We start from the raw sequence: 72,089 nt of genomic DNA on the forward strand, positions 1-72,089 counted from the left end.
CTCTTCCATCTTACCATCTTTCTTGCTTTCTCTCTCTCTCTCTCTCTCTCTCTCTCTCTCTCTCTCTCAGCCCATCACCCCTCTCACACTAATCATCTGACACATAATCTTTGCTGCAGTCTAGAGCCTTTGGTTAATAAATGGCCAAAAGAGACCCCAATGCTCTCCTCTCCATTTCTGTTGCCTTTCCCTCTGTGCTGCTGTAGAAAGCTCAACATCTGTTGCAAGCCTCTGACTGCCCCAGCTCCCCACTCTCCTCTCCTCTCCTCTCCTCTGATGGAGATGGCAGTCACATGAGCACGCTTTGCTCTCTGAATGCTGATTGGCTACGTCTGGAGTGGTAGGAGTGAGTCTGATTAAAGGGCACCACAATCATCGCCGAAAAAAAAAAAGTGAATGTCACAGTCGTTGCGAAAAGAGACTAGCTTCTACATCGACCACAAAAGTACCTGTGGTTTTGTTGGTCCGAATGTGCTTTCCAAATGTTAAATGTACTTTTTAGATTCTGCGAAGTTTCTACAATTTGCTGCGGGTACTCATTGAGCAGTGTTAGGTGGTAACCCTGAAACGGCAGAAAACACATAAATCTCTGGAGAGAATGATTACTCCCAGAAGGTCGGGAGATGAATGAGGGGGATGAGTCTGCAGATTTAACGGTACTTTTCATAGACCTGTGCTCTAATTCCTCCTATCTTTAATCTCATTCTAATTTGATCTGTATCTCCTATGAGCTGCGGTCTAAGGCTAGCTGTCCAGGGGCCGGCTGTAATTGGTACACGGCAACACAACACAACTGCTCGATAAGCTCCATTCATTGCAATTCTCAGCTCAGTCCCATAAGGGACCTCACACATTCAGTCATTTAATTTGAGGCAAGACACCGTGATAACCTTCTGGTAGAGATGCACCGATTGCAATCTTTTGGCCGATTCCGATTCCCGATTTTTCATCGAGTTTGACCGGCCGATACCGATTTTAGCCGATTCCGATTTAATTTCTTCTAACCACTTTACAGCACAAACAAAGAGTTATTTTCTAGCCTATATTTTCTTTAATACAACATGTTAGAAATGTAATCAACTTATCAATGGCTGGTAGAAAAATGTGAATAGACAGATTCTTCTTCAAGTCTTCTTCAGCTGCAGTAATCCCAGTGTGGGACATTCATTTCACACATGTAGAAATGCACTAGGAACACTTTCTTTCTTCTCACATCCATATGCAATATCCAACTGTAAATATCTTCAGAATAGCCTACTGATAACTGAAGTTAGTGCTACATAGGCTGAGATGTTGGAAAATGACAACAAAAAAAACTAATTTTGAGAAGCCTTGAAATTAACACAGCAAATGACATACATTCTCAGTCCACACTCTTCTTTGAACTTTCGCGATTGCTTGCGGATACTAAGGAAGTGTCCATATTTGGATGGCATAACGTCATGCAGGAGATCGAAACACAGCTTTCCAACGACACCACGCATGATATGTTTTGTATCACGGTCGCGGTAGGCTAGTTTATGACACGTTAGAATGCTAACTTTTGGCGAATTTAGAATAAATATACAGGCGTCATCAGACAAAAGGTAATGAAATAAACCTCTAAATGTGTAAATCGGACTTAGTTGTTGTAGTAGTGTGAAAGAATACATGATAAGTTGGCAAACCGAAGCAAAACTATGTTTATTCCTGCCGTGTCTCGCCTTAAGTTGAGTAAAGGCTATGTCGCTGCTTATTGATAGCGCTTGGTTCAGCTGTGGGCACGCAATTAGCGGCAAGGACGGGCTTTGATGAGCGCTGTAACCTGAAGTGACAGCTTAGTATAGTAAATTCCACGCAATATGGCAAAGCACAGCGTTCGCTGCATAGAAAAACTCAGTATTAGCGCTTTATCCAGCCCTGACTGTTGGCCTAGCTTCATCAAACTTTGCAAACTCAGCTGTGTGAGTGTGATGTTGTTACAAGTACGTGCGAGTGCATTTGACCGGCATAAAATCGGCATGTCTCAGACTGACCGGCCGGTCGCAGGTCGTGGCCGATCACGTGAAAATCGGCCGATTCCAATCGGCGGCCGGTCGATCGGTGCATCTCTACCTTCTGGTCAAGGTAAGAAGAATCCCACTCAATTCATGACCATCTTGCTCTCTGATTACAAAATATTAGGTAGGCTAATGTTCAGTGACCTGGCTCATTCAGCCTATTACCCCACCACCAGAACACAAAAACATGCACACTCACCCACACCCACACACAAAAACATGCACACTCACCCACACACACACAGACACACACTCATCTTGGGATTGGGATTATAATCGATGTAGTGAAACAGAGTGAATGGGTCTGGTCCTGCCAGGTTTAATGGAGTGGAAGGGTTCGGAAATGTTCTGTTTGAGGTGGAATATGTAGTGCTCCTCCCATCAGAGTGGAATGGCTGCCTATGCTGTTAAATGCCACATACGGCATGCTTCCACATAGTTAGATAGCGTGTGGGCTCAAGTTGTATACTCTCACCAGCTAATGATTTTCAACGAATCCTCAGCTGAACTTTGAATGCCAAAATGTCAGCATTTGCGTTTTGACATAGAGAACATGTTATTGTAATGAAATGAGATTTGAGTCCTTGTAATTCTCAGGGGGTCAAAGACACAAACCTTCAAAACCATAAACAATTTATACTTCAGTTCAGTGAGTACACACTATCCTCAAAAAGGAACCCAGCCCATTTGTCCATGCATCACATTGTAAAGAAGAAGTTCAAATGGAAAGGGTAGTTGTAGGCGTAGGTTTTCCCAATTAGAGATATCAGACTGCTGTCTTTTAAAGCCCTCCTAGGAGAGTCCTAATATGAGAAAGGATGAAAACCCCATATTGATGTTTTGCCAGTCATTCTTGACTGCCTTTTTGCTTCCCTGCTTTAGTTCACAGCCATTTTTTTGTTTGATGTCAGCATGCGCCACTCTGTGAGTGTAAATCAACACAAATTGTGCAGGAAAAATATTGACTGGATCTACAGCGAGGTCTCATGCCATTCCAAGACAGAACTACATGTCACTACACTACTACCAGCTGAACTTATACATCCAGTTACAGATGTTCCACTATGGAGACCATGCGGGATAGGCTAAAACACAGATATACTGAAATCAGTTTCAGCTAGATGACCCGCGTAGAACACTACAACAAAAGCAATGATCACACATTATGGAAATGATCAAGGACTTTGTATATCCTTACAAAGTTAAAATAGCACAACTCAAAGCAGGGTTGGCATGGCAATAGAAAACATAAAAATGTATAGGCCTAGATGAAGAGAGACATCCATAAAACTCAACCCAAATTAAAATGATAATAAAAAAACATCAATTCATTGCTAAAGAATGATCCACCTCTACATGAGAATTATTGGTATATAAGTCTCTGTAGAAAAGCTGAGACACAACTGTTCATGGAAATCGGCCCGTCTAGTGTCAAATGCTTTTGTGATAAGGGGTTCTGGGGATGTGAAAAGCAACTTTCTCTGGAAGAATTTGAGAACATATTTATATATCATAAAACACATGTGGGCTACACTAACCCTGATCTATGAAACGCATTCCACGAGTAACATTTGGTCTGGGAAGTATATGGATGCTGCAGTCTCTGTAAGTGTCGGTGAGCGCACACTGCATTCATAATTTTCTGTTTATTAGGCTAAATCCATACGCGCTGATGAGAGCATGGCTAATGAAAGCGCATCAATCACAGAGGAGCGAGCGCCTGTCAAATCTCTGAAGTCCCAGGAAGCCTCTCTGGGGCTGCGGTGTCAAGTTTAGCTGCAGGCACTAGATGTGACAGCATGTTGAAATGACGGGCGAGGAGCTAAAGTGCGGGCCTGAAGAGCAGCATTTAGACTCCAACTCTAACAACATGCCGAACACAGTTTCGATCTAAATGTAAACGCTTGGTTGACATTTAAAAGACAAGCAGAAAACAAACCAATAAAACAGGGACAAATGGAGCGACTTAATAAATGGTGTGAGCTGTTTGGTGGCACTCGGAGATGATAATGAGGTTACGGACCATTTCTTCACCATTTTATACAAACACATGAACTCATGAGAAAACACAGCTACTACTGCATTATTGAATCTGTGGCTGTGGTGAATAGACTGCCTTGCCTTTAAAATGTAAAAGCCTTCAGAGAAACGCTTGAACTTTAAAAGGTAGTAAGCATCCGTTTCTATATAGAACGTTTTTCACCTACAGATCCTTTTGCTGACAGACTAGTTTCTTTAGGGCAGAGGGTTTTTTTTACAGAGCTGAAGAGTGCTAGTTGACAGGGAAAAAAAAGTTACAAAGAGCCCTTCGTGTTCCGGCTCTAATGAGACACATGAGTTCTTCTCTCGGCATCAGGCGGATCCAGTCAAAAACGTGTCTTCTCCCTCCAACTGCTCTCATTCTCGTACTCGAAACTCACACCTGGCCTGTGACTCTTTTATCAGTCTCTGAAACGAAGGCTACGAGACGTGCCGATGAACTGCCACAGGCGCATACTGTGCAGCCAGGCTTTCACATACCTCTGGATCACTGTTATTGATGGGAAAGTAATCTGTACCTGACAAGTCTTCACATCACTCTCATGTTGACCCTGCTACTGGGGGTGGGGCAGGCCCCGTAAATGATGGAGGACTAACGGAGAGAGAGAGGAAAGTGGGGAGGGAGGGAATCTACCAACGCCAGGATTGACCCATTTATTCCAGGAGTTGAAAGGAAAGGCAGAAAAAATGGGATGAAAAATGGGGGGAAAGTCTGGATGAAAGAACATCCCAGTATATTTTGCAAATCGGCCATCCCAGCGGGGCCAAGGACTCCCACAATCAAGATGTCAGAAATCACGCATGAGCGAGATTGAAGCCGGAGAACGAGATTGATCAGGCCTGGAAGTCGATGCTGACCCATTTGGCTTGGAAAACTATAGGGAGTGACTACACGACCGGAATCCCAAAGAATCGTAGCTACGCACCAGGCGATGCCCTGGACTCACTCACTCACTCTGCAGCTCGGATGCTGGCAGTTAGTTCTTGGAGGACGTCAGCCAAAGCCATTTCATTTTATAAAATCTGGTGCTTAATGGCTTTTTATCTGCTGTGCAGTTGCTGTACTGCACCAGAATGAATCAACTAAAAGCGTGCTATCACTGCAGGTATTAGGAAAGTGAGAAATAAATCCTGAAGATTTCTCCAGCATCAGTATTTTTATGGTTGTGTATTTAGGTACATTTCCAGTTTGATGTCATAAATAATAAATAATTCTTGAGCATGTTTTAATAATAAAAAGACAGATTTGCCAAGAGAGAGTGCCTTGTGATAAATGGTTAATGTGACGAGGTGAATGGGAACAAGGTTTCAGAGGTTTTTTTTGAGTGGATGCTGTTTGTCTTGCTGACGCCGTGAATAATGCAGCCTCTTGTGTTCCACTTCTGGAAAACTCTGTTTGAAACGAGGCCGCCATTGGTGTCATCAAGAGCACGTTTTCCTGCCTCCCGTGAACGTTCCTCTCATCTCGCTGGAAGCTCGGAGGTAAAATGGCCTCATTTGGTGTTACTGATTTCGCTCAGTTGGAGAAGCTGTGCAGCTTTGATTTCTGTGATGATTCTGACATCTTCTAGGCCAAAAGTAAAACATTCTCTACCACCGAAGGCGTAGATTTCTCTGCCAAACTGCTGTGTGAGATCTTGGTCAGGGCAGAATATATATTCTCCCAGTATGCTCTACAAATGCACAAGACCTTTTTTTACTCCTTTAATTGTTTTGTCCTTTTATCTGCTCACATGAAATCATTTTCAATGAAACTAGAGTCTAGATCTCTAGAGTGCCGTAAACTGAATTCATTGGGCTGCCTTTTCATATTAACTCCAAAACACAAATGCACAATATGAAAAAAGAATATTTCAGCTCAGGTTTACTCAGTTGCAAACTTGCAAACTGTTGTCAGTGCACAAGCACACCCAACAGAATTTGTGGTCGGTGGTGTTGCTGTGGTGGTGGTGTTGTTGTGGTGGTGTTTGCTAGTCAGGCGCACCATGAGATGATGTGAGAGTGCTGGTGAACACATGCACGTTCTGAATTATTTATACATGGAGTAGAGCTATGATCAAAGCCAGAGGTGACCTTGAATGTGGCTCGCTCGTTACCTTTACAAGCGTCGTCTTGATCTCGTTGTCATGAATAACATGGATAAAAGTCTGTCTGTTTGCCCAGCTTGTTCGTGACGCTCGTCTGTGACAGAGATGCACAGTGGCACTCTGCCCATTATTTTAAAATGCTCCACATCGCAGATTTGCGCTGGCACCATCACCATGTAGCCTCGGGGAGTGGCGTCTGTCAGGGCAACTGCCTCCATATGCCAACTGTTTTGCACAAATGACAATTGTCGCCTGGCATGTTTCTGCACCGTGAGCTCACATTCAGCTGGTGTTGGCGAAGCTGGTGACGCGAAGCTGCTGGTGGCATAAATGGCACGGGCACAAGTTTGCCCGAGCCTCTGAGTCACACAGGGCATGACAACAGGCCTGCTAGTGATTTATGACTGAGCCCCTTGCCTCGCCTTCCACAAATACCACAACAACAACAACAACAACAACATTTAAATTTCAGATGACAAGTGAAAAACAATGTGGAGAAACAAGTGATAGGTTTATACATGCGCGCACGCACACACACACACACACACACACACACACACTCAATTGACAGAGAGGGGGAAAAAGAACGGAAGCGGGTACATCCTTCTGTGGCCAGCAGCAGACGGGAGACCAATTACAGCTTAGAGTTGGAGGAGAAAGCGTGCGTGTGCTGTGCGGAGCGGAGTGGAGCGGCCGGGTGAGTCCCGGGGCTCAGGAGCCGGATCACACACGTCAGGGGCGAGACTGGTCCCTCTCATCTGCTCCCTCTCGCCACCATCGCTCACCCTCACCCTCCCTCACCCCCCACCCTCCCCTCCTCACCCCCCACCCCTGTCTTCTACTCTTCTCAGTCTGCCTCCTTATCAGCACGCCTGCATCTCCTGCTGGCTGGGCACATTGTGTTCGCATTGTTGTGCTTAAGCTGGTATATGGCCACAGCAGAGTATAGCCACACAGACAACCCTTTATTCTTGGTGTCATGCCATTGCCCACACAATCCAAAGGCAGAAAATAGGTTCACTGAACTCAACAGCAGCAGCAGTTCTTCACACTTCTGGTTTTCATACATTGGGGGGGGGGGGGGGCGGGGTGGGGTTAGGTTTAGAAATAGGTTGTCTATTGAAGGGTGCCTTGTGGATATGAAAAATATGTTTTTTCTGAATAATGAAAAATCCAGCATTGTTTTCTTTTGTGATTTTTCAGAAAAATGTAGTTGACACTGTTTATGATCTCTAAAATGGTGTAAAACTTGTTTTTTTGCCGTGCTTGCTGATTGGCGTAGAGTAGCTTGAGCACTCAGCTAGACTTCTGCTGAAACTAATGGTGATGGGATCCAATGCACCACATTGTTAATTAAGGTAGTAATCACAATTTGAGCAGGCATTGCTACAGGTTCCTATTTCCTTTGATGGCCATTCCTTAATGATTTGAGTAGATGTAATTAAATGTCAGAGTGTTAGATATGCATATTCTCATCTGGTGCTGACCTAGTTGCCTTCTTTATAATGAAGATTACTCAGATGTCTTGATGCGTTAATTTAAATGCCAGACTCATATTAACTATATTATTTGTGTAGGGGGCAACATCACTGTGTTTTTATTGCATCCTTGACATGCAGATGCACAAAGACAGATCGAAAAGCTGCCTTCATAAACTAAACGCCTCCATGAAATTATGGATAAATCAGGATTCACGAAGAGAGGGTCTGGATATTACAAAGCTGCAGGATCAGTTGACTTGATGTTCATATTCTAATGTTGCAAACTCCAGACTGAAGGCTTCCTTTCATTTTAATGGTGAAGGTACTGCTGGTGTCAGTACTGTGGCAAGCCCACCATTAATCATGCACCTCTGAATTATGATGTGAGGCGGATGAAGCGGCGCTCTGGAAGCTCTCCAAAGAGCCGTCAGATCAGTGCCAGTGGATGTGCCAGTGGGTGACAGGCCTTTCCAGGGGAACCAGGGCAGCTCCTCAGCAGCGCTACGCTAATTTATTAGCTCCCTCCCTCTTCCCACCCTCGCGTACACTCTCACTCGTCCCCCCCCCCCCCCCCCCCCCCCCCCCACTGTTCTCCATTTCTCTCTTTCGCTCCATGTGGTAGTTTTTCTTCCCTTTCATTTCCCTCTCTTTCTTTCGCTGTGGCTCTTATGGGTGTGGCGCTGTCTGTTTCCATGGCCTTATCAGTAAGAGTGCAGGAGAGAGGAAGGCTTCTGAGGGGGGGGGGGGGGGGGGGGGTCTGTTGGTCAGAGGCAGAGATGGGGGGGGGGGGGGGGGTGAGAGATGGAGATGGAGAAGGACACTACTTCTCATCTATGGCTCCAGACCTGCATCAACCTGCATACAAAAAACCTCAGTGACTCAGAAAACACATCTGCATTCATCAGATGCACAGGCTCTCGTGGAGAAGTGGTCAGTGTAATAGGGGTCTTTTCATTCTTTCTACTATGAAAGTCCATCCATTTAGAATCAGTATCTATCTAGTGACTAATGTGGCCGAGGATTCTGGTACTTGCTGTTTTCAATGAATTCTATAACTGTTCAATTTCATGAGATCATCATATCCAGTGTCACGTTGAAGGTAATCTGTAACAGATCAAATATATTGCCTCATTATGAGAGTAAGGAGACACAAGTGGTTAATTTAAGAGAGTTGGAATACCTCCCTTGTATATTTCATTTCACATTCCGCTTTTACGGACAATTCTTTCACAGACCTTTTCCACGCCGCATTCAGCAGTAGACACGTACAACGTCTGCATTAGCTTGTGCAATCAGAGTAGTGATACCTCCTTTAGTCCCCAAGTGATTTCACTGTGATGATCTGACAGTCACAGACCAGTCCACAGTCCAAAAAGCCAACTGGTTTTAGGAAAATTGGGACAGAATAAGCCAATAAGGCGATTGAGAATAATGAATTCCACCAAGTTAATCATTTTTCTCAATATGAATGATTGGCAATTTGGCGGGGGAGTTGACATATTTTGCCATTATGCTATAAACACACAGTATATTCACTTTAATGAATGTAATTACATAGGCCTACATCACTTTGGCATTCTGTGTTAGTGTGGGAGCAAGTTTGATACTCTCTAAGGATATCTGGTCAGAAACGTATTTATTCATTTATTTAACACCACTTAACTCAGGTAGGCGTGCTAGTGACCCTGTCCACATAAAGCATTACCAAGTGCAAAGGTCGCAAAAAAAGACACGGTGTGATTTGACTCTCCAGCATGCTGTGCGTACATAATAGGGAAGATGTCAGTGCGGAGAGGAGACTCATCCAGTAGAAAGGAAGCCCACATCTTCTCATGCGTAATTACCTTTCTCGCCCACTGATCTATAAAGAATACCTGGATAGACTATCTCATTGTTGCTGACCCATCAACAATGAAGCCAATGGAACTGTCCCGAGTGGTCCCATAATGGCGGCGTGGTGTTCCAATTCCATTGTTGCAGAACGGCAACATTCTTTTACTGTCTTTTACTGTCTATGCATTCCTATGGCAAGTGGTCCCATAATGGCCGCCGCCATGTAGGCTTCAGAATTTTGACGTAGATGCTCTATCCAGGTATTCTTTATAGATCAGTGTTCCCGCCGCGTTAAAGAAATCCTCCGGGTCAGCGCACGGATCACTGATCAAGGGCACGAGGGGACACCTGTGAACAACCAAAAAAAAACATCAAACAGAAACTCACATTGTCTAGTTACTGTATTTCCAGTGGTTTGTGATCCTGTCTGTATATGCAGGTCTGTGTATGATTTGCCCTTTCATAGTGAGCAAGTACGTGAATTTATGCATGGCAGCTTTGGGTAGTCATGCATTGCATGTATAGGCCTTGGGGGTTTTGCCTGCATTTATGTATGAGTCCGTACATCCACCTATCGCTATGCATGTACAGTACATATCCACAGCTAAGAAAGTGTGTTTTATCAAAGTTTATCAAAAGGGGGGCACACTCCATGCCTGGTAATAAATTCCACAGCTTCACTGAATGTCCTGCCAAACTGATTTAAGGTGGCAGGGTATCCATTGGGCCAAACAAAGTGCTTGTGTGGGAGATGTGGTTGTTGCTGCCGGTGGTTTGGGCCTGTCCTCGCTGACATTTACCTTGATGAAAAATGAGGATGTCAGGTGTGATAAATGTCAGACAGAGCACACTGATCCGGGCTGAGGTGTGTGGAAGGAAGGCCGTCAGAAATGCGATGAGTGTAGGAATAACACTCGACTGGAGGGCTAAGCCATGGGAGGACTATCAATGAAGTCTGTGTGTGATGTGTTAGATATTATGGAAGACTTATGCATCTCACTCAATTTATGTCCAACTCCAGCAGCATAGAATTGGGGAGAAATCAAATTAAATAGTAAGTTCTCAGTGAAAATAACCAGCTGAGAATGTGTTTGGGAATAAATTGGTTCACAACACCCGTGACACCTTGGAAAATGGTATGACTGCAAAACATATCTCACAGAAGTTCATGAGGTTTCTCAAATAAGAAATGTTTAAGCAGACCAAAAACAGACCAATGACAGTTGACAATGGCAGTGTGAGGGACCAGGCAGCAAGGCAATGGGGATGCAGAGAGAAAGTTTCCAAAAAGGGATTTATTTCAACAAAACACGAAAGGGTCAAAAATCAGAACTTGAAATCATACCAAAATCTTCAAATAATTCAAAAGAGCGTTCTCAGGCCTAGAGCTACAAAACAGAACTTAACTCAAATCAAATCCAGATAATGGTGACTCAAACAGAACTGAACATAATGACTGACCTCCTACAATGACACATTGGGGAAATATATATACTGGCTGATCAAACCATTCAAGACACACAGGGGAGGACAAAGACTATCAACATTTACAAGACACATTCAAGGACAATAGCCACCTCAACATAACAAGGTAAATAAAGACTATTTCCTAAATAAGGATAATCATAACCAATATCAATTCCTTAATCCCAGTCAATCACTAATGAGAAATAATCTTCTCCCTTTCCCCCCCGGATATCTGCAATGGTGGTGCCTTCCAGAGGACTCTTATTCTGGCATCCATTCGCCACGAATTCCTTTAGCTGGAAGGAAGCTACCCCATGCTAGCCGGAAGAAGCCACACTACCCACACCGGGTAAATTAAACAAACTCAGAACTAAAGACATGTAAGTAACGAAACAAACAGAAACAGACTGCGTGCACTCAGAACTGCAACTGATATGTAGAACGTAATTATGTTAAATGTGTGATGTCAAATAAACTTAGAGCTGTTGAATGCAAATAAACGTGTTGTGTTTTTAATTGTATGAACTGAAATGAAAGTATATGTTAACTGGTGCAATGTCAATATCGTGTGTGCGTGCAAACTGTTCAAACTTGCCGCCATTTTGGCAGTCCATATGTGCGGCCGCAAAGCGGTCCGTCACAGGCAGTTACCAGCATGTGATAAACACCGTGCTGTGAGTTTTCTATCACCTTCTCTCTGTTAGAGGCCCTTCTCTTTCTCTCTCTCTCTCTCTCTCTCTCTCTCTCTCTCTCACACTCTCTCACCCTCTCTCTGTCTCTTCCCTCTCTCTCTCTCTCTCTCTCTCTCTCTCTGCTCACTGCTGCCTACCTGTCATTAGAGCTCAGAGTTCGCTGTCTTCCCCTGGTACCTCTCAGATCATCAGGAGAGCCAAGCAAATGAGCTGATGAGATGCTCGGCTGTAGAGAACGAGTGGGGTAGTTTTCTTGTTCAGGACTAGAGATGACCTTTTTACATTGACCTTGCAGCGCACACCTGTGGATTGTTGTAATTTGTTTAGAGTATTTCTGTGATATCCCTCAGCTTTCTCTCCGAAAACGCGCCTTCAAGCTCACAAATCTCATAAAGCAACGTTATTGACTGTGCAAATAGAGGTTTGAATCACCACTTCTTCCGTAAGCTCTGCTTTCACAAGGCACTGGACTGATTTAAAAGTCTAATCATTCCAGGCCACATTTAACTCAAACCCCAGATAACCTGAGGTCATTATATCATAATGTAATCTGGCCCCTCTATACTACTGGGCCATGTATCACTTTCCACATCTCTAAAGGATTTTTCACTGTTTAAGAAATCCTCATTGCAGGGTCAGTGATCAAGGGCACAGAAAACATGTCTAAAGAATATCAAAACAGAAGCCGAGATGGTCTAGTTATTTCCAGTGATTTGCAATCCTGTCTGTTTGCATAAATATGAATGCATGATATGCCCTCGCAATGTAAGCACGAGCAGTTAAAGGCTGGCTTACATTGCACGATTTTGACCTGTTTTAACAGTCGGCGACTAAATTTCCAAAATCGGGCGGCAATCTTGGGAGTTGTACTAGAATCGCAGCGCGCTCCCGTCATCTAAATCGTTTAGTGTAAGGTGCCAATCTTAGCGGTTTTAAGTCCGTCGGAGGCAGTCTTTTTCTAGTTTTGCCGTTACGACAATATCAAACATGTTTGATATTATCGGAAGTCTTTTCAGTCGTGGCTCATGCAAATAGTGACGTGAACATTAAAAACCAATAGTAACCACGGTCGAACATGAAACAGGAAGGGGCAAAATAGGCGACAGCTGTAGCCTATATGATTAGGCTATTTGTTATTTCATTTCTTATAATTTATTAGACGGCTGTTCTACGTGACAGAACAACTCTATATCTGTTAGTGATGTCACACATCAAACAATGCTGCAGAAACGCGAAAAAATTACTTTGATATGAGTAGGCTATCATGTGAGTTCCTGTTAATGATGACGTGTAGCCTATTGCACGATGGAAATAATTTGAAGGAATCTAGCAGCAGTCTTGTAAATAGTGACCCACAGTCTTTGCAAAATCCTAATCTGAGACTGGCCTGTGACTAGACTGTGACTAGAAACTCAATGAATTGTCTTTAGATGTGAGAGGGTCTGAGACTGTAGTCTTTCAAAAATCTTTTCCAAATCTTTGCAAAGTCTGTCAATGTAAGGTAGGCTTAAGTTATAATGCAATCTGACCCATCTATACAAGTGGTCTATATGTCACTCTCCTCAAGTGTTTACAAAGGAAAAACTTGTGTCTTCTTCAACAGCTCATTCATTCGGTATTTAGAACCTTCTAGTTTCCTGCTGTGGATGTAACAAACGAGTAGGGCGGTAATAAGCCCTCTCTTGCACATCAGTGACCTGGCCTTGGATAAACAGACGTTTCATAAATGAGATAATGGTGATGGAGGGAGCGGGGGGGAGTGGCGGGGCCGCGCGGATCATGTAATTACCCAGCATGCCCCGGGCTGCAGCTGAGGCCTTTGGACCGTGTGGTGAGCCCGCTGGGACGTCTCCTGCACCTCCTCCTGTGTGTGTGTGTGTGTGTGTGTGTGCCCTCCCAGCATCCGCCTCCCTCCTCGTCTCGTCGACGCGGCCCCGGCGGAGACAGGTTCACCTCGTGTGGCAGTGGCCGGAGGCGCCAGAGTCAAGAAAGCGAGATCGTTTTTCAGTGCCAGGTGTGGTCAAAACGTCAGAGCGTTCTTGTGGAAAACAGAAACCGTTTCAGTATTTTTGCGTTAGATGTGTGGCTGTGGCAATGTATTCTCTGTTAGGAGATGTACCATTATATTTCTATAGTGTTAGAAAATGCCTTTTGGAAATGTTCTATTTTATGACTGTGGTGTAGTGACTGTAAAAAAGAAGGTTGGCCGGTATTTATGAAATGACAGAGATGATGTAGAGCGATGTAGATCATTGTCTGAATGTCCTGACACGTACCATTTGGCACAGTGTATTGGAACCAAAAATGTGCCTGACTGTGATAAGCAGTGACCTACACTAGCACAAGACGATATGGAAATATTGAATCGAGTGATGCTTTGTGGAAAGAGACAAAGGTGGAATCCTCTGACTCACTCAGCTGTTGAGAATAGCAGACAAATCACACCGCGCTCCCCCCTCAACACTCGGCTCACGTCACGTGACACAGGCAGTCAGGCAGGGCAATTAGGGCCTTGCGGTAAAAACCATGGCATTTCTACTCTGCCGCTCCATTCTTCAATTTACTGACTGCCTGAATACATGCCTGGCTGTTACGTGGCACGTAATTACAAAATGTGATGAGAATTGATCCTACATGCAGCTTCACAGCCCCTTAAGTGCTGTGAGAAACATGGGGCTGATGCCAATATCACCCCCCTCCCCCCCATTCTTCCCTTTCTCCCTGGCTGTCCTTCACCTCTGAGGAGAGTTCCCCTGGGGGGGGCTGCCACAAGCTTCACACCTGCCAAACTATCACTCGAGTGCAGCCCCCTGTTCCCCTGTCTTAGCTCTTGGTCCTGTCAGTACGCTTGGGAAGGCGTAGCGCGGTAGTTCGTCTCTGGCTGCAGGGGCTTTTGGCACAACTCAACCAACCACACGGTTGACACTTCAGGTCCTTTCCCTAGAAACTATTGGGCTGTCGCTCTCATTGATCTCCAGCCGCGTGTCACACCGGAATATCTCCAGGCCTCCCTCCTGTGAGAGTCCATGCATGAAGTTGCCATTAGGAGCCCCATAGGGAGGTGGTCATTAAAGGCCGTTGGGGAGAAAAACATCTCCTGTCTGGTCTGATGTCTGGTCTAATCTATTATGTTAATGGCCAACCGCAGTGGCAATGCCAGCGGGTGGGCAGAGGCGCACACAGGCTACTGGGACATAAAAGGGAGAGCCGGCCCCACAGTGTAGCCCTTCAATACCCAGAGACTGCTCAAGGACCTCCCGTATCCCTGCTGCGGGAATGATTCACCTCCTGCAGATCGGGCTACATTAACAGCGGCATTTTACTGCTGCCGCAGAGGTATTCCTCAAGTCCACGGCAGCTCTCCTGGGCCGTGTAGCTGTCTGGTTTTCTAGTGGGCCATATGATCTCTATTACGGTGTGATAATGGCCAGGGGTAGCCCAGGGAGCCTGCTATTTGATAGCCATAATCCTCCTCAGCTTATCCCCCTGCTCCTCACCCAAAGCCTGGCACTTAATCAACAGGCTCTATGTAGACACACATCGATTCACCAAGGCAGGAGAGAGAGGTGTGTGACGCCCTCTTGGTGACTGCTGGGTAAAGAAATAAATAAAGGCAGTAATTAAATCATACCACATCCGTCCCTGCACTCTTTCCGTCTGCGGTGACCCTGCAGACACTCAAATCAAATTGTGATGCCGCGTTTTATTAAATCATGGGCCCGCAGAAGGGATGGGTTTCCAAGATGCCAGTGGGGCGGCAGTGGAGTTCAGCGTTGTGATTTTTTCACATAAAGCAGAGATTTGCATCTTCCGGCGAATCCATCAAATTGTAAATCAGGAGACAGGTGTACACATGCATGGCAGAGCTTTACGGAGTGATAATGCTCACAGCACCGATTGTTCTCGCTACAGAAACAGTGTTATTCCATGTGGCAAAACAACGTATGGTTGATTCCAAGGCATATACTGTTGTTTTCTTTGGAGGTGCAGGGCATATTGTGAGAGAGATCACCAGCATGTGGGACTGTAAACAAACAGTGGGCGATGTTGGCGATCTTACCTCGTCGCTAAATCCCAGAATAAATCTGGCATATATTGGCACTTCCCAGTTTGGAAGCTATTTTTAAAGCCATGTGTTTGTGCTCTCACCAGCAGACACACTACCCAGACAGCTGAGATTCTGGTGTGACTGGCTGTGTGTCAGCTTCCGTAGGGATCTCAGCCTGTCAGGAAGCAAACACATTCAGAGGCAGAACCCCCCCTCTGTTTTCACACCCTCACACACTCCCTTTTGGACTTCCTTCCATTCTCTTCTATGCTTCTGTCTCTCTCTTAAGTGTTCATCTGAGGCTGTGTTTGTGTTTGTGTTTTGAGCAGTGAGTTGTGATCTTACTGTTTCTGTCTTTGACACAGTTAACTCAGTGCATTGGATTCGGCTTTCCTGTCAATCTACAGGGCCTCTGATTTTGTGAGCAACGGAGAGCAAGTCTTGAATGTGAATACAAGCCACAGTCTGTCCTTCAGATTTTTCTCTGGTTGCAAGCAATGGCTTATACAATATAGATGGAATGATAAGAGATTAAGTGTTTTAAAAGAGAATATCCACTGAATATCCATGTAGTGTGGTACTATTTCATGAACTGAGAAAAGCACTCAGAGAGCACAAACCTCCGCCAAGCGAACACATAACCGCCTCCTGCATCCAGACGGTGATATGGATCACTCCATTTCTTCCTTGGGTCATTTCAGACCTTCCCTGAAAATGTCATCGAAATCCATCCATAACCTCTTGAGTTATCTAGCAAACAAACAAACAAACAAACAAACAAACAGACAGACAGACAGACAGACAGACAGACAGACAGACAGACAGACAGACAGACAGACAGACAGACAGACAGACAGACAGACAGACAGACAAACCAACAAACCAACAAATCCCGATGAAAACATAACCTCCTTAGTGGAGGTAATAATACAAATACTTTCTCCATGTCCACTGAAAGTTCATTTCTCTCTCATATAGTGCACCAATTCATATTGATGGCCTTAATTGGAATCCATAATGTACTGATTGACTTTTTCTTATAGGAACTCAGTAAAAGTCATGTTATTGTTTATGTTTTCTACTAGTAACCTGTAACTCTCATTTGAGTGTTACATCTGCCATTGGTTTTGTCTGTTATTATGTAGATACAGTGACCTACACAGAAAAGGAAATCCACAGCAGTACATCAGTGCTGTTGTGTTCTGTATGGATTTTCAGTGTCCAAAACATTTTAGAGTTGAAACATAGCCATATTTGACAAAACCATTTGATATTACATTGTTATGGTAGCACTTACATACTTGCTTACTTTGGCTTTTCTTCATAAGGCACAGGCTCTATAAGTGCCTCATAAATCCCTGCCTCAGACAGAGTCATTATGTGTGGCATTTCTTATTTTCCCGCGTGCATTTAGAGATGTATAGCAATATGAGAAAATGGCATAACTCAGTTTTGTCTCTTCTCTGTGGCTGCGTTGTTGTGGGACCTTGTTTGTGAGCCAGTCTGTGACTCATGTGAAGAGCTGTGATGAATCACGGTGATACCCCCAGGAGAGGAGCCATGGAAGGTAGATGGAGGAGGAAGATATAAGTACAGCGGGATGGAAGAGCTGCCACATCTCATTACAGACACAGTGCATACTGTACTTACTCTCTGTCCCATGATCAATACTGACTTTCACATGCCCACGTGAAGAGGACCATTCAGATTCCCAGACAAGAAACATAAAATAGCATAAAGCTTTTTTCTTATTATAACTTATTACTGTATTTCTATTATTTGTTTGCATGTTCTGTCATGTATATTACAGAGCTATGTTGCTGGATAATGTAATCATGCTGTATTACCTGTTAATACAGCAAAACTCAGTGTCAGCAATGAGTGTACGTACTCTGCACTGTAAAGGTTGCAATGGCACGCAGATCTCTGTGGAGGACAACTATGCATAGACCACAGACTAAAGGAAAGATATAGTGATGTGTTCGTCACTTAGTTGTGTCTGAAGAATTAGAGAAATCTGTGAGTTGTGAGCACATTAATCATTCAGAGATGAATCAGTGAACATGCTTGTTCTTTAATTTCTCATTTATCCACCCTTTAAAATAGGAGATTGGCCTCGTAACTCTTTTTCTAGCTCATCCATTCAAATGCCTCCCTAGACTCATTAAATCAAAAGTGGACTGAACTTAAGGGAAATGCTTAGCATAAAGTGTATGTTAATCAGTCTTAATCAAAGCTGAATTTTGTTTGTGTCACAGAACTTCCCCTTTACATCTTGTCTCAGAAATGTAGTGCCAAAACTTTAATAAAAACTAAAACTTTATTTTAATTAACTCAGTTTTGCATAAATTAAAATCACTTCATATTTTTTATGAATAAGGTGAATCAGGAGTCAGCATTTTGCTCTTGTTAACAGCTAGTGAATATGTTACAGTTATAGTCAAAACAAGAGTAATTTAGTGGCTATATGGCACTCACTACCAACTCCAAGGCTGGTTGAGAGAGAGAGAGAGGGAAAGAGAGAGAGAGAGAGAGAGAGAGAGAGAGAGAAACAATATTTTTCAGACAGGGCTACCTGCTGGGCCAATCATGACGGCTCTGGCTGCTGACATTAACTTGACTAATACAGTTATGATAATTGCCACTATTCCCTGTGACAGATTTATTGTCAGTGCAGGTCTTTGGTAGTCATTTCAATGATTGCTGCCTTATTGAACAGCGTGTCATCGTTTCGTGCGAGTGAGCCATTTCAGCCCAGGGTTGAATTCTACATTATCTATTATGGATGGGGGAAATACATATTTGACATAATCACAATATAATGGTAAACATCATTGGGAACCAGAGCCAAGAGACTGGTACACATAATTCTGGTTCCTTTTACAAGCAATGTTCTCTTCCGTACATCACTATAGGATGTAGACATTATATGCAGAGTGAACATGCTGATTGAGACATTGTAGGCTATGCCTTAACATGTATGTTATGTTTCTGTGACTTCACCTTCTGAGATCAAGAGGCAACCTTTTGTGATAGCTTGCACCTATTCTTGTAAAGATTTTAAAAAGACTAAGAGCCTGCATTTTACACCAATTGGTGTATGTCAAAAGAGATAGTAATCGAATTTGGCCTGCTGTTGGGCTGTTAACACTATTCCATGTCCAGTGCCCATTTTGTGTTAGGAAAGGAATGAAGTTTGAAATTGAAACTTTTTAACAGCAATCCCAGAAGGGGAAGTATGAGACCTCCTGGTAGGCACTCAGATGTATTGATTTTCAACAAAGTACTGTTTGGTACGCTTTAAAAGCCTATTACGAGGGCCATTTCCAATCTGCACAGAGATATCAGTGAGTGACAGGCACTGTGGTGGTTGTTGTTTCCTTATGGTTAAATGAATGAAGGAATGTCGGGAGCAGGAGGAGCAGGAGGAGCAGGAGGAGGAGGGGGAGCAGGAGGAGGAGGAGGAGGAGGAGTGGGTCATAGCATTAAATCAGTTTTCCTCTCTTTTCTCCATCAGTGCCGTGCACCAGCGGCAGAGCTCTTAATCACGGCGATCTGCAATAATGCTGCCAGGGAAAGAGTAATTACCACGCCAGTAATGAAAAAGGCGGAGCGGCGGCCATGCCAGCTTCATATTGAGAGGGAAAAAAAAACTTTGCAAATCAAATGATGACTTGTTATCTCACTTTTGTGTTTAGTGGTCTACGGTGTTTCATGTAGGTTTTCTACATTGATTCCTGTATACTGTAGCAGCTATGTCTCTGATTTAACAAGAAAATATACTATCGTGAGCATTCTCTCCAAATGAGAAATGTCAAGATATAGGAGTAGTTGAAAATGCATTACTAATGCTTCAGATGGATCTTGATAGTCCCCATGTTTTTTTGTTTCTCTCCTCAACTTAAAACTCATTTCATTAAACAGAATTTTTAAACATGTGCCATACTGCAGGGACATAGTTTGAGGTCTATTCCCTGGGAGACTGAAGCAGCTCAGTTTGGATTGAAAGAAAGACTCTATTTTGATCCTAGAGAACAAGGTCTTATTGGAGGGAAATCTGCTTGGCAGCAGCAGAGAGCTGAAGGAAGCCAATGCAAATGAACCAATACTGGAGCTTCCAAGAGGGTGTATTTAACAGACTCCACTAAGGTCACAAACGGACAGGTCTGTCAATCAGTGGGAGCATTATTCAACGTTCTGTACCTTAAGATGTTCATTTTCATCATTGGGTAGGGTGCCATGTCACATTAGAATATCCTGACAAGCCAATAACTTTTATTGCAACTGTCCCTTATTCTTTATGACTGTGCATTACAATGCTGCACAACCAAACAAATAGCCCTGTCTATGAATACGAATGAGTGTGCGAAATTGATTGCTTAAGATGCGATTCGGTGCTTTGTTAGAGCTTTATGTTTGATCGTAACATTCATAAACCATTAAAAGGCTTCATAATACAAGGGACAGGAGATGCTCTTCACACTTCTCATTTTAATGGACAGGTTTTCTGTACATTTTGTGATCTCTGCCGCAGAGAGCCAACATCATCAATCTGACCATCTCAGCAGCGGTAGAATTGAACTATACCCTTGATATTCAAATCCTCTCTAGCTTCCTTTGTCGTAGGCTACAGTTTTTCATAGGCTGCTTGATGATTGACAGCTCTTTCTGTCATTCTCTCTGTCTGTCTTCCTTCACAGCTTCACAGAGTTCCTGGAGCCCTTTGAGAGAGTGATCCAGCCGGAGGAGCTGTGGCTCTATAAGAACCCTCTGGTGGAATCCGACCACATCCCGAAGAGGGTGATGTTTGTAAGTATGGGCCTATACTGCAAAGCTCTTCATCCAGAGATAACAAGGAACTGCACCATACAGAGTTCCATACAGCGTGTCTTATCATTGTTAAGAGCTGAGGGATAACAAGCGTCCAATAGTTTTATCACCCATTCCCGTTTAGGTGCATAGTTCCCCAGAATGAATATGTGTGCAGTTGATAACAAAGCCCATTCATCAGGCTTTATTAAGTGGCCAATACAAACTCATAAGGGAACTCATGTTGATTTGTGTATTAGCTGCAAAATATTATGCATCCACTAACATAAACTGAAAGTCTAAACATTAAACACACTAAAAAAAAAACATTTTACAATTTAATGAAAATTCACCATGTCATGCTATTGTTAATTTTGATAAATGGCAGCTACTCAACCGATAAATTTATACCACAATGGTTTCACTACGAAAATAATGCCTACTAGCTTCTTCTACATTAGTGAAAAAAGGTCTTTGTCAAGATGCCACTTTTCCGTTATTCCAATGTACACATTTTCATACAGCCCCTTGCCTTGCAGAATGGATTACAATATGCATTCTCTATGACAACAACATTTAAGGAAGATTTGTGTACTACTGCTCTTCGGTTCAGTGTTCAGTGATGCCTCTACTATTGGACAGTGGAGCAGAGAGAGAGGGATAAGTGTTTATCAATAGTTATTATAAAGTACATGACCAATATTCTCTGAAGAAATGCTGCTATGTGTCATCTGGAGAATTGTAGACTTGGATATTTTTCACAAATGGACATGTTCGCCGGAGTGTTGAAAACGCATTAAACATAATCAAATTGTAGGAATCAATAGAAAGATTGCAGAGAGGATTAGGAGACTCACTCTCTGGTCCCGCTGCCAAAACTCTGCATGTGAGGATTAGCATAATGAAGCTTTCTCTCCAGAAGGGCTCATTGCAGTTGAAGCCATTACAGGTTATGGGTTAATAGCTTGACTAATTTTAGCCCATTTACTGACCTAGTGTTGGCCAAAACCCCCCTTTTCCATTCGCTGCATCTAAAAGTGAAGGTGTTCCCTGACAGTAAAGGGCAAGTCCTCGGCCTTAGCTACAGAATTGGCCCATGCAGTATCTGCCGTCCGCAGGAAGACGTGCTCATATATCTCGCCACACAGTTAAACTATAGCGCCAATCACCTTGGGCTCTCCCAGAGAAAGTGGATACATCCGTGGACCATAAGCTACAGTTTATGGGTTCCTCTCTCAGAGTGCCTCATAAAACTTGGGCAGGTGTCAGTGCTGTCTCTGCCAATGGATCACTGTCCAAATGAGCGGCCACTAAAGTGTAGCCATGAGGCCAGAGCGATGTGTGTGCGATGGGGAGTCCATCTTACAGCAATGCCTGGAGGTTGAAATTTTGTGCTTCTCTTATGGGATCTACTGGACAGCCTTTTACGCAAAGGAAATGTATGAGTCTATAGCATTCATTTGATGTAAAGTGTTCATTATGTAAATCAGTGTACATAATGTCCCTGTGCACAACTTCAGTCAACATGTGATTGAAAGTGTGATTATCAGAATAAGCATAGAAATGGGAGGGGAGGAAAGGGGAAGATGGGTCTTTTTTTTAAGTTGATCTATTTGAAATATTAAAGTTAAGAACAAATAGGCCTCGTTAAGCCCTGCTGTTTGTTACAATGCCCTTTGTCTTTTAGGGAAATAAACAACATTCAATGTAATATGCATAACTATGTAATACAATTCATGCATCAGTATAGTTTATAAAGGTGAAATCTGAACACATAAAATGACAATATTGCAAAGTGGCTGAAACGGGCAGAGCTGACGAAGCAGCGGAGCACCCGTGGGCAGACATTGTCTCCCGTCGGCCCGCTGCTCAATCACCTGCTGCACCCTTCACAGCTCGCTTGGCACTGTGGGCGAGGACGAGGAGAGCAACTCTCGCTATCTGGTCACTAAGCCCTCGTCATCTCCCTCCCCAGACTATCACCCCTCCGCTGCCTGGGCAAGGCTTTTTAAGAGCAGAAGCATTAAGCACAGATTTAAATGTCCATAGTGTGGGGATAAGTGAATGCAAACACTTACGTCTGAGACTGTGTGAGTAAGTATTGTATTTGTGCTGTCTAGCATGAGGCGAAGGTGTCGCTGAGCGAAGTATAGTGAAATGAATACTGCACTCGATTATGGCACATCCGGAGAATTCTCCAAAGTCTCCTGGATTCGGATGAAGGCAGTCAGCATAATGAATCACACGCCTGCAATGAAAACCTGGGCGTGTTGTGCAAGGATAGGAGAAAGAGCTGTATTTGGCACAGAGCTTTTAGGTTACGCCTAAATTCACATTCACAACCTTACACAGGGCCTTAATGGATGCATTGTGAAGTCTCTCACAAAGAGCACAGAACACTCTATCTCTCAGACGCAAACTGAAAGTGGTATTCTTTCTTATGCACATCAAAGCCGACAAACTGAGCTCCGCGGCTGAATAGGAGGTTGAAAGTAATTAACACTTCTTTGGATGCCGGTGATTACCTGGGAGTCTAGAGAGCCCCAGCCCAGACGCTTTCCATCAAGTGAGTGCCACCAAGCTCAAAGTGCCACCAAGACTCCAGCTCTAATAGAACGGAGTCCAGCGTACAATAAATGGCTTGATTGTGGCAGCTCATTTTGGGCACAGTCGATACGCTTTTGCCTTAATTCAGTGGTCTTCAAGGTAAGGAAATTGCCTGTAATTTTCTGCTGTCTCCGACACAGGGATTTAGATTACCTTTGCAGCCTGCAATTTCTCCAGTAAAGCATGGTTTGCCAAGTTGTCAACACTTTCAGTGGAGTGATTCAGCATAAATGTCAACAGCCTGGGCTGAAAGCACATGAACTTTTCCCCAAGATTTAAAGTTTGAATCTGATCATCAAAGTGACACCAAATCCCAAATGGGAAAGATCAACATTATTAGAGTAATGTTAAAGTGTATGATTTACAAATTCACAGATTAAAGGATTACTGACTCACTGAAGTTGTCTTGCCACAATTTCCTGTAACAATTTTCATGTTTAAATGAGGACCTTGTCTGACCGAGTAAAATCTTTTGATGTTTCATCTTAACAATTAGCAGTACTTTGCTATTCCTTTTGTCTTTCAATTTGCATTTCTCTGTGCTGGTTTATCTCAGCTTTAGTTAACATGAATGACTGTGAATGACACATCATTAATGGACAATAATTGGGAGTTCTGTGCAGAGGGTGCCCTAAATCATGAGCATTACAGGGTAGTCACAACGAGACCCGTTGATTTTAATGGCATCTCAAGCAGAGCTTGGTAATGCTATATACAGCTCTGGGGAAAAAAATAGAGACCACTGAATATTTTTTCTGATGTCATCTTACTGTTGCTCAGTGTTACTCAAATGAGCTGACGCTCATATTCAAAATGAAGATACCCTGCTAATTTGAATTATGACCGTCAACTCATTTGGATGTCAGTCAGCAACCGTAGGATGACATCATCAAAATGTGCAGTGGTCTCTTCATTTTTTTTCCAGAGCTGTATATTATGCATAGGACTCCTTTAGCAATATCCTGACTCATTTTCCCCCCCCAACAAAGCCCCGTTGTGTATACCGCCCCATTACAGGAGAAAATTTAAGTGATGTCCACCCTTGGCTACACCCCAGTACTAAAAGGACCACAAAACGTTGGCTCTGTTATTCCCGCAGCAATAAATCCTGCAGTCATGGGGCGCGATTGCCTCCGGGTGGGCAGGTGAGCGTCAGCAGGGATGCCTCTGTGCCAGGCTGGGCCCTGACGGTTGGGTCTAAATGATGGAGGGAAGAGTGCTGTCACATACCATAATGGGTTCCAGGGCAATGCTGCTGCGGTCCTAATGAGGAAGTCAAAGACATGAAATTCATCTCAATCTCACCTTGTTCGTGTCCAATTTTTTTTTTTTTCTCTTGACAATCTGCCACTTCATTTTATTTAGGAGATACATCCCAGAGCAAATTGGAATTAGATTGATGTATATGTTGATGATTGTGGGTATTTGAGGTGTTGCTTGAGGTGTAAATCAAATCTTTCTCTAAGCAATAACTTGTTTTTCAGTTTAAAAACAAAGCTGCTGCCTGGAGATGGATTCACTTCAGCAACTCTAATTTATGATAATGAATATAGGCACACGATGTGACAGTCAAATATTGACACACAGCTGTATGGTTTGTAACTTAAACAGCATTCCTTTGTTTTGTTGTCTTTGTTTTCAGGCAATTTCATTCCTCACACCTTTGGCAGTCATTTTTGTGGTGAAGATTATTCAGAGGACAGACAGAACAGAAATCAAAGAGGCCTGTCTTGGTATGTCATCACCATGCTTCTCCAACACTGTCTCACCTTCAGACACAGGTGAACTGGAGCGCTGCTGGGGTCCCTGCGATCTCCTGGTGCTCTTGGAAGGGTGTTCATTGAGAAGAAAAGAGAAAAAATCCATATCCAGGCACTCGGTAGGATTGTAAATATTTAAAAGCCTTTATTTTTTAGGGCTGAAGTTTAAGCATACACCAACGCGTCTCGGATTACAGGCCTTCATCGGAGTGTAGACCTTCATCAGACCCTGATGAAGGCTGGTGAGCCGATAAATGTTGGTGTATGCTTCAACTTTAGCCCTAAAAAATAAAGGCTTTTAAATATTTACAATCCTACCAAATGCCTGGATATATGTTCCCCCCCTTTTTCTTCTCACTGTCTAACATTGGTTGCACTGTTTTGTATTCTTTGGTCAGATTTGCTGAAACAACCATTTGTCAGCCCGTTCCTCGTTCCTATAGTCTCACTCATTGTCTGTACAATGTCATTTGATTATGTTGGGAATAGATCTTCAGAGAGAGTGGGGTAAAGAGCTGAAAAGTTGAAAGCTTGATTGATCCGTTGAGTTGGTGATTGATTGCTTGATTTGTTGGTGGGTGTTTGGTAGGGAGGGCACGCACATCCACAAACACTATCGTTGGTTGCAGAGCAAGTGTTAGAAAAAAATTAAAACTCGTACACCAAAAGCAGTTTATACTTTTAATGTGTGTTCAATTTTGAGTGAACTGCTCTTCTTCAGACTGCTTTCACTAATACAAAAATGTTGCTATCCTAAACACGTATCACACGACAATGAACCTGATCTACATTTGCATAATTAAAGCAAATTAGATTAAATCTTACAAGACAAATGTTTACAGTGGTAACACCACGTACAAGATTATGCAAAACACATAGAAGTGGGAAGTATTGGTTTTAGACATACATGTGCTTGTATTTTGAAAACTAGTGATACATTTCACTAGGGAAAGATGAAAACAGATAATCAGGTAGAGAGCACACAGACTCACATTAATAAGTTAGAATTACTGCTGTGTTTTGAAGCTTGCCCTTTTGGCTGAGACAAACACCAGCGAAGGTTCCTAATTTGACAAATTGAATTATTCGATGTGTATGTCGTGTACACTGATTAGTAGACTGTGATTGCCGACTGGCCCATAATGTCACCCTATAATTAGCCAATCTATATCTGTAAATCATTGTGTTGCTTGAAAAAGGTGTGACTAAAGCTTCTAAAAGATGAGCACAACACATAGAACTGGGACATGTAGCTGTACTGTGTTAACACACAGAGCAGGAAATAAGAGCCATGACAACTGCTGTAGTATACCGCTGAAGCTGATATGGAACTTTGGCCTTGTGTGGGTTGGATAGAGAAAAGATGACAAGGAGAGAGAGAGAGAGAGAGAGAAAGAAAGAGAGAGAGAGAGAGAGAAAGAAAGAGAAAGGTCTCTAATGACTGCAGAGTGAGGCAGGGTGCAATTTGCTCTCCGCAGCCACCACAATGCCTCCTTCACTTGGTTTCTCGCAGTAGTTCGGAGGGAAAACACATTGCAATTAATCTGCTATTTTTACCTCCGCTCATGAGCAAATTGAATTGATCAGACGGAACACATCTCATTCCACCTTTCAGCAGTGCACAGAGCCTATCCGAATTAACAAGCCGCTTAATAACTGCTTGCTGTTCCACTTCAACTCAGACAAGGTGTGCAGATAATGCTCCTCCACCTGGAGAATAGATGCTAAGTGAAGCGAGAGGTGGTTGATGAGCTTCCCCAAGATCCTGTTCACACATTTACCTGGTACACACACTTAATTGATTACAGCGAGAAAACATAATCAAATCAATATTGTTTTTTTTATTTCAACTTTGCAGCAGTGTCTCTTGCACTGGCTTTGAATGGAGTCTTCACTAACACAATCAAGCTGATAGTAGGCAGGTAATGTATAATATATACTCAAGGGTTCGAGTGCTTTTTTGCCGTGTTCAAAAACAATGAATGATTTTCTGTCCATTCTGTCCATGCAGGCCCAGACCAGACTACTTCCACCGCTGTTTCCCTGATGGACAGGAGAATCCCAAGATGCTGTGCACTGGACAGCCCGACTTGGTGGCCGAGGGGCGCAAGAGCTTTCCCAGTAGCCATTCGTCATGTAAGTGCCTGATCAGAGCCAGGGAGCAGGGCTCTAGCCCTAGCCTAGCTTTGGAACAGCAGTACAAACACAACTAAGCCTCTAGCTCTGAAACTGAACTGAAATCGGCCACAGAAGTTCCTGGAAGGTCGTTGCTTGTTTGTCTTGAGATATTTTCTGTGCTGTGACGTGTGAGTGGCCCTAGAATCTTTTGTTTCTTATAGAATAATAGAGAATGAGGCAGGCTATTTATGCCAATGCCTGGCTTGCAGGAGAGAGATGTCTTGTCACGATGAAACTGTTCAAATTAATCGTCTGCAGGGCTCTCTGGACTACTTTTGGTCCAGATACTTTCTTAATATAAATATCAAATATTTTAGCCGTGAGTCAGTTTTCAATGTGGCATGTGGGCGCTTGTGAGCTCGCGCTTGTGATAACAGAAGTCTAAATTAGGAAAGGGATAAATATATTCATACAACACAGAGACTGTCATGAAAGAAAGATGACTATCTTTACACATCTGAAATTTGTGAATATTAAAAGGCAAATATATATTTGCACTTCAAAGAATCTAAATTAAGAGCGAGATCTACTGTAGATTAAGGCAGGCATCTGCTCTAAATGTAGCAATCTTGCTCCAAGCTTATAGTGTAATTTTATAGTGTGGAATCATAACAACAGAGTACATGTGACCATATCTTGACCTTTATGGTATGTTTGGGTTGTACACTAAATCCTATTTCATTTTCTAAGTGAGCTCCCATTGGTTTTCTAGTAATTGTTGAAATGCTGAAAAGCAGACAAATTGTTAAACAGCATAGACAGTGACAAATGTCCATGAAAATTGGGATTTTGTTAGATAACAGGTCTTGCCAAAACTATTCAAATTCAATTTGTCAATTTAAATGCATTTTGATTGTTGTTTTACGCAGATTTTCAACAGAATGGAATGTGACAATAAGGGCATGCCAGGCTGAGTTAGTCTGGTTTAAGATTAATTTGCAGAGACATTTGACTGTCTGAGGATCTTTATGAGAAGACATCTCTCTCCCGCCCCCTCCTTCTCTGTTTTGCTGTCTTGATGAGACCTCCAGGGATTGATTGGAAATGCATCGTGCTATTACGATAGGTGTAGAGAGGACTAGGCTTCATTGCCTTATGGGGCTTGTTGTCCGTGTGGTGAAATTTCATTGGAAGAACCCTGAAGACTCCTGTTGCTCCCAACAAGCATCTGGGGGCAACTCGGTGCAGTTGTAGGGGGGGGGGGGGGGGGGGAACAGTTGACCCGACTCTGGCTAGTCAAATAGGGACCCTTGGGGTGTGTCCAGCAAGGTAGTTTTTGTTTTATCCACTCAATTGTATGTTTTACATTATTCAGTGAATACTGACTTGTGGTCATTTAATTCTGACTGAAGGGCTGACCAGACCATTAGATTTGTCCTTGAACTTTTGAGCTGCCCACTAGAATGAGATGAATCTGAGGAAGTGTCAACATTTCTCTTGCAGTCATTGGTAGTGCATGTTAATGTCCTAGGTGATATCAGCGAGTTAATTCCTCGCTGTGAGAAGATGCCAGTGTCATTTTCTCAACCACATTGCTCATAATGAGCTGACTAAATTATATTTTGGTTACCAATAAACAAGCCAAGGAAATGGAATAATTTGTTTGGAATGAGACGCAAGTCGGGCATTTACAGTAAACTGCTGGTATATCAAACTATTTTGGTCATTTTATTAGTTCAGAGACAGCAGCATATTGCACCACATGTCATGGGGTTTTGGCTTGCCTGCATCCTTAATGAAACCTGGGATGGAAAGATATCAAATCAACAAGTGCTGTGTCCCTTGGTGGAAAGTTTAATCATGAAGCAATACCTGAGACATCTGCTTGAAAGGTGTGACAGAAATTCCCTAAAGTTAAATTGAGGTTATTTCATGGTTGGTTGCCACATTGCCAAGGAGTTTATGTGTTGAGGTTTAAGAAATAACAGTGCATGTTTTAGAGATAGGCCTGAGGGATAATAGTTTGAGCATGAACAGTTTTTGTTGATTGTTTGGTCTTTGTATTATTGGATTGTTTCTGGATTGTATCTGGGTGGACTTATGCATTATGGGTACAAATGATTTTCCCACCACTGTTCTGTAGGAGACAGATGGGGAGAAGGTTGACTGTGTGTGGCTGAGAGTGTGAATAAATTATCTCATGAGGGGAGTCTGATACGGCAAGTGTCATTTGCATAAATGTAGTGAACAGTTTTTAGATGGCGACGCTCACTTAATGAGGTCAGTAATTCAACTAAAGGACTTCCCATTGCACTTGGAAAGTACTGCGACTAACACTTCAGACATATGAGAATCTCTTGAGGTCAAAATATGTCTCTCTCTTTTACTGCATGGTTGTTTCTTCGAGTGAACAACTAGTGTCTTTGAAACACCCTTGGGGAAATAGTTCAGATGGGGGAACCTGTCAGCCAGACTGGCTTTGACTGGCATATTTTTCTTTGTGCTTTAGAGGGAAACAAATGGAGGTAAATGTGACCTGACTGGCTTGCCGTCCCAAGTGGACGGAGTAGTTTCTCCTGGACCCGGTGGGGGGGGGACTCTGGGTCTCAGGTGTGCCTGAGCGCGGCCAGATTGCCTTGATATTTTCCCCTCTCCGTCCTCTCTCTGTGAGATGGTTATGAATAAATGAAATCACCTTTGGGGTTTAACCGCTCAGTTCTCTATAAGAGTCATCAACATCTTCTGAGAGGAAGAGATTTTTTCCACCTCAAAAAAAACTGAACTTGTTAAATCTGTCAAAACCTTAAATAGGCTAGAGGATTTTTAAAAACGTTCTACAATCCATGTGCAAGTAGTCTACTTGATGCTGGCCCACAGTATCTCTCTCTCTGGGTTCTGTTATTAAGGGTAAGTTTTCAATTTTGCATTACATGTCTTTGCGTCACACTTGCTGGTGTATTTGAAGCAGCGCATAGCTGAGATTGTTGCTCCCTGGTTGCAGCCGCTGTGTAGCTGAGCCTCAAAAGACTGCCGCGTTTCATAGAGTAAACATCAGCACGGCTCCACTGTGCCCAATTGGCTGTTTGATATGCAGGGAGCGCGTACACTTTCAGGCAAAGTTCCCGTCCCCTGGCGACAAAAGTAAGGGGGGGCTATGGAAAATACATAACTACTCGCTAATTTTTGGGACGCCACAGGAACTTAAGATGGGTCAGGGGCAGGGCTTTTTCTTCAGAGATTTTCAGCTCTGATCTTCTTCAAAAGCACTTCAATTGTCCAAGAGAGTAGAAGTCCACTGTGTATACGTGTGTGATAGTGTGTGTTTGAGCTCTCTGTCAAAGCAGTCCTCTGGGACTAGGATTCATCAGAGCACCGGAGCATGGTGGGAGGAATTTGACAGAAGGAGAAATAAATGTGCGTGACATGGGACTTTAATGTCTTAGGAATTGTAAATGTTATTGTGTCATTCAGATTTCTGTGACATTGACAGATATCACCCGGCAATGCCAGACATGTCTAGTACAGTAGTAGATGTCTTTATTGAGAAGACAGTGATAGAATTACAGAAAAAATAGAATAGTACTCCTCGGTGCTTCCAATATTGTCACTCCTTGGAGTGAGGAGGACCTCTTGCTCTTGGAGTTGTCATAAACATACACTGTGGTATTCTGATATTTACAGTATGTGTGAGGAATAAATTCACAGTGCATAATTTTACATATGCCACCTGGCACAACTGAAATGTCTAAAAATAAAAGCTGACTTTGTTCAAAGAAGCACGTAACAAGATACTCAACCATAATTAAAAGTGACGTCTATTGGATATCGGCTCGTACCAATTAAAATCAAAGGAGCAGTCTGCTATTCTAATCATGCACGTGTTAGCATCTGCAAATTGTTCTTTAAACCTGTCCATTCTCTCTGTGTGTGTGTGTGTGTGTGTGTGTGTGTGCTCCAAAACATAGTCTTACACGGAGACTTAAACGTTCCAACCAAATCAACATGTTGTTTCCATGCAGCATGGAAGGGGAATGGGTGTAAATCCATGTATTGTTTAGCTCAAATATCAACCTTTCGCCTGAATCATGGACTAAGAATTGTTGCTATTGTTTTTCAAAAAGTACTGTAATGTTGATAGAGCATTTTCTGTCTTGTTTTAGACTTAAATGACTTGAGAATCTAATGTTGAAAGACTGGAAGTGTTTGGCTGCATTAACTTGTCATACATATAAATTACTTTAATGTCCAAAGTGAATTCTGCAATGATATATAATCAGAGATGATAAAAGGGCTTCAAGATGAAGGCAACGCTGTGGATGATTTCCATATAGAGGTAGAGTGTAAAGTAAGAAATAATACAGCTCAGTCATCTGAAGTGCTCTCCATGTGTGTGAAATGGTCTCTAATGCATCTAGATAGAGGCAGAAGGATAAGACACAAGGGGTTATTCTGCAGTGTTTGGATTGCCACGTTTGTCACACAGTCTTCTTTATGAAAAGTGACTCTTGTAAAAGTCACACAGAGGTTATAGAAGACATTGACTTAAAAGCTACAACTCCACTGGTTGGCACTTTCTTAGCACAAAGCCTGCTTTTTTTTACAAAAAAATGTGTGTTAGCCACCTCCCTGCGTTTAAATCTGTTGCCAATGGTGCTGTTGGCAGACAGTGGGCCGGCCCTTGGCACATTAAGCATTCTTGGCTGGACGTCATTGGCAGGCCAGAGGAATTCCACTGTGTCTCTCCCTCTTCTCCCTCATCACAGACGGAAAACAAACCAGCGTGAGGCTCATTACAGACATCATCACAACAGTGGAACATGACACAGTTCCATTTGGTCAGTGTGAACTCAGTAGCTCTCTACTGTACCTCCCGCTTAAGCAAGAACAATCACAGGTGTGTTAGACAAAACAAAGTGCAGTGCTTACAGGTTTGTATTGTTTCACAGAGTGCATGAGCAAAGTGCGGAGTAAAGTGAAACAACACACACCTGGGTACCCCTACAAATGCTATCGACAAAATGGTAGCTGTGTCAAGATTTGGGGTTTCTTTTTAAAGTATACTGATACTGATAGCTTGAGAGGTACACCACCCTTTTTTGCTCTCTTCTGCAGTGCTTGCACTGACACTTTGGGCTCTGGATGTCTTAGGTTTTTTCCCCATAGCTCACTGAAATGTACTGTAGGCATGAACTGTAAATAACTGTACTGCCACTCAGACCAAAGTTTGGTTACAGCAGCACTGACATATTCCAAATATCTCTTTTGTGGAATGATTGCCAAAATCCGGTGCTCTGACAGTCTCTGTCTTTCCGAAACTCAAAGGGGCATTATGTATTCTGTAACAGACCTCGTGAACTCTTTGCCTCTAGCAGAGACTAGGGTCTGAGATTCCCAGTGAATCCTTTGAATTCACTTTGCCTCCTGTTTTGGCTGAATGGTTAATCTGCCCCTGGTTTGCTTTTGTTCCTGATGCACTGTCAACTTGTGACCCCTTTTGGTCTAGGTACCCGGAATTTCATCAGTGAATTGAATTACAATACCCCCCCCCCCCCCCCTCCCCAACACACACACACACACACACACACACACACACACACACACACTTGTCCTGCATTTGTCCTCGGGCAGAGCTCTCATGAACCCTTTCACTCTCACAAATGATTACTCATATTTTGTCCTTGACCGTATTAGTAAGTTTCAGTGCTCTGAATAACTGGTAACTGGGCAGAGAGTGGGCCTGTCCGTTATGATTCCCTCAGTGCACGGTCAGTGCTGTTGTATCTTGTACAAATCTAGTGTATAGCAGCAAGCGATTTATTCTTGTTTTAATGGGCAATCCTGGTAAATGATGTGGGTGTAACCTTCTCATGTGAGGCAGCTCCATGTACTGCTGCTGCATAATGGCAGACTTTGATGAAAATAGGACTATATAAAAGAACAAAGTGTCCACACAGTGTCATTTTAATCTGATTTAGTGTTTTAATTACAGACTATTACAGACATGGTAAAATCGTATAAATGAGGTCTATCTGAAATTGCAATGCGTGGGTCGGTATTTATGTGATGAGGCCTATTTGTTGACAAATTTCCAATTACTTTACATTGTTTAATCAATTTAAGAGGGAAAACACCATTACGTCAGGTTGCATAAGTACCCAATTAAATTGCAGCGTTATTACAGTTTGGGCTTGATTGCCTGTGAACTGGAAGTCTTATCTTGGATTAGGGTTTTACCATCAAGTTGCCAGGGCAACAGGTTATGTGCCGGTAGGGAGGCAGTTTCAACCTCTGGCTATCTGCGCTCTCATCTGTGCAGACGGCTTATGGCTCGTTCAGGAGAGCGCAGGGTGATTTTGCGCTGTGCCATGAAGCAGAAGTGAAGTCCTCCCTCAATACTTCCCTTTATTTCCTCCATACTGTAGCCATGTCTGCTGTATAGTTATCCATGCTGTAGAACACCATCTGCTTAGAAATATTTACACACTATTTGCTCTTCTCCCAGAAAACAGAAATGTTGAATTTGTGTATTGATATACCACTTGTGCTTGTGCAAACTGTAAAATGCAACAATTTTTACCACTATTTCCATACATTGAATATCAGAGATTTACTGTCCACTCTTGATGCCCTTGCTCTAAGTCGTTCTGTCTCGTCTCTGCGTGTGTGTGTGTGTGTGTGTGTGTGTGTGTGTGTGTGTGTGTGTGTGTGTGTGTGCAGTTGCGTTCTCTGGCCTTGGCTTCACCTCCTTCTACCTGGCGGGAAAGCTGCAGTGCTTCACGGACGTGGGTCGCGGGTGCAGCTGGCGCCTCTGTGCCATGGTGCTGCCCCTCTACAGTGCCATGATGATCGCACTGTCACGCACCTGCGACTACAAACACCACTGGCAAGGTAATTCCCCCCCACAGCTGCGCACTTTATTTTAATTCAGACAGTTTGACTCACACTCAACTGAATATGTGCTGTTTTTCTCACTAGATATCTATATGCCTCAACACACACGTCATGTCTTTCATTGGTGGATGATGCAACTGGGTTGAGGTGTTAAGGTGCCATCACAAAGACGGGGCACAGTGAAGGGCTGAAGGCGGACATTTTTTGTCTAGGTCTAAAATGATGATTGTAGAATATTGTCAAAAGTCTCTCTTTGTCCTCAGTGAACTTTTTGTTTTTCTTAGAGCTACAGTATCTGTTCAAACCCACCACCACAGAGTTAATCTACTTCACCGAAAGCGTTTCATAACGGAAGCTGTTCTCCCTCCACAGCAACCCCTAGGAAATCATTAGTTCATTGGTAAATATTTATACTTGTAGCGCTCCTTTAATAGAGGAGGAGGAGACCACCCCATGGGCATCAGTCAGGTGTAAAATTGGCGCAGGTCAGAGACATGTGCCCGGGATATCAATGGGCAGCAGTGAGCCGGAGCTGAGCTCTCACAGACAGCTGTCTGCACAATGCTGTTTGGCTGCCAATTATCACACTCATCAACAGGGTTAGATGGGACTGTTAAGAGCATGATGTGAATGTTTGTTTTCATCCAGAAAAACACAGACAAATTGCCAGATAAACAGATGTTCTCTGAATGGGGCTGAAGAGCAGAAGAACAATTAGCCAAACTCATTGTTGGCTGCTCTTAACCTAAGTGGCGAGCAAAAGATGCAATTTATCATCAGGACACAGTTTTTCCATAGTAATCTAGTGGGAATTCGGATAACGGATTGGATCGAATTTTGGAAATGTTTATTTTTTTCTAAAACACTTATTCTGGATCAATCCTGCCCTTTGGTTCTTTCAAAACGTTGAACTTGGTTTTGAATCTATGTAAAGCTATGGTAAACAGGATTTGATCATCCTGAAATTCACAATTTGCATCACAGTAATCAAATCCAATAAGATGTATCAGGTGATCCTACAGTAGATAGCAAAACATGGAATTTCCCATTCCAAATCATTTTGATCCAGATACTGTACATTTAAAAAAAACCTGGGCCCAGTCTATACAGGCAAGTGATCTTTCAAACCCTCTGTCCGTATGATTACTGTAGGTGAAGTGATACCTCAGAGCCTTGGATGCCTGGTATTGCATGTTGTTCTGTGGCCCATTGAAGGCCTGATTAACTGAGATCAGAATACACAATTGTGTGTGCATGCGAAAATATTGCATCAGTTGATGACAGTCTTGCAGGGAAAACTAAATGACAACAATTACAAAACATAACCTTGTTTGATACAGACTGCAAGTGCTAAATTAAATTCTATCAGATGCCAAGTGGAAGAGGCAAACACACAGCTTCAGAGGAGAACTGTGAATATTACGGCTGAATGTGAACGGTGCAGGTGTAGGTACATAAATAGAGGCTGGCGGCCTCAATTAGCCTGCTCCGTGAACCAGGCTAATAGAATAAGAACAGACCCTCAGTTCACTGGCCTGCCCCAACGTCTACCTGTCGATGCACTAGCAATCAGTGTCTTTCAGTGTGGGTCTGGATGCCAGTGTCAGAGCTGTGGATGGAGACTTTCTCTTGGAGGAAACGAAATCTCAGCTGCAGTTGTCATCATCAGCATTGCTCTGTTAATCTGTAAAGTAAATACAAAGTCCAGTCTATCATTCTAAAGATAAGGGATTTTGTATGGACAGGCATGTCAGTAGCATTATCATAACTAGTGCAGAGCCCATAGATGTGGCATTGTTTGTTCGTATAACACGAAATTTGGCACTGCACACACTCGTGCCAATAGGATGACACCCACCAAATTTGAGAGCAGTCGGATGAGTGGTTCGAGAGTTATACGTGGAACAGACAGAGTGACACACAGACAGACGTTCCTTGCATTAATAGATAGATAGAAAGATAGATAGATAGATAAACAATGTCTGGATAGATAGATGATAATAATAAATGGCAAGGATGTAATATACCACAGCATGAAATAAAGTGGCCTATTCACCTCAAAGCAATAGTTAATTTACATGTCAAAATGAGCTTGAAAAAAAATATATGCAATTATAAAACATTCAGTTACGTAAAATTCCTTCACGTGGAAATAAAATATGTTTTAGATACTGTATGTCCTATTTTGGAGCAAGAAACTTTGCAAATGAAATCTGTCAATGAGGTGATGGTTGATTCTACAGTATGTCCATAATGAGCAGATGATTGACACGTACCCTAATGTCCACAGATGCCTTCGTGGGAGGAGTGATTGGCCTGATCTTTGCCTACATCTGCTACAGGCAGCACTACCCGCCGTTCCTCCACATAGACTGCCACCTGCCTTATGCCAGCCTGGCTGCTGCCCACCCGGTGCCCGCTGCCCAGGAGGAGGCGCAGCCCACCGACAACGCCACCAGTCTGCCTCTGGAGGGCCTCACCGAGGGGCCCGTATGACCGCCACGTAGCCTCCACTCCAGCCAAGGCCAAGATCAACCTGTAGCGTCCAGCTCTGCAGTGTGACGACCGACACGCAGACAAACTGACTTGCTCTTCAACATTCCAATGAATAGTACTCCTTTTTTTTTCTTTTTCTGTGTTCCTTCTCCTTCGCCTGCATCTTCTATTCCCTCTTTTCTTCTTTTGGTGTCTAAACCAGCTGTCTCTTTGAGCTATATTTAGATGTTTTTTGTGTATTGGAGAATGTGGGACAACTTTCCAGCGAGGCAAGGCAGAAACAAATTAAGACAAAACATGATTAAGAAGCCACTTCAGAAATGTTTGGGAAATGACATTTCACTGCACTCATTAATTTTGTGTATCCATTATTTTTCATTGGTGCTGTAGCCATTTTCATTTACACGTAATGACATGGTTGATTGGGGAAATTTGAGTCACTCCTGCAATATCGTCGTTATGGATTCTCTTAATAATTCTGGTATTGACTTAGTGGATTAAAATCAAGTTAAAGCCCAAAAGACATTTCTTTTCCATTTCAGACGTAATAGATTTTGGTGTCTCTGCAGTAATGGTGTGCAATGTCTGGTCTGAATCATCTGAAATGTATTTTTTTTTCTCCTCTTGAAAAGCTCTTTTTCTGATAGCCATCTCAGCCACTGGGGACAGCCAGCACATTCCTACATTCTCTTGGTGGAGCCACTCGTTGTCTGTGGCGACATAATGACAAATATAGATCCGATGCATTTTGTCTGCAGCACATTGGACCATGTCCTGGAGATCGCCTCCTTTGTTTCTCACGTCTGTTTATATTGGATGCACTTGCTTCTGCTGTCTCCCACTTTCTTCCCTTACCAGCGAACTCTCTATGCTATTCCTATGGTTATGTAGACTTCCTCCTACCTAATAACATAATTTATAATTTACCTTCTCTTTTATGTACTTCTCTTCATCGTTCTTCTTATTACTGCTCTCAACCACCGAGCTCCAAATGTTTTACGCTGGACACTCACTGGAACATTTTAGCCCTCAAATTTAAATGCAGATTAAAGTTAAATGGGGCCAATCAATAATAAGCTGGTGCAGCCAGCGTACAGGGCCAGGCAGAGAGGGGCACAAACCCCAATCAGATCTGCAATTAATCCTCATAAATCTGAGGAAGGCCTTGGAGGACTATAAAAAATGTTGCAGTCCAAAGACCATTTGAGCACTGTGGATGAGGAGAATTTGCTATTTCCCCACCGCCACAGGCAAATGGGTTGTGTCCCTCAAGGAAGGTCAGGGCCTTCACAAAGGAGCACTTGACGAGACATTGGCACATGTAGGCTGGCTTTTATTGAAAGAATTACCAACTAGAGAAAGTGTATTCATACAGTATGTTTGACTTAGGAGGCATACGCTGTACTGTAGGATTTTATCTGCAGAAGGACAATCTTGTTCTGTATTCAAAGCTCTCTTAGAAATATCCTTGGTAAGCTATTACTTTTTAACCACCTGTAATCATAGGTGCTGTTCATAGGAATGTGCAATAAGATGTTGGAGGAGGGGTGTCTCTCAGACTTAATACAAGAATCATTGCCTTTTTTTTTCGAGCCAAAAGTAGCAATTAAAGCCCAGGAAAATCCTTTGGATTTGAGAAAGTACTGAACATCCACAAACTCTAGTCTCCCCCCAGTGACAGAAAGAAAGCCCATCGTGTAATTGAGGAGTGAGCAAAGTAATGGGGGTTTATAGTGAAGGATTGGCGTGCCTTTATTAAAGTGCGCTGTCTACCCCCAATCCTATTCTATAACTGATGCTCTTCACTTTGTTTTACTGCTATAACTGTCTGACAAATGCGTACATGCTAAGGTGTAATCCATTCTTTTCCATATGGAGACCATTCAAGTGACACAGATATTCTCATTTGATTAAGACTGAGTGAAGCGGGCATGCTGGGGTCGAATTGCCTCTTCCTTCTATCTGACAGATGTTAGAGGAGATCTGGAGAGCCCCATTGAATCCCCATGGTGTGGAAATCCCCCTGATGCTCTGATCGTTTAGCTAAAACAGATAGGATCATCGAGTGAGAGCCATGGTGCCTGCCTGAGCAGATATTCTGTGCTGTCAAGAGTACCCTGCGTCGGTGCGCCATACAGTTCTATAACATTTGAGAGAGGGTTTTTTTTAGATATGGCTTATTGCACTTATGATATGTATATATAGCTGCAGGGAGTATCTTCTCCTACAGAGAGTGGAAAGAGATAGTAAATGTGTACACTACAGGGAGGGAGAGAGAGTGAGAGAGAAAGAGAGGAAGATAGAGAAAGAGAGAGGGAGAGAGAGACAGATAGAAAGATGAGGGGGGGTTGTGTTTGAGCGAGCGTTCCGTTTAAAACATGAAATGGAGGAAACTTCAGCTGTTCAGTCTTGTCCTCTGTGATGGATGTGCGTGTCATGGTTTGGTTGCCAAGCAGCGCATCTGGAAGCAGCACAGCCTCCTGCATAGATGTTCAGACTCAGACCCTTACATTGCACACCTTTCCCCCAAACTCTCAACAGCCCCATTTTAGGAACCTGCAGCGCTGTACTGTAACTGTAAGACCCATGAAAGATTCTGTAGTTGGTTTTACAGCCTGATTCTGGTCTATTCCCTCTACCATAGTTCCCCTCATTTCCCTGTACGGTTTTGGTTCCATTTCCCATGAAGATGCATTTTCATCATCCCAATTTTTATTAGATATATGCTATTTATATTCAAGAGTAACTTTAAAATAAATACATTAATGTACTGGACGTGGTTTGTTTCTGTTGATTGTTGATTGATCAGTGTGACAATGTATGATATTGATGCTTTATTGGTTTATTTCAAACTGCACACATGGGGGACGCGTTATTTCTCCAACTCTTTCATGTCATAGTAAATGACTTTCATAACAAAAGCTACCAAATAAATGCGACTGCTCTCCTTGGATCAGAATTATGATAGTATTAGCTCAGCGTCATCAGACATGGCATGCCAGTTTCCATTTGTGAAAAGATACCATTTTTGTATGGACTAGCATGTCTGGCCTTGAGAGTATTTTGAATCATGTTTTGTTGTTTATACTGTCTATGTAGAAAGTACGATGATGTTAAAACGCATGAGCATAGTCTATCAATGAAAATAATGGGTGCTTAAGTGGACGTATGTTATATCATGAAAAGGACATTTGCACTAGTGATATGTTGAAGCTGCTATGATGAGAAAGTTTCAACCTACATGAAAACTCATGGGAATATATTTGACATTATGATGTGACTCTTGATGCTCCACTAACATAAAAAATAAACTCCTTATGGCTTGCCCAAGATTGTAAAAATGGTTTATGAATTCAAATCAGTGTGTACTTTTACATGATCTGTGACCTTATTCCTCACAAATCATGATAAATGTTCCTGGGATTTGAGTCTGGAAAGCAACCTAATGTGTTATTCTGTGTTCACAGTGAAGGTGTGTGTTGTGTCGTTACGCATCAAGCTGCACTTAAATGTGGGAAGTTTCCAATAAACATGATGTACGGTACAACGTTTCATCTTTTCTTTGGGTTGAGCGTGGATATCCAGTATGTGGAGGCTTAATTATGTGCATGCATGTGAAGACCACTTCACAGGTATTTTATCATAATAACATTAATTGCATTTTTACTGGAGGAACAGAGGGAAATTAACATACATTTATGTATTCTTATGGCCAGAACATGTATATTAGATCCTTCATGATGACTAATGTGTGACATCCCTGATTAATGCACTGTGTTCAAAATGTGATGCTTAGTTTGACCTAGTGATTGGAGTTTTCAAATAAGATTGAGAATAGTTATATACAGGGATCCTGTATTCTTACAAAAGACACAAATCAACTTTTCGTTTCACATGTCACACAAAGTATTTTACCCGTGTCTCTACCTCTACATAAATACAAGATGTTTTTCACACACTGCTAAACACTTCAATTAACATGGCAATCCCATCAGTTCTGGAGTATTTATAACAGGCCCTGTTTTAATAGTCTGTGACTTCCATAGATTGTGTTTTGTTTCTGAGTTTGAAATACTTTATAACAGTTGGTTATAATGAGTAGATTACATGTCATTTATTGTCAGTGAGGCATTCCATCATTAGACAGGAGAGAAAAAAGAGTGTACGAGAACATCAATACATGTGTCTGACTTTGATTTATGGTAGTGATGAGATTGTGGTTGTTGGTATTCCATGTAAATACTGCCTCTTGAAATTTCACCATCAATCGATTCATTCTAGGCTTCACCTCCATAACAACGATAATGCATTTGTGTCCTTTCCTTTTTTGTGTCTTCTTTTTGGGTTTCTTATTGATGTAAGAGTGCAAGAGAACAAACCTAATTTGGATTTATGAGTTTGAATATACAGTACATGTACAGGTTGTCAGAGTGAGTGAATGAGAGAGAGTGTAACAGAGAGATCAGTCGTGTCTGACTGAAAGAATGAAACAGAGAGAATGGTTAAAGGTCGACGTTGACGTCTATCATTCATTGTGTGTGGAGCTCCGTCCCCTGAAGCATGATGATTAGAGTGAATGCAGGCTGTTGCTGTGACGATGACCTATCCATTACTCTTCATTAAGGTCTGGGCAGAGACTGATCGCTTTGATTAGATGCTACAATCTTCCCATAGTCTGTGGTGGGAGGGGGGGGGGAGACCCTGTGTTGCCATAACCTCCTCTGGAGCTATAGGCTACATAAGACTCCTACAACAGATCAATTTAGTCATATCCTCAATAAGGTTTTATACTGTACGTATCTCTGTGAAGTATGTCCATGTAGCAGTGTGCCCGAAATAACACTGGTTTCACTTGGCCAGTTTTTTTTTTATCAAAGGGTTGAGATAACATAAAACTTAAATAGAACATGAATGAGATAGCAGCTGACTCGATGCAAGCTGAGGGCCAGCTCTTGTATAGGGTCAGCAGCAATCTGTGAGAGGAGGACGAGGAAAACTGATAAATGGGAAAAACCACAGAGCCAAATGAGAGCAGCCTCTTATCTGAGGTCCCTGAAACTCTGAGTCATGTTCCTCCTCTTCACTTGTTCAGGGACAAAGACAAGTATCCTTCAATTGGTCTCATCCTTCAGGGGAGAGGAGCGCCGTGAACAGGGCCAACGAGTGAGTGACAGTGAGGTGTATTTGTTGTAAAAGATCCCCGTCCCCCAGAGAGCCTTGCCGGTGCCATTCATGCTGCTTTGGGAACACGAGGGGAAAACGCCCGAGATCTCTCCCTCCCACGGTTCCCAAAACCGCTCCCAGCTGCAGGCCTGAGTGCACCGCCTGCATCAGAACGAGTCAGGAGTCCTTGAAATGAGCGGGAGCTTTGTGAGATGAATGATGTGGGGTCTCTGTTGATCAAGTGCAGATTGGCCACCTGGGCATGCTGATGTGTTCAGTAACACAGTACAATCCTCGGGCTAGCAGCAACAAGATAAACATTTCTCTATTGATCTCACTTAGAACAGAGGCTTAGATTGCGCATTTTAAGTTTTCTCTTTCATTTCATTTTTTTTCTTTTCCGAAGCTGTTCGAGCCCGCTAAATAAAAACTAAGCCATGAGTAACTGAAAAATATTACAGTCATCAGAATGTTTCATTATTAATATATTGCCTTGTAAATATTAGATGATTCAGAGAGAAGTCAGAGATTTTGATGTTTCCCTGGCAGATTGGTCAATGACTCTGGCAGTGACTGCTCCTTAAAAACATCCTTCACGTTTTTAGTGAACGTGTCCAGTGATTTCTTTCTTTTGTGCTCCAGGTACTCAATGTTCTGTATTGTCAAATGAGACCACAATGTAGCGAATGGGCCCACAATTGACTAAAAATATGCTCACTATTTAGTCAAACAAACGCATATTTTGGTGAAACCTGCACACGTTATCTCAATACACACATATCAAAGACACCTCCAGAGTTCCGTAGGATTCAACAGTTCACACTTTATTTGAAGGGGTGTGCATTGTAACATTTGAATGAAATGAAATAAGCTCAGGCGTGCCAGAGGCACCTTAGAATGTCAATAGGGTCCTAAGGGCGTGACCACCATAGACCTAAAAGAAATGGACAAACAGACTCCGTCGTTCTCAATGAGAGGGGGCTGAAACAAAAATTCGTTTCCTGTTCATCGTACTGCGCAGACTCAAACTCATTAGCCTGCTGTAACTCGTCTGATAGATCGAAAACCTCTGAAATTGTTAACGTTCGTTTTTTAATATTATTATTATGTGTACTTGCCTCTAGGTAATGCTTTACCATATCAAACAGTAGGCTACCGTAGGCTACACGCATTTTCACTGATCTTGCGAATGACTCTCCGTCATGGTTTTCGTGCAGGCTCACTCAGCTTCTTATCCAAACATTACGGGCGAACGTTAGCTTCCCTACAACAGACATGCTAAAATACTTCTTTACGGGAAACCAACGTAATATACGGGGAAGAAGTGAATTAATTTTGCCTTCGATACCCTATATAGAATACACAGAAGCTATAAGGGAGACAAAGGGCGAATGCTACATGAAGTTATGGGATCGCAAAAAAATCTGAAATCTATGGCCGTCCAAGGGAGTTAGCAGAGTGTTGATCACCAGCTCATTTCGTGTTTCTACTTCCGGGAATATGCCTGCCCCCTTGGGGTGACCACGCACCTTACACTGAGCGCATCCTGATTGACAGTTCGGTCTATGTATTAGCTCCAAGTAACCGTTCAATAAACGAGGCTCCTTTTAGCAAGTCATCTCAGTGGTTATTTACGTCTACAAAGTGTGGAATACGACATGGTGTCAGAATAGAGGATGGACGTCGCTGGAGTACCTTCGCCGAAAATTAACTGGGAATCGCAGAATTTGCCAGGAGAGTGGAAAAAGTTTAAGCAGCATGTGGAACTCATGTTTTCAGGACCGTTTCGGAGCAAGAACCAAGCGGAGAAATGCAGCTACCTACTTCTTTGGGTTGGTGAGAAGGGAAGAGACATTTATAATACTTGGACATTGACAGCAGATGCTGCAAAAGAGCTTAAAACGTACTACGATCGTTATGAAGCATATGTGTTGCCTAAAAAGAATACCATATTTGCCCGATATAAGTTTCATGAGAAGGTTCAGGGTGCTAACGAAACCCTCGAACAATTCGCCACTGAGTTAAAATTACTTGTGAAAGACTGTGCTTATGCAAACGAGGACGAAATGGTCAGAGACCGCATTGTATTCGGCATACAATCGTCCAAAGTCAGAGAGAAACTTTTGAGTGTAGGCTCGGATTTAACGCTCGATAAAACTATGGATATTGCTAGGTCACACGAACTAGCATTAGCACAGACGCGCACCATTGGAAATGGCGCCACGAGCTGCGCTCGTGATCAGGTCGTGCACGCTGTACACAGGCAGCAGCAGCACACAACCAGAGAGGCAACGAGAGGAGCTCGCAAACCGGACAAAGTGAGCAGAGATTGGAAGCCAGATGGGACAGGAAAGACATACGGCAAGAACTGTGGCTATTGTGGTGGACGAGCACATAGAGACAATGAACACTGTCCTGCTAGAGGCAAGCAATGTGCTAAATGTGGCAAACTCAACCACTTCGCGAAAGTATGCAAATCCACAAGCAGGAGATCCGTGCATGCAGTGAACCAAGATGAAAACGGTGAGACAGATGAACTGTTTATTGATGCAATTACAAAGCGTGGGCACTTGTCAGACTCTGAGCAGGCATTTGCCGATATTAAACTGGGGGAACACGGCACTGTTACCAAATTTAAGTTAGACACTGGTGCACAAGTTAACGTTATACCCCTGAGTCTATACCACCAGTTGCACGAGACATGTAGGCTGCAACTACAACCTACAACACGCATGCTGACAGGATATGGTGGACAGCCACTTGCTGTTAAAGGCATGTGCAAAATAATTAGTGCATACAAAGAGCGTGGCATGACATTGGATTTTTACATAGTGGACACAAAGGCCCCGCCGGTCCTGGGCTTAAATGCATGTCTAGATTTAGACTTGATTAAGCTAGTACTGTCCGTCACTGCTGCTGTGGATCAAAAGTCCATATTAGACGAGTTTGCAGACGTCTTTCAGGGAATTGGGCTTTTCCCAGGAGAGTGTACTATTCACCTCGACCCAGCAGCAACACCTGTCGTTTGCCCGCCTAGAAGAGTTCCAATAGCGCTACGCAGTCGCCTGCAGAAGGAACTACACCACATGGAAAACACAGGAATCATCGCTAGGGTAACTGAGCCGTCTGAGTGGGTCAATGCATTAGTAGTAGTAGAGAAGCCGCGCACAGGAAAGCTAAGGGTTTGTCTCGACCCTAGGGACTTAAACAAAGCCATTAAAAGGCCACACTACCCGCTACCCACACTGGAGGATATCACACATAAGCTGGCAGGCGCTAAGTACTTCAGTGTCTTGGATGCACGTTCAGGGTACTGGGCAATCAAGCTCACCACAGCCTCGTCCAAGCTCACTACTTTCAACACGCCATTCGGGCGATACCGCTTTCTGAGACTCCCTTTCGGATTAATATCAGCTCAAGACGAATTTCAGCGAAAAATTGATGAGACCTACCAGGGCCTCGAGGGCGTGGTGGCTATCGTGGATGATGTCCTCGTATATGGTCCAACCAAGGATGCTCACGACAGAAACTTGCGCGCCATGCTCCAGAGGTCTCGTGAGAAAGGAGTCCGGCTCAACCCAGAAAAAAGCGTCATAGCTTCTACGGAAGTCAGTTACTTTGGTCACTGCCTCTCACAGGAAGGCATCAAGCCTGACCCAGATAAAGTCAATGCAATCAGGATGATGCAACCTCCAAAAAACCGTGCCGAGCTGGAAACAGTGCTGGGTATGGTGAACTATCTGGCAAAGTTTGCACCTGGGTTGTCAGAAATCAATGCACCGATGCGCCAGCTGCTCAAGCAGTCCAGTGAATTCCTGTGGGACAGCCAACACGACGCTGCGTTCCAGAAGATGAAGGACGTCATCACCAGGGAACCGGGACCGGTCCTCGCCTACTTCGATCCTGACAAAGAGCTCAGCTTGCAAGTGGACGCATCTAAATATGGCTTAGGTGCTGTATTGCTTCAAGAAGGTAGGCCAGTCAGTTATGCATCTAGGTCTCTCACAGAGACCGAGGTAAATTATGCCCAGATCGAGAAAGAGATGTATGCAATACTGTTCGGTCTCAAACGTTTCCACCAATATGCCTATGGTCGTCACGTCCATGTGGAATCAGACCACAAGCCCTTGGAGTCGATCATCAGGAAGCCACTAGCTGCAGCACCGCCAAGGTTACAAAGAATGATCCTCCAACTGCAAAAATACTGTTTCACGATCACGCACCGTCCAGGCAAGGACATACCTGTCGCCGACACACTGTCGAGGAAATCTCTTGCCGCTACTGATAGCAGCCTGAGCGAAGGCATGGACGTACAGGTGCACACTGTGTTCAGCAGCATGCCTGTGAGTGATGATAGACTGTCTGAGATCCGAAAAGAAACCGAAAACGACGAACAACTCACAGTGCTAAAGAAGGTTGTTCAAGACGGGTGGCCTGGTGACCGAAAGAACTGCCCTCTCAGCGTGAGAGAGTTTTGGAATCACCGTGACGAGCTCTCCGAAATGAATGGCATCTTCTTCAAGGGGGAGAAAATCATCATTCCTTCTAAGATGCGAGGTAGGATGCTAGAGAAAATCCATACAGGTCACATGGGCATAGAAAAATGTAAACAAAGAGCCCGTGACATTATGTTTTGGCCTGGAATGTCCAAAAGCATAGAGACAATGGTAATGAATTGCAGCACATGTCAAGAACACCAACCAGCAAACACGAAAGAGCCCATGATTCCTCACCGCATCCCTGACAGACCGTGGCAGGTCGTGGCAACAGACATCTTCGCATGGCAAGGTGAGAATTACCTCATTACCGTGGATTACTACAGTAGATTTTTTGAACTAGACAGACTTACAAGCACCACTTCGGCATCAGTTGCACACAAGCTAAAAGCTGCCTTTGCCAGGCATGGCATCCCAGAGACTGTCGTCTCAGACAATGGCCCCCAATATGCAGCAAAAGAGTTCGAGGCATTTGCTCAGTCTTGGGAATTTGAACATGTCACGTCCAGTCCGTATTACCCCCAGGCAAATGGTCTTTCGGAGAGGACTGTGAAGACAGCAAAAGCTCTAATGGAGAAGGCCAAAGCAGATGGACGAGACCCCTACCTCGGTCTCCTGGAATATCGAAACACGCCGGTGGACAGCTTCAAGTCTCCTGCACAGCTGCTGATGAGTCGTAGGCTCAGGTCAGTCTTGCCAAGCACAAACATGCAGCTGCAGCCAGAGGTTGTTAGCTACAAGGATGGTCATACAAAACGACAGCAAAGGCAACAGCATCAAAAGAAGTACTACGATAGGTTTGCCAGACCGCTACCGCCGCTACACATCGGACAGTCCATCAGGCTCCAGGAACAGGGCCGATGGAGGCCAGCAGTCGTTGTCCAGCCAGCTGACACACAGCGGTCATACATCCTTCGCACCCAGGAGGGTCAGGTGTATCGCCGCAACCGCAGACACCTTCGGACCACCAAGGAGAACTGGTCTGAAAGCAGAGCCAGCTCAGGTGATGCTGAGCTCCAAGAACAAAACAGTCAACAACAACAAACACCAACACCATACTTACCTACAGAGCACACACCAGAGGAAACATCACACTCACTTACACAATGCACACATGAAGAAACACCAGACTTACCTGACTCACACACTCCGGAAATCACAAACACAGAGTCATACCGCACAAAGTCGGGACGAGAGGTCAAGACACGATCTGTCCTGAATCTGTGAATTGTAAAGGGTGTAGGCGGATCGCTGCCCTATGTCAAAAAAAAAAAAAAAAAAAAAAAGAAAGAAAGACAACGAAAATGTTATGTTCATGGTAATATTGAAATGTAAAAAAAAAAAAAAAAGAGTGAGAAAAATGATGTTCATGGTAATGTTGAAATGTTTGAAATGTTGTGATATGAGATGGATATATTGAAACAGCTCTGATAGTTCAAACAATGTTTTAGTCATAAGAATAGAAAACATACCGTTGTTGTTTATGTCACAGGAATAGAAATTATATGAAATGATATGAGATGGATATATTGAAACAGCTCTGATAGTTCAAACAATGTTTTAGTCATAAGAATAGAAAACATACCGTTGTTGTTTATGTCACAGGAATAGAAATTATATGAAATGATATGAGATGGATATATTGAAACAGCTCTGATTGTTCAAACAATGTTTTAATCTCAAGAATAGGAATTATTCGGAACATGTAAGTCATTCAAAGTAATGTATTTCAAACTGTATGCATTAGGAACAATTCCAATCCATTACATTGTCATTCTTTCAAAAAGAGGGAGATGTAACATTTGAATGAAATGAAATAAGCTCAGGCGTGCCAGAGGCACCTTAGAATGTCAATAGGGTCCTAAGGGCGTGACCACGCACCTTACACTGAGCGCATCCTGATTGACAGTTCGGTCTATGTATTAGCTCCAAGTAACCGTTCAATAAACGAGGCTCCTTTTAGCAAGTCATCTCAGTGGTTATTTACGTCTACAAAGTGTGGAATACGAGGCATTACACTGTCACAATGTAATTGTTGATGCAACGTTGACATTAATTGCCAAGTCTTTACTATGACAATGTGATATTAAACAAGACAAAATAAGCTGTCATGAACATGCCATGTTAGGCCTAATTAAAATGGTCAGTGATTAACAAGTGAGCTAAAAAGCTGTCTATCCTGCTAACTGATGATCTAATTCACCAAATGAATCAACAGGCATTGTAGTCCAACAAAAGCAGGAGGTGTGTTACCCCTGAAAAAGGGTACACATTGTACCAGTCCCCACCTGTGACGGACAACTGCAGTGCAGCCGTGTGCATCTAAGCCTGGCCGCAAGCCTGAGCAGGTGCCGCTGTAAAGAAAGCTGGCGTGCAATAACACTAACGCTGCTCTTTTGTGCCCACACACCAACAGAATGAAATTACCCAACAAGGCTGCCAGTCTAAAACGCCGGCTCGCTCACCCTTGTGCCTGTGAGCACTATAAAGGGTACCCTCTACTACAGTCACCCACTTTAATGCACTGTTCATTTAGGTCTAATCCATCACCACAGTTTTTCACTGTCACAGTGTTTGGGCTTTGCACATGGGGCTTACTGTATAGACCTACTGCATAGCATCGCCCTACAAGGACATGTTGTTGTTCAGATTGGGTTATTGTTCTCAAATGTGATCTACATCTAGAAAAGCTTCTTAACAATGGTGAGTCTGTAATGCTTCCAGTGCTCTTTACGTGCGTCACATGTATCTGTTTCAACACCGTCAAACATCACAACATGTCTGAATGCTTTGATAATAATGTAATGGCATTTTTTATCTGAAGCTAAAGCTATTGCTGTGCAGATCAGTTACAGTGTGTCAACAACCAGATGGGTCAGTTTGATATACCCTACCGATGGCTTCAATGATTTATAGGTGTCAGATCTCACGTTTTGTGTGATGAGATGTTTCTGGTTGACACATCGTCATTCTCCAAATACTGATTGATCTTCCATGCAAGCCTGGGCTGACGAAATGGATTTGAATCATGCAGAGACAGAGGTTTTTTTTTTTTTAAGTGATTAGCTGTGACAGGAGCAGAGAGAAAAAGGAAAGATCTGATGGTGGTCGGATAAGTGAGGCGTTCTGAGATGGAAAAACTTGAAAGTGGACATGATCTTTGAAATATTTGACCTGAAAGGAAAGAAATGGTACATTTTATATGGGGTTTTTTTCAAAAGAAAATTAGTATGTTAATTAGGATGATGAAAAGCTGAATTTGAAATGTTCTCTGTCATTTTCCATTATTGATGAGATATGTTTTACACGTGTGACAGGCCACTTAGTGAAAAAGATGCCTCTCTATGAAAGTGGAGAGGGTGCACAATATCTTCTAAATGAAAGGTCTAATGTTGATTCAATTATTTATTTCTTTAACAAATTGCCAACTGTTCAGTTCAATCTAAATATCTGAAAACAGTTAGAGCATAAGAGATCAGGTCATAAAACCTCTTTGGAATGCATCTAGGTACAGTTGACAAACCTTTCTGTATGATTTCACTAAAATCATCTCCTCAGAAACTGTAAACTGTGACCTTGGCCAAATTTAGCAATCACACTTCCAAGTGATTGCGGGCCTTCAGCTATTGTATCACTGACACGTTCTCTCTGTCTCCAGCTCTCACAGGTCTATATTTAGTCTGATAAGACCTACTCACGGCCTTACACAACAGTAGCTCCCACACACCTCTGTTCATTGAGAATTTTAAGCACATACACTGCGCAATGAGTTGTTAAACCATGTAATCTCACAGTGGCGCTATAGAATTGTATTTGTATAGAATATCTCACATGCTTCTGTGATGGAGAAGAGAATGCTAATGTATTCAGATCTGTAACGTCACTGGCTGTGTGTGCCGTGTTTGATCAATGGCAGATGCCTCACTCCAGCAGTCAAGTCATATAATGAGAGAGAGAGCACTCCTAAAGCATTGGGTGTAGAGCCAAGTTTGACTGGATTATACTGTAAATTTTGCTGATGTTGCTGTGTGAGGGAAAACACCACTTCCAAAAGTGTCAGGTCTCATCTTCATTGTGTAGGGCCGGATATGACTCGACATTCATGTCTATGCATAATAAAAACATGTTCTCTAGACAGAAGCACCTACCTGCTGTGTCAGCAGCAACCCTCAAGTACAGTGAAATACTCATATATTTTTATGTGCTCTCTGCAGTCGAACTCCACCAGTGCTGTTGAAAAAATGCACCTCACAGCTGAAAATAAATGAAACTAGACGAGAAGTGTATGTATACTTTCCAGGATAAGTGCAAGAGAGAGATATTGCCTTTGTCCTTAATCATTTTATAATGTTGCAAAGCAGATCCCTGTGATCTCTTAGCATGCAGGTACATCTTTTTGCAGTGATACATCTACCAGAGGCAATGCAAGACATAAACAGACATGAAAATATTTGTCTTCTTTCGATCTTTTTTTGCGGCTACATAAGGACATCAAAGAGATCATCCAAGCAAAGCAGGCCTTTGAAGGGCAGGACATGTTTGTGTACACCTGAGATTTTCAAGTACTGTAGGTCAAAAGGTTATTTTTAAATCTTTCACAACTATTTCATAAGCGGATGCCATTCTACTGTAAGTCTGAAACATTTCCATATTATCAAGTGTAAACTGTGTGAGTTTAATTAAGAATGTAACAAGAAAAAAGAAAAAGAAAGAAGTGAGGGCATTACAAATGCACATTAGGTATTCATATGACAATGGGCACATTGTGGGAGTCAGCCACTGACCAATACAGCCAATGCTGCCTTTAAGGTTAGGCATTCATGCAGTATCTGCTCTTTCTATTCAAAATATGTCCTGAACAGTTGGGGTGTTCTGTTCTCCAACTAAATCGTCAACTGTCGCATTTGCAACTCTGATTATCACAATCATATTATCATAAATGTTTTTTAAAATAGTAATTTCAAATGGCCTACAATGAAAACATCATAATCATACCAAACGTCCATGAAAAGTACTTTCCTTTCAGTCACTTTAAAGGCATTTCAAACTATGTCTGAAAATAGTTATACATTTGCATCATTAAATATTAATGTAACCTCTTCTCTTAAAACAAACTCCTATAAGTACCATTTCGGCAAACAGCAAGAAATTGGTTATAATTTATTTACAGACTTCTATTCATTTGCATTCCAAACTCATGGAGTTTGGCCTTGTGCTTGCGCACAATTTCTCTTGAATGGAGAAAAGTAATTACTTGCTGTCAGGACAAATGTCCTCTTGGACCTGGAGGAGAGGAGTGTTATTTCCTCCCTGACAGAAAGACTGATAATGGGGACGAGTGGTGGCGCTGGAGAGAGAGAGAGAGCAGCCAGATGATGAGCCAGTACTGTAAACATGCCCTCAGCGAATGTAGGGGCAGACAGTGTAGAAATACAAACACAAGTGACAGACGCATATCCGGCGCATATCTATATGGTAAAAATGTAAATGATTTATGCATTACTTTACTCTGCCACCGGCCGTCAGCAGATCCAGCGGCTTCAGTAATGTGAAGGTGCGTGTCCTCATTATGGTGCTAATCCTGCTCACCTGATCTATTTGTCAAGAATCCATCCATCTCGTCCACGTCCACATAGAATTGTGTGCACCAGCACGGTGGTCGGGGACATGCTGTGAGTTGTCTCTGCAGATAGCTTGAGAGATAGTCTTACTCTTAGCCCACCCTGGTCTCATCCTATTTTGGGGAGGCATGAGAAGATATGAGAATGGGGGATGATGTGGAGGATAGATACGGTAGAAGTGACAAAAAAAGAGAGACGACGGGCAGAAAATGCCCTCGCAGGGGGATAAATATCACACTGTCCAATCGAAGCCCATCAGATTAATCTGACATGTAGGATTCAAGGAAGCCCATGTCCATGACTAAGCTGTCAGATCAGTTAATGCCCTCTAGAGTCCTGTTCTCCTGCTATCGCTTCTCATCTCCAGCAATGCCATCATCATTTGTCACATGAATAGATAAAGAACGAGTATTCTTTGTTTTGGGGCGAATATACGATTCACATCACTATTCACGAATGGCTCTGTGCACGTGTGTACAGTACATGTAGCTTTTTGATTTGGATCTGTTCACGCGTATAGAACAGACGAGACATTAATGTCAGCCTAATTTCCCCGTACAGACACGTGCTCTAACATCTGTGGTGGAACATCAACGATGGTAGTTATGACTCACCATCAGTCCTCTAACAACCTTTTCACCCACTAGCTTCACAATTGCTCCAAAACTCATTACGCGGAGTCTTCCTGCCTCCATCTCAGAGTATTTCTATCCCTCTGATTTCTTTTTGGAAGCCGTCATAGAATCAGCAGGTAATAATGTAATTTTTGCTCCTCTTAAAATATTTTCTTGCATTGACAAGCACTGCACCTTTTAATTTCACGTTGAATGTACTTAACCTGTGCCTGACTTCATAATTGACAATGTCATTTGCAGAAATTGAATGGAATGATTAAATCAACTGAGCAGAATCAAGGAACTACCATCCAACATTAAAGGGGATTAAAAACGTTTAGCAATCAGAAGAGGTCAAAAGCTTTCTCATTGGTTTCTAGGCCAATCATGAAAGATTTCAAAGATGTCGGAGAACACATGAGATGATTGACACAGGAGGCCTGACTGACAACAAGCCGTCCAAAGTCTAAACTGAAACTGAAACTAATTTAATAACTTGGTAATCACCCAAATCACTGCTTCAGAATACATAATCAGTGACATCATGCAGTTTTCCTCCATAATCAGTGACATCATGCAGTTCTACTCCAAAAATTCCCACTTTTCCCTCAAGTGCAATTTGCTGTTCTTTGCCTCTATAGCAGGCTCAATGAGGTTTCAGCCATTTGCAGGCTGTTCATACCACCTCACAACATGCTTTTAGATCCGCGTAGCAGTGAAAAATGTTTGCCTATATCCTCCCTCTCACTGTCATGATCTTAGGCATGAACAGCAGTATTACTGAGAGGACTTCACTTAAACCTTGCAGCTTTATGAACTGACATGTTTTTGCGCCATTATGCATTAAAAAAAAAACTTTATGCAGGCCTGTAAAAACATTGTGTGATATTCATTGCTTCAATGTAAAACATTTTCTTAAGCATTAAAATCCCACTTAATATAGTGCAATATTACATGCATGATTAATCAACTAGCTGGACCCAATGTAGCTTACTGTAAATAACAGTGACTCAGTTGGTATCTATTGTTTCTCTGGTTGTTGAGTTTGTCCATTTGCATAATAGCACGTCGTCAATTCCAAATGAAAGCTGACTGCTAATGACAGTTGGAATTCTACTGTAGGTATGGTCATGTTGACTCACACAGATGGTGTGCAGTGACAGCCGCTCACCTCACCAGCCAGCAGATCTGCTGAGAAAACAGAATGTTCTCTCAATTAGCCACAAGTTCCCATGCAGCTCCAAGCTCCTCCAGTGCTAATGATGCCCACTCCACTAATGACACATAAAACGGCTGATGTATGTGGATAATATCTCACCGTAATGCAACAAACATATTACAGAGTATAAATTGAAGTATCGTTATAACTAATACATGAAATAAAAATGAATCTAAATATGATTCAAGGACTGAAGTTTCTAGGTATGAAGAAGATGGAACTGCTAGTGCTTAGGGAAAGTGCAGGTTTTATGCCACCACTGAATTATTCCAGGACTTTAATAATGATGGGCATAGACCAATAAAACTCAAGACTTCGATTTCACAGTTGCACTGCAATTAATATCCACCTGGCATAAAGCACGGAATATTAATAATACACTCTGAAAGACTGCAGGTCTGCCAGATAAATTCAGAGAGCAATCCTGTTAGATTATATGGTGCAAATGTCTCCATATCTCAGACAAAGTTTTCAAATAGCCTACTTCAGTTTATAGTTAAAAAAAATACTGTAAGTAAAATTGTCTTTGATTCTTTCCATTGCAGTGTGACCCCCACTACTACAACCATCGACTCTCCAAAAGTTACGTTTTCTTATTCAGACATTCCATGCACAGGAAATTACATTGCACCTAACAATGAGCATTAAAGGGACACTTCACCGATTAGCATTAAGCTTTGTATCTTCAGAAAACCAGTCATGTTTTTGAATGGTCGTGCATCATTCCCTCAGTTTGCCTTGAGATGGGAGAAATACGGATTTCAAAGTTGGACTTCCTGCTTTCAATGATGTAAAAATCATCATTTTACATCATTGAAAGCAAGTCCTATTCATGGGCTTCATTGAAATCTGTATTTCTCCCATATCAAGGCAAAATGAGGGAATGATGCACAACCATTAAAAAACATGACTGGTTTTCTAAACATAGCCTACAAAGCTTAATGCTAATCGGTGAAGTGTCCCTTTAATGGTACAACATGCGTGAGAGTATGACATCATCTTAGACTCTACTTAAGGAGCGATGGGAATCTTTTAGAAAATAAAAAGCTTATTTATCATTCAAAGAAAGTTTAAGTTCAGAGGGTTCAGATTAATCGTTTTAAGGAAAAGTATTTCTTTTCTTGGACCTAAAGCGAATCATTAATTCACGCCTGCTTTTTAGAGGGAGTCATCCCTTCAAGGCAGAGAATTTATCTGCCCCAGGCCACACGCCATGGGAAGTTCTAAGTCTCTTAATGAAGCAACATTTCTCAGAACCGGGACGTGATTTATTTTCCTCTACAGATGAAATATCAGTGATGCTGTTGACATATGAGCCTATCAAACACAGAGATGGAGAAAGTTAATAAAGTCACAGAGGTATTAGATAGAGGCAACAGGAACAGAGTCAGACGATATAATTCTTCTACTTTCTCCTCATCAAATTTGGTTGTATGCCTCAGAGATTATATTTACTTTGAGACAACATTCTCACTTAATTCTAATGTTTTAAAAGGAGTTGATGTTTTTTCAATGCTAATTCATTGTAATAGCGTATGAAAACAATAAAAGGAATCAATGTCAGGAAATGTATATATTAGAAGTGTTAATAATCCAAATCATTGTTAGCAAAACCATACTCTCACTCACTCCCTTCCGCAATTCAGCATGTACTGTATGGTGTGTCAGTGTGAATGTTCAGCTGAATTACTGAAGTAAAATGTCTCTGCTGCTCACAGCAGAGTGCTGGTAGATGGTATAGCGGGTATCTGGGCCACTGGACAGATCCAGCGGCGATGGTGTGGTGCTGCTGATCCACTGCTGCTGCTGCGGCGGCGGCTGCTGTTGGCGCATTCTCGCTCTGTCAGCTCCCAGCGGAGTGCCAGCCTGCAGCTGGCCCACGCCAGGAGAGATATGGCCCTGCCACACGACAACAGGCATCCGCCCCCCCCCCTCCCCACATACCCCCTCCCCCTCCCAACAACGGGACGCAAGAAGCAGCGAGCAAGAGAGCCAAGGCTATTCATAGCATCTCCCGAGACGGGCATCAGATGTGTTGTGTGGGCCAGACACAAACAGAGCACACGGCCCACGCCTCCTGCAGATCTGGGCTTCCTCCTTCAGTGGTTCCCCCTTTTTAATTGGGCCACTCTAATGATGCCTCCTCAGTGCTAGTGCTAAGCAACAGCAGCCGTGAGCCTTTAGCTTGACACCTACTTCCTCGTGCTGCTCGGAGGAAGGCTACGACTTAACTTCAGCGGCTGCTTCGTGAAATATTGATGAATCCTAACAGTGATTTACAGATGGATTCGCGACCATGAATCTTTAATGAACCTCATTTTGGGCTGTCAAGGAGATAAAACACCTCCCTGATTACAATGTGGCAGATTGCAGAGACCGAAAAACACTACAAACACACACTCTCTCTCTCTCTCTCTCACACACACACACACACACTCTCTCTCTCTCTCTCTCTCTCTCTCACACACACACACACACACACACACACACACTGGTATACTGTATGTTAACACACACACACACACACACACACACACTCACTCACTCATATACGCATAGTGTGAATAGTTCACTCAGCCTAGACCAACACATGTTGTGCAAAGTGCAAACCGTATTCCGTTCTATTATGCCTCATTGGAGAGAGAATAGACCAGAACCCTTATCACTGAGTCATGCCACCACATGAGGATGTCCCCCTCATTTGGGGAGGAATCTAATCCAACAATTAAATTAGCAATGGATTGAAATCCAATTCATTAACCGTCAGCGTAATGACACATGATTTAGAGAGTCCGCCGGCCGCAACACGTGTAAGTGCTTTAGTCTGGGAGCACTGGGCGTGACATTAAAGATGTTTTAATGGGATAGAGAGGGGATGTGCCGTTGTCGGCACTCTGGCAAATAAAGTGGCTCCGGAGAGTGCGCCGTGCCAGGCCGGAGTTTGGCCGTGGAGATTATGAAAGGTTCAGAGACGAGAGCAGCTCATTGTCTCCGGCTCTGCGCAGCTGGGCACGTGTAATGGGGCCTCCTCTGAACCCGGGCCAGTAAAAGGTGGCCTGAGCCCCTCAGGAGGAGACGCGGAGGAGCACTCGGAACAGTGGCCCCGGCGCAGGTGTGAGGCTCGCGGTGGCAGCCACCGCCAGCGAAATGTGTCCCTCGTTCCCTCCGGTGCCGGGCTCGGCGGCGCAGCGCAGAGCTCGGCTAATCTCCTTACTCCGTGGGCAATCCGATTACTCGACGTCTGATATCTTGAATAAACTTCCATCCGTTAGCGATTGTTTGTTTGCTCCCTCCTCGAAGAAACCCGCGCAATTTTTCCTTATGGGCGGCGGCCATCGACTCAGAGGATTCGCCGAATTATCACTCGGATGCAGCTGGAGGCGTGATGAATTGCATGGCATTCTCATCTCCTCTCCTTCATGAATATACCATGTCCTCTTGACCTTCAGAGGCTGCCCACTTTTTTTGCGTTTATCGCCTGCTGACATGGGCTTGTCAGCTGAAGCCTGAATGAGAGCAATTGTTGGGTGACATGCTTGAACAAATAGAGGAGTAATCATGATTGGAAAACAATGCATCCTTAAACAAACTCAGTACAGAAATATCTTGGCATGTCTGCTGATGAGCTTATGATGCTTCTCTTGAAAGTGTGTCTTTGGCAGAGAAAATCGTCCTAAAAAGGCACCAGCATGTGGGCCTTCTGCTTAGGTTCTATTTCTTGAAGAAATCTCCGCCTAATTCCAAGGATAAATATGGCTGACAAGTGAAGAGAAAAACCCTGCACGCTGCATAGTAATGGTAAATAAGTACCTTGCTAAAACCTGCAAAGAGGTACCTGGTTTATTCAATGATGTATCCGTTTTCTGTTATTTCTACTTAAATAGGTTTTCTTTTAAATAAAGCCAGCTTAGAAAAGAAAATGTGACTGAATATGATAACAAAAAAAATAAGGGAGGGCACAAACATCCTGAAAAACACTACAAGAATTTGTTAGTTGCTGAAAAAGTAAGAGTAAGATAAAAGATGAAAACTTACACATCAAAAACAGCTCCAGGTCATATTTTTTATTGTGTGTGACTTTTTTTTAGACTCAGAGGGAGAGAGAGAGTTTAATAGGTTTAATAAACTGCTGGAGTAGGTATTTAAGGGCAGTGAGATGGTACAATTCCTATTATAGAAATCCTATTATAGGCTTGGTATAAATCAGTTCTAAAGCTGTTGTTTTCATACTCAGAATGTAAAGAAAGCTCCGTCATTGACATCAGCTGACATAGTGACTTGAAGGTATTTGTTTTCAGAGTAAACAATGTATATATAGATAGAGGACAGTGTCCTGTTCCAATACAGCTCACATACAGCTAGGCCAAACTTGGACACATCTTGGACCCCTTAGTAGCTACGCCTGAGACAACCTGATGGAAGAAATCATTACGATAAAAAAAAACTTTGTAGTAAGCACTTCCTTAATGAGGCCCAATGTTGCCAGTTTGGAAGAGTTACATTCTGGTCTTTGAAAAAAAAAAAGGGACGGTAGTAAAGGGATGAAATGTACACTGTGACCAACAATTGAGTACGTCCAATATCTTGTATGGATTTAATCATCTTGATGTAATCCATCGAGCCCTTAGTGTATGATGTAGTCTGGTTTTCACCATACTAAGCTCAATCTTTTAAGATTGAACATTAGTCTGAGGAGGCTGCACTTTGTTTCTACTGCACTTCGCGTCGCTTAAGTTTCATTATCGTCAATAGCGTGCCAGGAGCCAAAGGTTCTGGCAGTAAACAGAGGATAGATCTGCTGGTTTCCAGCCTGTGTATGATGGTGATGGTGGACATAGTCCACAAAGGTCCATTTATAATGTGAGTGAACCAAGAGCTAGTAATGATGTTGTATGAAGTGCGTGACGTGACAATGAAGTGCAGAAAGCTGGAGCGATTGGAATGGTGCAGTGATCAGTCATGAATGCATGTTTGTGTTAGGGAGATGGAGAACCAGCCAAGCAATTTCACTCTCCCCGTCCTGGAGAATCATGAATTGCTTTACGGCGATGGTGTATTAGCCTATACTCTTTGTGTGAAATCGTGTTATATTACCTTGTCCGTCAACATGGCTCTTCGGGGATTATCTTTGCCGGTTTGGCTTGTAAACAAATCCACATGTGCCATGTCCAGAAGAGAGGTGCAAATTGTGAGTGGGATTTAAGACAGCTGTGTAAAATACAAAATACTCCACAACTGTACTTTGGGGAGCCCAGTATCAAATAAAAAAAATCTCTGAAATCTCTGAATAGAAAAATCTCTGAAAGGGCATTGGATGCCGGTCTTAGACTAGAGAAGAATTTTTGAATGCCAATAATCATTTCAAACTCGTCAGCATGTGTTGTGAGGTCCTTTACAAACTTACTGGATAGATTGAAGTTGTTTAAGATGTTCGTGTGAGTCGTGTCTCTTGGCAGAGGTTTTCTCACAGCAGCAGCACTTCTTCCTTTTTTGGAGGTGACCCTTTTATCCTTAAAAACATTGCTGATGTGTGGAAGCTGTCAGAGTCCAGTGAGGAGGAGACAATATTGCCTGAATAGGACAAAAAAAAAAATCATTACTGGCATGATTCTCTCAGCTGCTGAGTACATCTCTATATCCTATGACTTCAATTTGGATTTAACACTCATCGCATGAATGATTATGTGATGAGAAGGTTATTAATTTACAGTAAGGGACATAATGGTATCAAGTAATTACTGAAATAACAATCTAATTCAGCATTGAGTACCTGTTGAATAATTATTTCCCCTTTTCTAAATGAGAGTTTATGCTGAATACGTATAACCCTAACCTATTGAATTTTGTGTTTCAAAGCCAACTGAGTATTTGTAGCCATGCAAGGAGTAGGGGAAATGTCTATACAGTGGGCGATGTTTACATCGGGTGTACTTGAGTGTGTGTGTGTCAAAGATACATTAACCCCGTGACAGAGAAGGCATATTACACAAATAAGCTAAACTACGTGGCAGCTTTGCAGAGGGTAAGGGTCACCTCCAGCTGTGAGTGCTTAATTACACAGTGGTGTTATTGCCGTGAGGTGTCCGTTTGTATTTGAATCACTTATATTCGTCATGGCAACTCCCGGTCAGGAATCTGACCTCCTCAGTGGAGCCAGGGGTCAAGTGCAGCTGATTTCTCATTCGGTGAATTACCATCATTTGCGTATCACCGGGTTTTCATTAGCCCCCGATAAAAAAGAGCAGCGGTAATAAATCACGGCTTCCCCTCACAGTGGACTTAGCTGGCTCTTCTGGGGATCCTCCATGGTGAGGAGAGGAAGAGCTACTGGATTAAGAAAAAGACGCAGCGCATTCACTTCCTAACTGGCTTTCCCACTGTATTGGGCCTTGGCACCTTCTCAGGATTGTGACAGAATTGTGACAGCACTGCCAGCTATCATTTTCAGCCCATTCTACATTTATCCTGTAATCCTGTGGAATCTGCAGTTTTTTCCAAGCAGACCATTGTGCACTGATTTAGATATACTGTATGCAGTCTTGTCATAATGTGAATTTGTGTGATTGACTAGCCTGATTACCATCGACTTTCAAAGGCTCTGCGAGACTTTAGTCTGACCAACAGCCTGTGCTAACACGGTTTCTTGACAGCGCTGGTTGACCCGCCTCCTTTAAGTGCCTCGATTTGCTACTGGTAGATGTCAGAAAGCGGATTGCCGAGTTTAAACCAATAACAACACTCTTTCCGCTGCCTTGAACACGCCTCTACCCAGAGCCGTTGGAGCTGCTCAAAGTTGATTGGTTCTCGACCAAAGGGGGCAGTTCCGCCGATTTCGGGAACTCAGAAATCCTTCTCAATGAGCAGTTGACCAGACCAGCAGCAAAAGCCTGAAGGCGTTGCGTCACTGGGAGGGCGTGCCAGGCTAGTGATTGACAGCCATGAGGCACCAGATTTATCAAGTATTTCCAGTTATCTCCTTCCATTCCAGAAGATTAGCTGTCTTTCAAATGTATTCCGTTTGAAATAAATACATAATGAAACCAGGTGAAGAGGCTCTACACCTGGGAGAGTTAGATGGAAGACAGCCAGAATTGTGCAGGGGTGTTCCATTTTAATTCACCCCCAAAGATCGATCACTAGCGCTCCTAAATAGACCCTGAGAGTGACCATTGTATCAATTAATATGTAACAGCTCTATTGTTCAGGCTGCAAAGCTTTCCACCCCATCTCATCTGTCGCGCAGAGAAATGAGCACAGAAAGGTTCCTCAGGAAACAATTGCAACCAGGGAGATATCTAGTCTCAGATCAACGTCTATATATATTGGCCTGCTAGACAGGGCCAAAGAGACAAGAAGGTTTTTATATCCTGCACTCTTCTCATTTGCATTTGGCACTGCTCCCCTTCAGAGCAGCCTCAGCTTATGGCCTGAATCACACACTTAACATCCACCATTTGATCTGATCTGGCCGGCATGTCTAGCCCATGCTGATCCTGCGTAGGAAATAAAAGTGACTGCAAGCCCACATAAGTGCACAGGCATAAAACAAGGCTTTGTGGATCTGGGTTCATTTGGTGACTGGGGTAATATTTCTGCGCACCCCTAAAGTCCCCTAAGTGCTATTTCTGGATTTGTTCTCTATGCTAAATATAATGCAAGACAAAGGGCCTCCATATTTCTCTAGCTGTGGCTATTCATTTAATGCTCCTGACATCTTACATTTTGGAAACGAAACCAAGAATGCGTCACACACAAGTGTGTGCCCAGCATTCAGTAGTATTCTATGGGTGAAAAGACTAGAGAGGTTTATGAAGACTTCCTGTCTCGGTTGAACAAGCAGGAAGGCATCAGTGACCATACGCTTCTCATTCACTGTCATGATGTCAGCATACACACATAATATCTTTTTTAAAAGGGTCACCGGCTGACTCTCAGTAACATTACAGCCAATGACAGCTGTATTATTATGACAATACTATCTCTGAGAGGGGCACTCCAGTGTGTAAAGGATTGTAATCATTTCTGACAAAGATGGTGATAATGCACACTCTCTCTTTTTTTTCAGCCTGAACCACAGGCCATCGCTTTTAGAGGATGGGTCTTGTCTCCTGCGTGAGCATAATCAATGAACACTGGGCATTATTATAGTAATCAGGCCTTTAATGGGCCTGAATAATCACCTGAGAGCCAGGGGAGCTCCAAAATGGCCACTAATGTGCACAGGCTGAATGTGCACCTCTCAACCAATCATAGCCATTAGAACGCGAGTAAGTGGCTCACACGTCAAAACAAGGCAAACGAGCTCTTTGGGTACTATCTCACATTTATCTGTCAACATCTTCACAACATACGGGATGTTTCTAATCTGCCTTCCCCTCGGACACAGCTGCTTTCAGCTAGAGGCCCACAACTCCAAATGACCTCTGGTCTCGATGTCTCCTCTCTACAGGCAACACAAAGTTTATGAATAGGCCAGCGCATGAGCCAAAGTCATTAGCTCCCTGAGTCCGTTTCCCTCTCTGAGAGTAATTGTCCCATTGAAGGTTGTTTTGGATGTACGCTAACTCAATCAGGGCGCTCTATGTTGATAACACATTTGCTGCCCACTTGGATGGGGTTAGGGATCGATCGGACGACACATGTCGCTGTGATCCGGGGAGAATTGCAAATGGTGAACTCAGAGAGTATCTCGCTTTTTCTAAGAAACGTCTTCTTTTTCTACAAAAGCAACTGAAAAAACTCTGACTCCTTTATGCGTACGGTGACCTTGCACGTCTGAATGCATTATATGTCCTTGTTGTGTGCGAGAACGTGGTAAATATTTCAGTTTAATCCAGTATTCAATAGTATGTCTGCAATGTGAGCCACAGCAGCGGCAATGCTGCCAGGCACTGATCATGTTTTATTCAAAATACCAGATTTGAAGATAACACAGCAGAGAGACTGGGGGGTGAGGGGCGTGCAAGCAATAGAAAGGTGGAATGGAAATTTTGTGTTACTTCCTGCAGGCTCGCCGGAAAACTTTCAAGTTTGCAATATCTCATGCCTGCTCTTTAATTCTGTGCAAGTGTCAGTCTGAGATTCTTCTTATTGCTTTTTCACTTTGCATTTTGCCAGACATCAGTTTTCGCTCCTGTGGGGTTAACATATAAATTTCTTTCATTCATTCCCTCTTTTCGGAAATATCTCCAGAAGTATTTGAACGCTGGCTGGCTGGGAAACTGGGACAGGATCTTGAGAAATGCAGTACATTGCCATTCACACTTCTACAAAAAAATATATTATCAGATATATTGAGACATACTCATATATCTGAAAAGTACTTATTTATTTGTTTCTGAATATGCCATTAACTTCACAATCATAATTATGTACTAACAATATAGCTTTGTATACAATGAGTAGCTCTTAAATACTGCAATTCAATTCTAATGAAGATGCCCTCAGCATCACAAGCACACTTGGATTTCAATGCTAATACTTCTCGGATCAGCAACAATCATGTTAATCAAGTCACAATCCATTCTCTGTTTCTAATCATTGTAAGACAGTTGTGAGCAAAAGAAAGACAAACTGACCTCGTCCATCTCTCTAATAATCCTTTCCATCCTCCATCTGATGTCACTGCCAAAGGCTTATAGCGGCTGGTGCTAATTTTCATTCAATAAAAGTTTGATGTCTGTGTTTTGAAAGGGAGCTTCAGGGGAATAGAAGGGCACTGGGGTTCTGTTTTAATCTCAGGCAAAGCTATAAGTACTGCGGACACAGAGTGCTCTTAAAGGGCAAGCTCAATTCAGCCTGGGAGACCTGAGGTTACCGTTTTGGGAGAACATCAGTCTTGCTGGGCAATCACTTCTCCTCCACTGGCTTCTCTCAAAGGGATCCTGGTCAGTCTCTTTGGGGTCTTTATTGTGATTAAGTTCAGTCCATCTGTTTCTCTCTCTCCCTCTCTCTCTCTCTCTCTCTCTCTCTCCCTCTCTCTTTTTCTCAGAAGAGCACCGGAGTAAAATGTTTCCCTGCTGAAAAAGTGATGGATGACACGACAACATATCAACAGATACAGCAGCACATACAGATGAATCTTCAGTGGCCCACTGTTTTCTCCCGTTGCTCAGTCAGAGCCGTCCTGAAGCACTTACTGAAGAGTAACCTTGAAAACCCTTCAAACGGTGTTTGGCTTTGCTGCATCTGATGTGCCTGCAGTAATCAAAATGTGTCTCAGAGAATTGGGAAGCTGCAGATATGTAATGTGGTATGAAGATTGCGTTTCGAGTGAAGTTTAGGTTTGCATGCGTTGTGACTGTCTGCTGTGTCACTTTTGTTTCCCACATCAGCTGTCACTGCCTAGGTAACTTTGGACCACTAATACCATACAATTAAGGCTCTAGGCTAAAAGCAAATGCCAGATACGCCAAGTCCTTTTGTGGATCCCAAACTACCTAACCCGAAGAGATAAAGGAAGCGACATACCAGAAAACTTTTTAGTAATGAGACAAGATTTGTTTTGCAAATAAATGTCAAAGTATATTACTGTATGTCTGAAGCACAGAGCTTAACATAATATGATTCTTATTTTGGCCTATGCACACAACACATTACTGTGTCAGTGACTCATAATAAATAAACAAACAAACAAAAAGATATTGTGCGGAACACTCAAATCATGGCGTAATGGGCATGAATGGAACACTAATGATGACTGCAATGATCTATCCAGTTTTACCTACTGCAGATAGTGGCTTTCGCATGTTCTGGAAGCTTGACTATACACTATGTTTTATATATTGTACGTTTATTTTGTTGCACGCCATGTGAATTCACTGCGCAATGTTAATTTTAGTCATTTTATATGCGATGTCTATTGGCTACTCATGGATAAAATATGCATATTGTTATTTTTTTTATTATTATTATACTTACTATTCTCCCTATAATTGTTTTTTACTTTATTTATTATCTATTAAATTTTGCATAGTCATGGAATTGACCAGATTTACATTTCACTGCCAATTGTACCCAGTTATAATTGTGTATGTGACAAATAAATGTCTTGCATTTTAAAATAATTCCGTTAATAGGTCATAATGCTGTACTTGATAAGTATGCATCCTTTGTTGTGCATCCCATTTCCTGTAATGTCTGGCATATCCTGTATAATCATCCTGTCTCCAACTAGGCCACTGGCTGAGTGTTGCAGCCTCAGTCCTGATGATAGTGCCCTGACTAAATCAGCTCCTCTGCTGTGCCCAGTGCGGGTCTAAATCCAGCAGATTGTGAGTCAGCTACACCTGCTGTTGAGAAGACGACCCACGCATTGAAGGTTTGATGGATAGTCCAGGTGTGGAGCGTGAGATTAGCGCGCGTTAAAAGGCCGATTAAGCCGCAACTCCGACAGAGCTGTGCTAGCATGCATCTGTGAAGGGCACATCTGAAGATGTAATGGCTACATCGGTAATTATCCGATAGCTCTTCCTGAGCACCTATTTCTGGGCAGAGAGCAAGGATTTCATTAGGCGCCCCACTTCCCCTCCCGTGGCAGATGGTAGGGGTACCAGGGAGCTGCGGGAGATTGGTGGGTAGCAGAGGCACCATGATGAAAGGTTTGGTGGAGAGAGGGACACCTCTAGTCCCTCTGAGTGCTGAAGTGCTGAGATAATGAGTTTCCGCAATTACAGTAACTTTTCTTCTTTTTCCCTCCTCCCTAGAGTTCATTGTTACTTTCAATGAGAGGAGCCCCCTTGTTGCGTGAGATGCGTTCTGAGCAGGTGCACTTGTACGTGTCTTTCCACTGGTGCTTTGCTCACAGCTAATTAAAGAGAGACCCTCCGTGACACCACCCACTCCGGTGAAAGCTAACTGGCAGAGTGTGGGCTGACACATGCAGGGGTCATCCTTGTTATATTCTCTCCAAAATAAAGAGCGAGAGTGAGTTTTTATGCCTAACAGACACACTGTGTCCTGCAGAGGATGCCATCATAAAATAGTCAGAGCCTCGGTAGCATAACACACATGTCTGGTCACATTGGGACCTTCTTGTGGTTTGACATTAAATGACACTGACACGTGTTTGTTTTCCTAACAAGTCTGATGGGGGAAAAAATACATTTGAGGGACAGGAAGCATATGGTCTGCATTATTTGCTCACGTTAAATTCCACTACAATGATAATGGCGGTGACACAAATTCATTATCATTCCACAAACTTTCGTTCAAGTTGATTAAGTTTCAACTTTCAAGTCATATAGTGTAGAGGCGGGTGCGCACATCTGAAAAAAGTAGGTGCAGGACTCAAAAACAACAGTAAAAATGACAAAAAAGTCCGCACACTAAAGCTCCAATATTCTTTTTCTTTTTATTCACCACATGTGACGTTTCGGGACACACTGCCCTTCCGCAGACAGTCCTTAGTCTGAAAAAGGATAGTGTGTCCCGAAACGTCACGTGGTGAATAAAAAGAAAAAGAATATTGGAGCTTTAGTGTGCAGACTTTTTTGTCATTTTTAACTCTCAAGTCATAGCCAGCAACTATGACATACAGTAAACCTCAGGATGACCAACAACCTCCTTTAAACTCAAATTAAATACAGACAAAACAAAATTCATATTAACTGGCCCCAAACCAATGACTGCCAGACACACTGACCTCTGTCTTGACATCGATGGCATTAAACCCTCCTCAATCTTGGTCCTCAATTAGCTTTGAATTTCACTTCACACTAACTCACCAGAGTTCTTACATACTGTATACAGTATCCACAACTCAGCCTATCACCCCACCTAAACGCTCAGAAACCAGGACCCATGCTTTCATCTCCCATCTGAACTACTGTGACTGACTCCCTCTTCACTTATCTAGTTGAAAACAAGTGTGCACAGCCAAACAAAGGTGCAGGAAGGAACCAAAAAGTTAAGATCCAAAAATGAGTAAAAGGTCCGCACACTAGCTCTCACTTGGTTTAGTTTATTAATTCAAGTTACGTTTCGAGCCGCATGTCTCTTCTTCAGACTCCTTCAAGTTACGTTTCGTGCCGCATGTCTCTTCTACAGACTTCTTCAAGTTACATTTCGAGCCGCATGTCTCTTCTTCAGACTTCTGAAGAAGAGAAGAGCCATGCGGCTCGAAACGTAACTTGACTCTTTTTGTACTCCCTCTTCACTGGCATTAGGCTACAGTGGGTCACATCCAGAGCTAAGCTGCTTGGATCCTCATACAGTACATACCTGCACACCCCCCTGTACATTGTGTTGTGTTATACCCTCTCCAGCTATCTTTTGGTACTGGTGTGCTTTCCATGTGGTGTCACTAACATACACGTACACATACAGACATGCACACTTGTGATTGCATTTCTTTCATTTCAAAATTGTGTGTGTGCGTCAATTTTAATCTGGTACTGAGGGAGTCTTAAATTCTCACAGTCAGAGAGAGAGAGAGAGAGAGAGATCCCCATGCTTTCATAAAATTATGAGTAGAGCTCTAGATTGTATTTCTTATTTTTTCCAATTTCGTAAAAAGATTATCCCCTCATCAGAGAACCAAGCAGGCGGGCACTTGAAAACTTTCATCTCAGTAAAATTAGACATCTTGGAACAAATGTGATGATAAATGCAACATAATCTATTTTATATGAAGAGAGTACAAATGAAGGAAGGAGACTGCCAAACAGAGCAGTAAAAAAACCAAAGGGTTAAATAGTTACTTCCAAGACCTCTGAGAAGATTTAAAAAACCTTTGACAAATATTTATAGTGGACACAACCGAAATGTACGTGCTAGGGCCAGACGACAGCGGTCACAGTTAGGGTCAAACTCAGGGTAAATATTATTTAACATTAAAATTCATAGTCGGTACCCAGACCTTTCAAAAAACATTGTTTTGTCAGGAGGTAGGGAAGTGCACAGTATACCCTCTGGCCTGTTCAATCAAACAAGCCCTGTAACCACCGTGCTACCAACATGCAAAGTAAGTGGAGCAGAGGGTTTGAATGATTGGATTTTGCAGTTCTGAAACAAAATAGCTGAGCTGACAATAGGGGCAACAGATCACCTGTTCTTGGACACTTCAGGTATAGCTTTAAAGTGGAAAACTTGAATGAGTTCAGCTGAAATGTCCCTGAATTTTTGTTGTCTATGTAGTCACTGTGTGTGTACTGGCCATGAAATGTACACATGTCCTGTTCTCAATCCATCATATAAAATATATATTACACAATATGTTACAGAGTTATGACATTTAATATGAAAGTGCATGAAACCTCATGAGATTTCTAAAGGTTAAATCCATGCAAAATATGGCGGGTTTATTGATTCCCTCCCTCACTCTGTAGGCTTTTCAAACTGTTTTCACATTCCATGTGTTGGACAGAGATGGATGACTGGCGGCTGTAGCGACCCACCAACTAACACTTTGCCTCAGGCATGTAAGCACACTGACCCTCCCCAGCTCAAAACAACTCATGGCTGTCCACTAGTAGAGGCAGAAACATGCGAGTCAAAAGACAAAAAAGACAATGGCACTTGAATGTGTCAGACTGAATATAATCAGGCTTTCTGCTTTTTCATCTTGATCCTACTGTGTGGGAAGAAAATAAAATGTCTGAGACTGGGGATGTTTGAAATGAATTGAGAAGATAGCCCTCGGTGACCTCAGAGGTATTAGAAAAGTTCCTAATGAGTTTACTTTAAAGAGTGGCCCTCGTTTTATTCATTTATATATTTTAGAGAAGAGGATGAGCTTCAACAGAGATTAGAATAGAAAATATTACTTTTTCAACCCAACCAACTGGGTATTCAAACCACATCCTGAATACTACGATATTCTATATCTAATATCTGTCATCTTAGGAATTCTAAACACATCATTATGCTCTGTACTTTGTTGCCAATCCAGGATATCGGATAAATAGGACATCTCCAATATGACTGATCAGACTCATCAAGGAAATACACAAACACGAGTGTGAGCCCCTCTTGATGCAAATGTAATTTTCACATGCTTCCTGATACAAAATCAAATGAAATGTTGAAGTGTGCATTTAGTGTTTCCATAACACACAACAGGAAGGTCACTAAACAACAAACCTCTGCATATTATTGTATGTGAGATCTCCAATCCAAATCATGCACGATTTACTGCATGCAGAAAGTTAATAAAGACATCTAATTAATGAGGCTTCTGTTAATTATCAACCTTGCCGTAAATGTCAAAGAGAAAAAGCTTGAGTTAAACTGAAGAGATAATCGCTGGTGTGGTTGCGTGCACAGTCTCAGATACTGTACATCAACCAAACTCTCATCATACAAACTCTGCATTGCAAAACATCCTGTCTCAGGATAAGGTATTCAATTCTAACCCAATGAATATCACCTTTTTGCTTATACACCTGGTTCAGAACCCAGCTGCAGAAAGAAATACATCATTGCAAGGGACTGGGACAGTCCAGGGACAATATGATTCAGTTTCAGACCTTCTCTACCAATACTAATGGAATATTGTCTGCAGTATAACAGTAGTGTGGCTTGCCCTTTGTTTCTGTGGCAGTTGCTAGCCTATACTTCCGGTGTCCTACTACTTATGAACACTATTATTGCCTTGCTCTATCAATACAGAAACAGACCGTTCTTGGCAAGAGCTGTGTGAGGATGTGTTTGTATGCATGTGTGCATTTGTTCAGCAAACATAATCCTGTTTGTATCTGTTTTGGAGTGTTTTGTACATAACATATGAGTAAATGTGTGTTATAGCTTTTCAAATATAGCCTGTCAGAACTCCAGAATCAATATGATCACTGATTACCGGTATGTTTGAATAATAGTATAATATTCAAAATTAGCCATCAGACAAATATTTTACCTGAACAAAAAGTTTTAGTAAAACATCTTCCAAGGATATTGGCCCACAAGGACAGTCATAAAGCATTTCATATATCCGATCAGAACAGGGCTGTAGTACTCGAGTCCGGACTCGGACTCGAGTCCGGACTCGAGTCTGTTTTTTTATGGTCTCGGACTTGTCTCGGACTCGGCTGGTATCTGACTTGGACTTGTCTCGGTCTCGGCCACCGGTCTTGCCAAATATGGTTCTTGGTCTCGACCGAGTCCAGGCATCTTTATTATGTTATAATATTCAAGGGAAGTATGTGATATTAAGGGGAATGGTTATACTTACAAATCCTGGGTGGGTATTTAGATCAGCAAAATTAATAATAACCCAAAATTATCATCTTTATACTGTCATGCATGCAACTTGTTTTTTTCTGTCCTGGACTCGGTCTTGACTCGGACTCGAGTCTTTTGGACTCGGTCTGTCTTGGACTTGAACCTCTTTGGACTCGGTCTTGACTTGGTCTCGACCGGTCCTGGTCTTGGACTTGTCTTGGACTCGACAAAGGTGGTCTTGACTACAGCCCTAGATCAGAAACATCTATCAGAAGAATTTAGAATCATAGATATCTATGATACCCTTAACCTTCACCTACTGTATCCTGAAAGGGCATCATTGGATGTATCATAAGAATACTCACAGTTCAATAAGGACAAGAGGACCAAACAGAATGTCTTTTATGTGATTACTACCAAGACACAGTTCCCCTGAGAGCTTAAGGATGAAGATCCTAACAAACAGAGAACTTTAAACAGACAGAGCGGATTAAGATATTCTCTTCTGAAGGGCACGCTATCCCGTCTCCTGGGTAACTGAGACACAACACTGGCAAGGAATCTGGCAATCCTGATATGGAATAAGCAATGCTTTTAAAGAGCCAAGTCATCCCCATAGAGAATATTTCAGGGCCATGGCTTATATGTCTTGTGTGTACCGTTACTGACAGCTTGTAAAAGACCAACTTTCCCAACTTCCCATTCCACTCCATAAAGACATAAATGCATGAATACATCAGGAAAAGAGTACCGGTATATCAATAAAAGAGGCACATGTGCCATCTGTTGCATACCACTGTGCCTGGAGTGGACAGATGCCCCATCTCACACCCTCCTCAGAGTGATTAAGCGTGCTTACCTTTCTCTCCGTCTGACACACACAGAGGAGAAATGGAAGGAATGAGAGGAATGAGCCTCCCTCGATCATTGCCTAGTCATCTCAAGGGTCAAAATGTAATGCTGTTTTGTCTTTGAGCCAAATATGCCAACAAAAATCTCATCAATATACAGTACTGTAACCTATATTGCTGTCAATTTTTATATTTTTAAATTAATCTTGGGGCATTATTTTCTTTACTTCTCATGATTACAGTAATCTATAGTCTGATCCTCAGTCTTATGTGAAGGGGCAAATGCAGTAACACACAATTTAACTTGAAATAAATTCTTGCACCAAAATAATATATTGAGACATAGGTGCATTGATTTTAGATTTAGAGGTATTATACTGTAGTAGCATACAAGACTGTTCATGCTTCAACTCATGCAATTTCATGTTGGTTCAGTAAGAGGCGAGACTATGCATTTCAAATACATGCCATCCCCTTGGCTTTGCTGTGAGTGCCGAGGGAAACATTTTCCACGCTTGGTCAACAGTAGAAGAGCAGACTTGAAGAAAATGGCTTATCAGTGACGCTGTCGCACATTTTGCAGACAGAGAGAGAGAGAGAGAGAACATACTAATTGAGTTTTTACAGCAACAGACACAAGATTGGCCTCCCTTGCTCGTGTCATTAATAAAACCGTTTCATCCCCATAAGCGCTCTGTCCCTCTGGCAAAGATTCACAACAGTGTTTACTTCATTTATATAGCGCATTTTTTATGCACAAAGTGCACCATAGAGAAGCATCCCTATTGATTTGGGTCGCTTTCATCATATAGCCAAAAATGAGGTACAGTATACCAAACACTAAACAACTAGTCTTTGTATTCTTTAGAAGAAATGACTGCTGTAATGTACAGCCTAATGAAAACGAACTCAAGACAAATTATGCGTTTGCCTGCTTAAAACTCCAGTGCCCTGTAACAAACTAGACCTACAGTAACCACTGATCACATGGAACCTTGACCTTTGAACCAATAACCCTGAATAGCTAATCAGTGCAATCTGTGTTTGCCACTTGGGAGAGACCATAGGGAGAGACATATTTGTACTCAACATTGGCTCTTAATTTACTTTTCTGATTGAGATAAGTAGAAACACTCTCACAAAAAGCAATGAAAATAAACAGGAAAAAATCCTTCAGGGTCTGAACACTGGACCTCACAAGTCTGAAAAATCATTTTGGATCTCATTTTCAGAGCATCTTATGGGAATGTACCAATATTTTTTCATATTTCTTTCTTTATTCTCCATGATCCCTTCTTTTTTCTGTCTTATGCATTTTTTTTCTTTGTATTTCCCACCCTGAATGTGGGCAAAAATGCACCATTGAGATCTATTGAGAAATATGTTTTGTATAGAGTAACCACAGGTGGCACTAAAATAGCTGAATCACTGAAATTGCATGGGGTGGGGACAAAACATATTGATCTCAATGGTGCATTGTGCCCATGTTCAGGGTGGGAAATAAAAAAGAAAGATTTCCATAAGACAGGTCTAATTGGTGTTTTTAAAAAGAAGGAATCATAGAGAATAAAGAAAACATTTATTTTTTTTAAAAATTGT

The 72,089-nt window shown here is 42.6% G+C and overlaps 1 protein-coding gene across 1 annotated transcript; it reads left to right on the plus strand.

Annotated features, from left to right (window-relative positions):
* The first annotated feature begins 5,516 nt into the window (after positions 1 to 5,516).
* plpp4 (phospholipid phosphatase 4) lies at positions 5,517 to 37,007 on the plus strand. Its single transcript, XM_062519746.1, has 8 exons — positions 5,517 to 5,561; positions 19,719 to 19,851; positions 20,388 to 20,496; positions 24,746 to 24,836; positions 26,722 to 26,785; positions 26,875 to 26,999; positions 33,699 to 33,869; positions 36,163 to 37,007. Exons 3-8 carry the CDS (start codon positions 20,491 to 20,493, stop codon positions 36,366 to 36,368), a joined length of 663 nt encoding a protein of 220 aa, XP_062375730.1. The 5' UTR covers positions 5,517 to 5,561; positions 19,719 to 19,851; positions 20,388 to 20,490; the 3' UTR covers positions 36,369 to 37,007.
* The last annotated feature ends 35,082 nt before the right edge of the window (positions 37,008 to 72,089 follow it).

This window comes from Sardina pilchardus, chromosome 18 (assembly GCF_963854185.1).
Source record: "Sardina pilchardus chromosome 18, fSarPil1.1, whole genome shotgun sequence".
Taxonomy (NCBI): domain Eukaryota; kingdom Metazoa; phylum Chordata; class Actinopteri; order Clupeiformes; family Clupeidae; genus Sardina; species Sardina pilchardus.

Coding starts and splice junctions, on each gene's coding strand:
- plpp4 (XM_062519746.1), top strand. Junction 24,837..26,721: donor AATCAAAGAGGCCTGTCTTG/GTATGTCATCAC, acceptor TCAACTTTGCAG/CAGTGTCTCTTGCACTGGCT. Junction 26,786..26,874: donor ATCAAGCTGATAGTAGGCAG/GTAATGTATAAT, acceptor CTGTCCATGCAG/GCCCAGACCAGACTACTTCC.